General features: G+C 41.4%; 1 protein-coding gene across 1 annotated transcript; it reads left to right on the forward strand.

Moving 5' to 3' along the window:
* The first annotated feature begins 18,749 nt into the window (after window positions 1-18,749).
* On the forward strand, window positions 18,750-57,179 carry LOC110509813 (zinc finger protein 618). Its single transcript, XM_036967702.1, has 13 exons — window positions 18,750-19,114; window positions 27,629-27,887; window positions 32,065-32,142; window positions 32,633-32,677; window positions 44,679-44,768; window positions 45,115-45,198; window positions 46,122-46,211; window positions 46,370-46,465; window positions 47,332-47,409; window positions 48,114-48,158; window positions 48,911-48,988; window positions 50,246-50,416; window positions 51,381-57,179. Exons 2-13 carry the CDS (start codon window positions 27,662-27,664, stop codon window positions 52,982-52,984), a joined length of 2,685 nt encoding a protein of 894 aa, XP_036823597.1. The 5' UTR covers window positions 18,750-19,114; window positions 27,629-27,661; the 3' UTR covers window positions 52,985-57,179.
* The last annotated feature ends 14,910 nt before the right edge of the window (window positions 57,180-72,089 follow it).

The raw sequence follows: 72,089 nt of genomic DNA on the forward strand, positions 1-72,089 counted from the left end.
GGAGGAAAAAGGGGGAGGCTTGCAAGCCGAAGAACACCATCCCAACCGTGAAGCACGGGGGTGGCAGCATCATGTTGTGGGGGTGCTTTGCTGCAGGAGGGACTAGTGCACTTCACAAAATAGATGGCGTCATGAGGCAGGAAAATTATGTGGATATATTGAAGCAACATCTCAAGACATCAGTCAGGAAGTTAGCTTGGTCGCAAATGGAAATAACCCCAAGCATACTTCCAAAGTTGTGGCAAAATAGCTTAAGGACAACAAAGTCAAGGTATTGGAGTGGCCATCACAAAGCCCTGACCTCAATCCTATAGAAAATTTGTAGGCAGAACTGAAAAAGCATGTGCGAGCAAGGAGGCCTACAAACCTGACTCAGTTACACCAGCTCTGTCAGGAGGAATGGGCCAAAATTCACCCAACCTATTGTGGGAAGCTTGTGGAAGGCTACCCGAAACGTTTGACCCCAGTTAAACTGTTTAAAGGCAATGCTACAAAATACTAATTGAGTGTATGTAAACTTCTGACCCACTAGGAATGTGATGAAAGAAATAAAAGCTGAAATAAATAATTCTCTCTACTATTATTCTGACATGTCACATTCTTAAAATAAGGTGGTGATCCTAACTGACCTTCAACAGGGCAGTTTTTACTAGGATTAAATGTCAGGAATTGTGAAAAACTGAGTTTAATTATATTTGTCTAAGGTGTATGTAAACGTTCGACTTCAACTGCACATGTACAAACTACCTCAACTAACCCGTAACCCCGCAACATAGACTCGTTACTGTTTTTTACTGTTACTTTTTAGAATGTTTTACTTTTGTTTATTTGGTAAATATTTTACTATTTCTTGAACTGGTTGGTTGGTTAAGGGCTTGTAAGTAAGCATTTCACAGTAAGGCGCATGTGACAAAAAAAGTTTGATTTGATTTTGATTTGAAATAAATCACAGACAGTGTCAACAGCAAAGCAACCCACACCATCACACCTCCTTCTCCATGCTTCACGGTGGGAACCACACATGCGGATATCATCCGTTCACCTACTCTGTATCTCACAAAGACATGGCGGTTTGAACCAAAAATCTCACATTTGGACTCATCAGACCAAAGGACAGATTTCCAATGGTCTAATGTCCATTGCTCGTGTTTCTTGTCCCAAGAAAGTATCTTCTTGTTATTGGTGTCCTTTAGTAGTGGTTTCTTTTCAGCAATTCAACCATGAAGGCCTGATTCACGTAGTCTCATCTGAACAGTTGATGTTGAGATGTGTCTGTTACTTGAACTTTGTGAAGCATTTATTTGGGCAAAGGTTTTGGCTAAAATCAACATGGGTGTGACCATTTGAAATAGCAAAACTTATAAGGCACACCATACACGATCAACCTCTGGGCCACCATAATCACGCCGTTCTTCAACTGGTCATTCAGTACAGTACCGTTTCCGCTGAATTAAATGCTGAAAACCGCTCTGACGTACTGAATGCACCCCAGGCGTGTGTTCACTAAGAACCCCAAAAAACTAACGGAAGCCATCAAAACGAAACGGGGAGGGACCTACCTAAATTTGTCTGATAGAAACTTTATTGCAAAAAGTTATATTTTTGGATTAAACAGTGTTCGTTGCAAAACGTTTTGCAACTGTTTGCTAACGTCTTGGTCTGAATGAATACACCCCTGGCCTTGAGTAGGCTTACAACAACAGTGATTAGAGTATTTGTTCAAATCATTTAAATAGTTTTGACTATTTACTTATAGGCTAGAGGTGGTTTCCCAAACACAGATTAGTCCTGCACTAAAAAGCACTTTCAATTAAGCATGTATTTTGGCTAATATTTGTGCTAAAATCCTTGTGTCTGGAAAACTGTCCCATATTGTATTACGTAAAATAGTCTAAAGTTAATATTTGGTCCGTGTCTGATCTCCATGCCTTATTAATTCTAGAAAAGTAAGAAAGTATATGAGAGTTTGTGGTCGCACGGCGATTAATTGCTGGATGTTGCATATCGCATATGGCAATTCGTTTTCAGCAGTTTTTTCACCCCTGTTCTGATTGAATGAACACAATACGCAACATACGGGACTACGCTTAGCCCCTGTAACATGGTGGTCAAAAATGGTGTTTCATAAAGAAAGGATACATATTTTCCCCAGAGTCTGTGTCTGAGAAGACATTAGACATTTGGGGGAGGGGGGGGGGGGGGTTCTTTGTATGTTTTTCACTCTTCCCCCAATTTCCCTTTTGCTTTAAAATTCCAGTTTTCACCCCACCCAGCAGGTGGTGGTAGTGCACCATTAAAGGATGTAGTCTGCCGTAAAACCCCACCAACGAACAAGGTATTCAACTAACAGTGTTCCTAATCCCAGTAGGGCCGAAGCCAAGAAAGGTGAAATTGATCGATCCCCGTCAGGGGAGGTGCTGATTTGTTGTAGATGACAGTAAAACATTCATATGATGACTATAACAACGGTTGGCAACTTCAATTATTTCACATTTACTCATATAAAGTATATTTCAACACTGTCTGCTCAGGAAAATTTGCCCGAACTGCTAAACTTGGATCCAATCGCACTCCCGTACATACTGTACCCCTCGTGATGAAGGCAGGCAATGGCCTGCTTCTATCTATGATGTAAACACAGCGTCTTGTGAAAACGAGATCTGCTGTCTGATGAAGAGGAACAGATATAGCTACCTCCCAAAGACTAAAATAAAATACATATATGTTTTCTTAAAATATGCAGCATGCGATATGAATGGTCTTGATCGTATGAAGAGAACTAACTCCGTTGACCATTTAGACAATTAATTGAAAGCTAGCCTGGCCAGCAACTGTAAATATAAATTTGTGATTCATTAACAAGCTCTATGTCAGTGAATTACATTTTTTGAATCATGTTTTGGCATGATTATGTGTTATTTCTAGTAACTAGCTGCATGCTTAAAAATACATTCAATCATATACTTTGCATAGAAACCCAAATAAAAGCATGTAGATTGAAAGATTGTGTGTGTGTGATGTTTGCTAGAATGGAGGTTTAAAAACGACAGCTACATATGCATATTAGCCAATACATATGGCATAGCCTACACATATAGCATACCGTGCAATACAATCTTCTCTGAAAAAAAGATAACCAGAGTATGATGTGTTTTCATATAGCAGCTGCCCAATACTATGGTGGGCATGCATAATGTTGGATGCATTGGAATATAAAGTATGCAGAACAATAAAGAGCATGTAGATGAAAGAAAAAGCAGTTAATGTTTGAGTTGCAAATACTAAATGTTCAGTGAATGTGGGTATATTTAAGTGGTTTAAATGATTAACTTTCCTACTGACCGAAAAGTTTACTTTACCAAAATCGTGCCAATTCATTCATTATTCTACTAACTATGACTGAGTGTGAGACGTGTTTTCCATAATGTACGTTTCACGCATATACAGTGCCTTCGGAAAGTATTCAGACCCCTTGACTTTTTCTACATTTTGTTACGTCACAGCCTTAATCTAAAATGTATGAAATTGTTTTTTTCCCCTCATCAATCTACTCACAATACACAATAATGACAAAGCAAAAATTAAAAATAATACGTTTACTTAAGTATTCAGACCCTTTACTCAGTACTTTCTTGAAGCACCTTTGGCAGCGATTACAGCATTGTGTCTTCTTGGGTATGAAACTACAAGCTTGGCACACCTGTATTTGGGGAATTTCTCCCATTCTTCTCTGCAGATCCTCTCAAGTTCTGTCAGGTTGGATGGGGAGCGGTGCTGCACAGCCATTTTCAGGTCTCTCCTGAGATGTTCGATCATGTTCAAGTCCGGGCTCTGGCTGGGCCACTCATGAATGTGCAGAGACTTGTCCCAAATCCACTCCTGCATTGTCTTGGCAGTGTGCTTCGGGTCATTGTCCTTTGCTCTTGAGTAGCTCTTGAGTAGGTTTTCATCAAGCATCTTTCTGTAAGGTTTCAGAAATTAATACACCCCAGGGCTACTACAGTAGTTACCAGTGCTATTTTTTTTATAAGCAGGGCCTTATTTTTTATTACAGCATTTTGGATGACTCTCATTCATATTCCATTGACCCAGCTCAATGTAACATCCATAGATTTAGGCTACTACATGATACTCAAATTTTCCCTAAACCCATCATGAGGTTGCTACAACCTAGCCGACAAATGAAAGTTTATAATGTAGGTGTACAGGTCGAGAGACAATTTGAAGTAATCAAGGTGTCAGAAAGTGGTGCATTCAATACCACCTTGCACACTCTTGCCTACATATACAGTAGCTGATCTGGGGTGTAATCATTATTCCAAACAGTAACAAAAACAAGAATTTCTATTGGACAATTTTAGGTAGGTCCATCCCTGTTTTGTTTAAGAATTTAAGCACTTTCTTAGCAGCCGCATACAGTACAAACCTTCATACCATAACCGCTACACAGCCTACATCATTGTCACCATATAAGCTAACGTCATAGTCAACATAGCTACTTGAACTAATGTGTTGGTAAACCTACAATCCAATCCATGTGTTTAATCACGCAGTACAGTGTACAGCAAGCAGTTTAGCAGTTACACCGGCAGGCCCGGTGGCAATAAATTAATAAAATCAAATGCTTACCTTGAGTTGGAAGAGTTGCTGTGTTGGATAGTCTTAGCCAGCTAGCTAACATAAATAGCATTCCTCTTTGTTTGTGTCAGGTTGTTGAGTAGGCTAAATGAGCTGCATTATGTAGCTAAGTAAGTGGAAGGGAAACTAAGAAGGAGAAGAAAATCTAATGACATTTAGCTATCCCCTTCTCTCTGCTACTTCTACTTAATTTGTAAAGAAATACATGTTTTTGTCTTTCTCTATCTTCAGAGTCAACTACTCACCACACTTTATGCACTGCAGTCCTCGCAAGATGTAGCTCATGCTTTAGTACTAGATTAATTCTCTGATCATTTGATTGGCTGGACAACATGTTAGTTCATGCTGCAAGAGCTCTGATAGGTTGGAGGATGTCCTCTGGAAGTCATAATTACTGTGTAAGTCCATTGAAGGGGGTGAGAACCATGAGCCTCCTAGGGTTTTGTATTGAAGTCCATGTACCCCGAGGAGGACGGGAAATAGCTGTCCCCCGGCTACACCTGGTGCTACCCTAAAATCAAATAAAAATGTTATTTTTCACATGCTTCATAAACAATGGGTGTAGACTAACAGTGAAATGTTTACTTACGGGCCATTCCCAACGATGCAGAGTGGAAAAAAATTGAGAAATAATAGAAAAGTAATAACACACAATAATAAATACACAGTGAGTAACAATATCATGCTATGTACACAGGGTACCAGTACCGAGTCGATGTGCAAGGGTAAGAGGTAATTGAGGTAGATGTACATACAGTGCCGTTGGAAAGTATTCATACGCCTTGACTTTTTCCACCTTTTGTTAGGTTACAGCCTTATTCTAAAATTGAAGGTCCCCAAAAACACAGTGGCCTCCATCATTCTTAAATGGAAGAAGTTTGGAACCACCAATACTTTTCCTAGAGCTGGCCGCCTGGCCAAACTGAGAAATAGGGGGAGAAGGGCCTTGGTCAGTGAGGTAACCAAGAACCCGATGGTCACTCTGACAGAGTTCTAGCGTTCCTTAGTGAGATGGAAGAACCTTCCAGAAGGACATCCATCTCTGCAGCACTCCACCAATCAGGCCTTTATTGTAGAGTGGCCAGACAGAAAACACTACTAAGTAAAAGGCCCATGACAGCCAGCTTGGAGTTTGCCAAAAGGTACCTATAGACTTTCAGAACATGAGAAACAAGATTCTCTGTTCTAATGAAACCAAGATTGAACTCTTTGGCCTGCATGCCAAGCGTCATGTCTGGAGGAAACCTGGCACCATCAATACGGTGAAGCATGGTGGTGGCAGCATCATGTCGTGGGGATGTTTTTCAGAAGCAGGGACTGGGAGACTAGTCAGGATCGTGGCAAAGATGAATGGAGGAAAGTACAGAGATCATTGATGAAAACCTGCTCCAGAGCGCTTAGGACCACAGGTTGGGGCGAATCTTCACCTTCCAACAGGACATCGACCCTAAGCACACAGCCAAGCAAATGCAGGAGTGGCTTCGGGACAAGTTTCTGAAAATCCTGAGTGGTCCAGCCAGAGCCTGGACTTGAACCCGATCTCTGGAGAGACTCCCCAAATACAGGTGTGCCAAGTTTGCAGAGTCATACCCAAGAAGACTTGAGGCTGTAATCGCTGACAAAGGTGCTTCTGCAAAGTACTGAGTAAAGGGTCTGAGTACTTGTGTAAATGGGATATTTAATTATATATATTTTTAATACATTTACAATTTGTTTTCTAAAAACCTGATTTTCTTTGTCATTATTGGGTATTGTGTGTAGATTGATGATGGGGGGGAAACTATTTAATCAATTTTAGAATAAGGCTGTAACATAACAAAAAGTGGAAAAAGTCAAGGGGTCTGAATACTTTCCGGATGCACTGTATAACTAGGAATAAAGTGACTAGACAACAGGATAGATAATAATAGCAACAGTAGCAGCAGAATATGTGATGAGTCAAAGTTCGTGTTAAAATGGTCAATGCAGCTAGTCTGGGTTAACTATTTAACTAAATATTTAGAAGTCTTATGCCTTGGGGTTAGAAGGTGTTCAGGGTCCTGTTGGTTCCAAACTTGGTGCATCGGTACCACTTTCCGTACAGTAGCAGAGAGAACAAACAGTCTATGACTTGGGTGGCTGGATTCAAAACATGTGTAGGGCCTTCCTCTGACACCCCTGGTATATGACCCAAGATGACATAGCAGTCAGACGTCCTTTGTCCTCATCTTGTTGTGTATATATATTGTCCCGTGTATATATATATATATTTTGCATATTTTCTTTTTCTAAAAATCTCAACTTCAAAACAATCTCCTGCAACCCGCCTCACCAAAAAAAAAGTATTATTCACCTAAAATCTGAAATCCACAATAAAAGCTAGCCAGTTTACAGCCATCCTACAATCTAAGCTTGATGCCCTCAATCTCACACAAATTATCAATGAACCTACCAGGTACCACCCCAAAGCCGTAAACAGGGGCACCCTCATAGACATCATCCTAATCAACTTGCTCTCTGAATACACCTCTGCTGTTTTCAACCAAGATCTGAGCGATCACTGCCTCATTGCCTGCATCCGTAATGGGTCAGCGGTCAAGCGACCCCCACTCATCACCGTCAAACGCTCCCTGAAACACTTCAGCGAGCAGGCCTTTCTAATCGACCTGGCCCGGGTATCCTGGAAGGATATTGACCTCATCCCGTCAGTAGAGGATGCCTGTTTATTTTTAAAAAAGGCCTTATTCACCATCTCAAATAAGCATGCCCCATTCAAGAAATTTAGAACCAGGAACAGATATAGCTCTTGGATCTCTCCAGACCTGACTGCCCTTAACCAACACAAAAACTTCTTATGGCGTTCTGCATTAGCATCGAACAGCCCCCGTGATATGCAACTTTTCAGGGTAGTTAGAAACCAATATACACAGGCCAAGGCTATATACACAAAGCCAAGGCTAGCTTTTTCAAGCAGAAATTTGCTTCCTGCAACACAAACTCAAAAAAGTTCTGGGACACTGTAATGTCCATGGAGTAAAATAACACCTCCTACCAGCTGCCCACTGCACTGAGGATAGGAAACTCTGTCACCACCGATAAATCCACTATAATTGCGAATTTCAATAAGCATTTTTCTACGGCTGGCCATGCTTTCCACCTGTGGCTACCCCTACCCCGGTCAACTGCACTGTACCCCCCACAGCAACTCGCCCAAGCCTTCCCCATTTCTCCTTCTCCCAAATCCAGTCAGCTGATGTTCTGAAAGAGCTGCAAAAACTGGACTCCTACATATCAGCCGGGCTAGACAATCTGGACCCTTTCTTTCTAAAATTATCTGCCAAAATTGTTGCAACCCCTATTACTAGCCTGTTCAACCTCTCTTTCGTGTCGTCTGAGATTCCCAAAGATTGGAAAGCAGCTGCGGTCATCCCCCTCTTCAAAGGGGGGGACACTCTTGACCCAAACTGCTACAGACCTATATCTATCATACCCTGCCTTTCTATGGTCTTCGAAAGCCAAGTCAACAAACAGATTACCGACCATTTCGAATCCCACCGTACCTTCTCCTCTATGCAATCTGGTTTCAGATCTGGTCATGGGTGCACCTCAGCCACGCTCAAGGTCCTAAACGATATCTTAACCACCATTGATAAGAAACAATGCTGTGCAGCCGTATTCATTGACCTGACCAAGGCTTTTGACTCAATCACCACATCCTCATCGGCAGACTCGATAGCCTTGGTTTGTCAAATGATTGAGGGCCTGTTGTCCGGGCCTCTGGCAGTCTCTATGGGGGTGCCACAGGGTTCAATTCTTGGGCCGACTCTCTTCTCTGTATACATCAATGATGTCGCTCTTGCTGCTGGTGAGTCTCTGATCCACCTCTACGCAGATGACACCATTCTGTATACTTCTGGCCCTTCGTTGGACACTGTGTTAACAGCCATACAACTCTCCTTCTGTGGCCTCCAACCGCTCTTAAATACAAGTAAAACTAAATGCATGCTCTTCAACCGATCTCTGCCTGCACCTGCCCGCCCGACCAGCATCACTACTCTGGACGGCTCTGACTTAGAATATGTGGACAACTACTAATACCTAGGTGTCTGGTTAGATTGTAAACTCGCCTTCCAGACTCACATCAAACATCTCCAATCCAAAGTTAAATCTAGAATTGGCTTCCTATTTCGCAACAAAGTATCCTTCACTCATGCTGCCAAACATACCCTTGTAAAACTGACCGTCCTACCGATCCTCGACTTTGGCGATGTCATTTACAAAATAGCCTCCAATACCCTACTCAATAAATTGGATGCAGTCTATCATAGTGCCATCCGTTTTGTCACCAAAGCCCCATATACTGCCACTGCGACCTGTATGCTCTCGTTGGCTGGCCCTCGCTTCATACTTGTCGCCAAACCCACTGGCTCCAGGTCATCTACAAGACCCTGCTAGGTAAAGTCCCCCCTTATCTCAGCTCGCTGGTCACCATAGCAGCACCCACCTGTAGCACGCGCTCCAGCAAGTATATCTCGCTGGTCACCCCCAAAACCAATTATTCCTTTGGCCGCCTCTCCTTCCAGTTCTCTGCTGCCAATGAATGGAACGAACTACAAAAATCTCTGAAACTGGAAACACTTATCTCCCTCACCAGCTTTAAGCACCAGCTGTCAGAGCAGCTCATAGATTACTGCACCTGTACATAGCCCATCTATAATTTAGCCCAAACAACTACCTCTTCCCCTACTGTATTTATTTATTTTGCTCCTTTGCACCCCATTATTTTATTTCTACTTTGCACATTCTTCCACTGCAAATCTACCATTCCAGTGTTTTACTTGCTATATTGTATTTACTTCGCCACCATGGCCTTTTTTTTGCCGTTACCTCCCTTATCTCACCTCATTTGCTCACATCGTATATAGACTTATTTTTCTACTGTATTATTGACTGTATGGTTGTTTTTATTCCATGTGTAACTCTGTGTGGTTGTATGTGTCGAACTGCTTTGCTTTATCTTGGCCAGGTCACAATTGTAAATGAGAACTTGTTCTCAACTTGCCTACCTGGTTAAATAAAGGTGAAATAAAAATATAAGTTCTGGGTGGCAGGATGGTAAGTTGGTGGTTGAAGATATCCCTCTAGTGGTGTGGGGGCTGTGCTTTGGCGAAGTAGGTGGGGTTATATCCTGCCTGTTTCACTCTGTCTGGGGGTATCGTCGGACGGGGCCACAGTGTCTCCCGACCACTCCTGTCTCAGCCTCCAGTATTTATGCTGCAAAAGTTTGTGTCGAGGGGCTAGGGTCAGTCTGTTATACCTGGAGTACTTCCCCTGTCTTATCCGGTGTCCTGTGTGAATTTAAGTATGCTCTCTCTAATTCTCTCTCTTTTTCAATTCAATTTAAGGTGCTTTATTGACATGGGAAACATGTGTTAACATTGCCAAAGCAAGTGAGGTAGATAATATACAAAAGTGAAATAAACAATAAAAAATAAACATTACACATACAGAAGTTTCAAAACAATAAAGACATTACAAATGTCATATTATGTATATTTACAGTGTTGTAACAATGTACAAATGGTTAAAGTACACAAGGGAAAATAATTAAGCATAAATATGGGTTGTATTTACAATGTTCTTCACTGGTTGCCCTTTTCTTGTGGCAACAGGTCACAAATATTGCTGCTGTGATGGCACACTGTGGAATTTCATCAAAATTGGGTTTGTTTTCGAATTCTTTGGGGATCTGTGTAATCTCTCTCTTTCTTTCTCTTGGAGGATCTGAGCCCTAGGACCATGCCTCAGGACTACCTAGCCTGATGACTCCTTGCTGTCCCCAGTCCACCTGGTCGTGCTGCTGCTCCAGTTTCAACTGTTCTGCCTGCGGCTATGGAACTCTGAGCTGTTCACTGGACGTGCTACTTGTCCGAGACCTGCTGTTTTCAACTCTCTAGAGACTGCAGGAGCGGTAGAGATACTCTGAATGATCAGCTATGAAAAGCCAACTGACATTTACTCTTGAGGTGCTGACCTGTTGCACCCTCTACAACCACTGTGATATATTATTATTTGACCTTGCTGGTCATCTATGAACATTTGAACATCTTGGCCATGTTCTGTTATAATCTCCAGCCAGAAGAGGACTGGCCACCCCTCATAGCCTGGTTCCTCTCTAGGTTTATTCCTAGGCAGTTTTTCCGAGCCAACGTGCTTCTACACCTGCAGTGCTTGCTGCTTGGGGTTTTAGGCTGGGTTTCTGTACAGCACTTTGTGACATCCGCTGATGTAAGAAAGGCTTGAAAATACATTTGATTGATGGTGCATTTGTGTAACTCTTTATTTTAGGGCCCATGACAAATCTTTTCAGCCTCCTAAGGGGGAATTGTCGTGCCCTCTTCATGACTGTATGTGGACCATGATAGATCTTTAGTGATGTGGACTTTCGACCTGCTCCACTACAGCCCTGTCGATGTGAATGGGGGCATGCTTGACCCTCCATTTCCTGTAGTCCATAATCAGCTCTTTTGTCTTACTGACGTTGAGGGAGAGGTTGTTGTCCTGGCACCACACTGCCAGGTCTCTGACCTCCTCCCTATAGGCTGTCTCATCGTCGTCTGTGATCAGGACTACCACAGTCAGCAAACATAATGATGGTGTTGGAGTTGTGCGCGGCCACGCAGTCGTTGGTGAACTGGGAGTACAGGAGGGGCCTGATTACACACCTCTGATGGGCCAGTGTTGAGTGTGAGTGTGGTGGATGTATTGTTGCCTACCCTCAACACCTGGAGGCGACTCGTCAGGAAGTTCAGGATCCAGTTGCAGAGGGAGGTGCTTTGTCCAGGGGTCCTAAGCTTAGTGATGAGCTTGGAGGGCCATATGGTGTTGAACCCTGAGCTGTAGTCAGTGAAGAGTATTCTCACATACAGTGCCTTGCGAAGGTATTCACCCCTCTTGGCATTTTTCCTATTTTGTTTTCTTACAACCTGGAATTAAATTGTATTGTTGAGGGGTTTGTATCCTTTGATTTACACAACATGCCTACCACTTTGAAGATGCAAAATATTTTTTATTGTGAACAAACAAGAAAAAAAAACAGAACTAGAGTGTGCATAACTATTCACCCCCCAAAGTCAATACTTTGTAGAGCCACCTTTTGCAGCAATTACAGCTGCAAGTCTCTTGGAGTATGTCTCTATAAGCTTGGCACATCAAGCCACTGGAATTTTTGCCCATTCTTCAAGACAAAACTGCTCCAGTTCCTTCAAGTTGGATGGGTTTCGATGGTGTACAGCAATCTTTAAGTCATACCACAGATTCTCAATTGGATTGAGGTCTGGGCTTTGACTAGGCCATTCAAAGACATTTAATTGTTTTCCCTTCAACCACTCGAGTGTTGCTTTAGCAGTATGCTTAGGTTGTTATTTTCTTTAAGCAATGTCTTTTTTCTGACCACTCTTCTGTAAAGCCCAGCTCTGTGGAGTGTATGGCTTAAAGTGGTCCTATGGACAGATCCTCCAATCTCCACTGTGGAAGTTTGCAGCTACTTGAGGGTTATCTTTGGTCTCTTTGTTGCCTCTCTGATTAATGCCCTCCTTGCCTGTTCTATAAGTTTTGGTGGGCCGCCCTCTCTTAGCAGGTTTGTCGTGCTGCCATATTCTTTCCATTTTTTAATAATGGATTTAATGGTGCTCTGTGGGGTGTTCAAAGTTTCAGATATTTTTGAATAACCCAACCCTGATCTGTACTTCTCCACTACTTTGTCCCTGACCTGTTTGGAGAGTTCCTTGGTCTTCATTGTGCCTCTGGCTTGGTGGTGCCCCTTGCTTAGTGGTGTTTCAGAACAGGTGTATATATACAGATCATGTGACACTTATGTGGCACACAGGTGGATTTAATTGAACTAATTATGTGACTTCTGAAGGTAATTGGTTGCACCAGATTTAGGTGATTCAGAGCAAAGGGGGTGAATACATATGCAAGCACCACTTTTCCATTTCTTTGAATTTTTTGAAACAAGTCACATTTTTCATTTCACTCACAAATTTACAACTATTTTATGTATGTCCATTCGATGAAATCCAAATAAAAATCCACTTAAATTACAGGTTGTAACGCAACAAAAAAGAAAAAATGCCAAGGGGGATGAATCATTTTACAAGGCACTGTAAGGGTTCCTCTTGTCCAGATGGGGGAGTGCAGTGTATATCCGTTGAGGCAGTATGCGAATTGGAGTGAGTCCAGGGTGACCAGCCTTTTAAAGCATTTCCTGTCTACAGATGTGTGTGTACAGGACAACAGTCATTTAGAGAGGTTACCTTTGTGTTCTTGGGCACAGGGACTATGGTTGTCTTCTTGAAACATGTAGGTATTACAGACTGGGTCAGGGAGAGGTTGAAAATGCCAATGAAGACACTTGCCATCTGGTCAGCGCATGCTCTGAGTATGCATCCTGGTAATCTGTCTGGCCCTGCGGTCTTGTGAATGATTACCTGTTTAAAGGTCTTACTCACATCAGTTACGGAGTGCGTGATCACACAGTTGTCCGTAACAGCTGGTGCTCTCACGCATGGTTCAGTGTTGCTTGACTCGAAGTGAGCATAGAAGGCATTTAGCTTGTCTAAAGAGTGGTGTTGAGGCTACATACACCATTGCAAAAAAAGTGGGTTTTAATCAGTTATTTGGTGATGTGAATATATTTAGTATCGTTTCACGGTTTAAATTTTTCTGGAATTCACTGAGTAGGATGGTCCTCCCCTTCCTCTGAGGAGCCTCCACTGCTAGTTACACAGCTTGTGTCTGATAGGCAGAGGTTGATATGAAGAAAAAACTATCACAGAAACGTAATCATCTTTGGTCGCCGAATCAAATATTGAACAATGTTGTGGTTTAAAACATGTGTAATAATAACAGGACAATAAACAGCCAATAGCCTACTATTATTGTACACTTAGCCCAGGATTTAGTATGATAATTTGGACTGAAAATCAGCATACTGTTCTAATTTGAAATCTTCTAAAGTGTTGGCCACCCAAGAAGTCAGCAATTGTCATCCAGTTTCATAAGCCTACCACTTTTAGCTTTGATGAGTGGTCTTGGCCATTGTGGAGAGGTTGAAGTCTGTTTGATTGAGTGTGTGGACAGGTGTCTTTTATATAGGTATCGAGTTCAAACAGGTGCAGTTATTACAGGTAATGAGTGGAGAACAGGGGGGCTTCTTAAAGAAAATCTAACAGGTCTGTGAAAGCCGGAATTCTGGTTGGTAGGTGATCAAATACTTATGTCATGCAATAAAATGCAAATTAATTACTTAAAAATCATACAATGTGATTTTCTGGATTTTTGTTTTAGATTCCATCTCTCACAGTTGAAGTGTACCTATGATTAAAAAAAAATACAGACCTCTACATGCTTTGTAAGTAGGAAAACCTGCAAAATCAGCAGTGTATCAAATACTTGTTCTCCCCATTGTATATGAAACTACTTGATTAATCGATAGTTCCATTCTCCCCAAAATCTTCTTGTAAGATCCCCTCAAATGCCAGTTGGATTAGTTGAGCTTTCCTCAGGTGTACTGTAGCATGCTTCTTCTGTGCTGATTGAACACGTTTGTCAAAGTGTTAGTTAGTTCTCGCATGTAGCTGTGGATGCCCCACTCATGACCCCTATGATTTCATTCTGAATATCGTGTGTGGAATTGTGGGGTATGGTGCTAAACACATTAGCAAGTTCTTTGTCTTTTCGGAGAGTATATTTCATCATAGACAGAAAAAGTCCACTGACTCTATCGCGTCCAATGTCCCCCTCTGGTTGCTGATTTGAAACAAGGAACTCAATAATGTCCACAATGGCTGACACACCAATGTTCCCATAGCACTTTGAACTTTTTGAACTTTTTATTTCCACAGTGCAATACATTTCAAATGCTCTTTGCTTGATGCGTGCCTAGCGAATTGTTTGGTACTATCAATAGCATGTTTCCAGTTAGAATACCCATCTTGGGTGCAAGCCTTGTCTGCATTAGCATTGGACCTAACACAGAAATTTCGACATGAGAAATAAAATGCTGCTTCGGCAGTAACCGAGTGTTCGAGCCATTCTCTTCCTATGAACCAGCTGGGGTAGGATTCTAGGCTGACCTGGGCTGGCTCCTCTGTTCCAAGATCATCAAGAAAAGTTGGAGGTGGAGGGGGCTGTGGAGCCATTATCCTGTTGGCACTGGACTTGGTGGTGGCCTCAGCAGTGGTGTAAAGTACTCAAATAAAAATACTTTAAAGTACTACTTAAGTAGTTTTTGGGGTATCTGTACTTTACTTCACTATTTATATTTTTTACAACTTTTAATTTTACTCCAGGACATTCACAAAGAAAATAATTTCCCCTGACACCCAAAAGTACTTTTTACATTTTGATTGCTTAGCAGGACAGGAAAACGGTCTAATTCACACACTTAAAGAGTAAATCCCTGGTCATTCCTACTGCATCTGATCTGGCGGACTCAGTAAACACAAATGCTTTGTTTGTAAATTATGTCTGAGTATTGGAGTGTGCCCCTGACTATCCGCAAATGTAAAAACAAAAAAATTGTGCCATCTGATTGCTTAATATAAGGAATTTGAAATGATTTATACTTTTACTTTTAATACTTAAGTATATTTTAGAAATTACATTTACTTTTGATACTTACAGTTGAAGTCGGAAGTTTACATACACCTTAGCCAAAAACATTTAAACTCAGTTTTTCACAATTTCTGACATTTAACATTTAACTAAAAAGTCCATGTCTTAGATCAGTTAGGATCACCAATTTATTTTAAGAATGTGAAATGTCAGAATAATAGTAGAGAGAATGATTTATTTCAGCTTTTATTTATTTTATCACAGTGGGTCAGCAGTTTGCATACACAATGTGAAATGTCAGAATAATAGTAGTTAGAATGATTTATTTCAGCTTTTATTTCTTTCATCACAGTGGGTCAGCAGTTTGCATACACTCAATTAGTATTTGGTAGCATTGCCTTTAAATTGCTTAATTTGGATCAAACGTTTCAGGTAGCCTTCCACAAGCTTCCCACAAGTCTGGTTCATCATTGGGAGCAATTTCCAAACTCCTGAAGGTACCACGTTCATCTGTACAAAAGCAAGTATAAGTGTAAACACCATGGGACCACGCAGATGAACATACTTCGGTGTAAGAAGAGCAAATCCATCCCAGAACAACAGCAAAGGCCCTTGTGAAGATGCTGGAGAAAACAGGTACAAAAGTATCTATATCATAACCTGAACGGCCGCTCAGCAAGGAAGAAGCCACTGCTCCAAAACCGCCATAAAAAAGCCAGACTACGGTTTGCAACTGCACATGGGGACAAAGAACGTACTTTTTGGAGAAATGTCCTCTGGTCTGATGAAACAAATATAGAACTGTTTGGCCACAATGACCATCGTTATGTTTGGAGGAAAAAGGGGGAGGCTTGCAAGCTGATGAACACCATTCCAACCGTGAAGCACGGGGGTGGCAGCATCATGTTGTGGCGGTGCTTTGCTGCAGGAGGGACTGGTGCACTTCAAAAAATATATGTCATCATGAGGACGGAAAATTATGTGAATATATTGAAGCAACATCTCAAGACATTAGTCAGGAAGTTAAAGCTTGGTTACAAATGGGTCTTCCAAATGGACAATGACCCCAAGTATACTTCCAAAGATGTGGCAAAATGGCTTAAGGACAACAAAGTCAAGGTAATGGAGTGGCCACCACAAAGTCCTGACCTCAATCCTATAGAAGATTTGTGAGCAGAACTGAAAAAGTGTGTGTGAGCAAGGAGGCCTACAAACCTGACTTAGTTACACCAGTTCTGTCAGGAGGAATGGGACAAAATTCACCCAACTTATTGTGGGAAGCTTGTGGAAGGCTACCCAAAACATTTGACCCAAGTTAAACAATTTAAAGGCAATGCTACTGAATTCAAATTGAGTGTATGTAAACTTCTGACCCACTGGGAATGTGATGAAAGAAATAAAAGCTGAAATAAATAATTATCTCTAATATTATTCTGACATTTAAAATAAAGTGGTGTTCCCAAGATAGGATTTTTTTTTACTAGGATTAAATGTCAGGAATTATGAAAAACTGAGTAAAAATTTATTTGGCTTAGGTGTATGAAAACTTCTGAGACTTCAACTGTATATTTAAAAACATTTTTTTTAAACTTTTACTCAAGTAGGATTTTAATAGGTGACTTTCTCTTTTACTTGATTAATTTTCTATTAAAGTTATCTTTACTTTTACTCAAGTATGACAATTGGGTACCTTTTCCACAACTGGGCCCCCGGTGGTTTGATGCTGCTGCTGCTCATCACTCTCCTTATCCTTTGGCTTTATTTGGGTACTTTGGCAAAGCAAATGTATAATTTCCATTGTGGCAGATTAGCTGGTTTGAGCTAGCTAAATAGGCTAAGGCTAACAACATTAACACTTTTTACAGCTAGCTAAAAAGCTAACTAAACTCTGTAGTGGTGGGGCGTGAGGGGGATGAGTGAAGCAATGGTAAACTCAAAATCAAATTTCAAAGGTTGAGGTGTATCACATTATTTACTTAGCCTACCACAGATGAGAAACATTTTTGTACTGCTTTTTATGGAAACCCAAAGGAGTCATACCTAACCACCCCATTGGCTTTTCATAGCCTCCCTACACACACTGCGGTGCTCTCTGTCCATTGTGCTGACACAGTGAAGCGGAGATACAGATTTTGCGCCAACCTGTCACTCAATCATTCAAACAATCATATTTGTATAGGGACATAAATCTAAAACTGAAGGGGCTAGCTAAGCTGCCTTTTGCCCCCTCATGGAGCCGGGCCCAACACATATATGCATATTGGCCTATATACACTGAGTGTACAACACATTATGGACACCTGCCCTTTCCATGACATAGACTGACCAGGTGAATCCAGGTGAAATCTATGATCCCTTATTGGTGTCACTTGTTAAATCCACTTCAACCAGTGTAGATAAAGGGGAGGAGACAGGTTAAAGAATGATTTTTAAGCCTTGAGACAATTTAGACATGGATTGTGTATGTGTGCCATTTAGAATGTTATTGGACAAGACAAAATATTTAAGTGCCTTTGAACGGGGTATGGTAGTAGGTGCCAGGCGGACCGGTTTGTGTCAAGAACTGCAACACTGCTGGGTTTTTCACCCTTAATGGTTTCCTTTGTGTATCAAGAATGGTCCACCACCCAAAGGACATTCAGCCAACTTGATACAACTGTGGGAAGCATTGGAGTCGACATGGATTAGCATCCCTGTGGAACGCCTTCGACACCTTGTAGAGTCCATGCCCTAACGAATTGAGGCTGTTCTTAATGTTTTGTACACTCAGTGTATCTGAGCAAAAACATTTATTGAAATAAAATATATTACACTGAACAAAAATCTAAATTCAACATGTAAAGTGTTGGTCCCATTTTTTATGAGCTGAAATAATATATTTTCCATATGCACAAAACACTTATTCCGCTCAAATTTTGTGCACAAATTTGTTTACATCCCTGCTAGTTAATATTTCTGTCTGTAATAAAGCCCTTTTATGGGGAAAAACTCATTCAGATTGTCTGAGCCTGGCTCCACAGTGGTTGGACCTGGCTCACAAGTGGCTGGGCCTGTGTCTTCCCAGGCTCACCCATGGTTGCACCCCTGCCTAGTCATAAGAAATCCATAGATTAGGGCCTAATTCATTTATTTCAATTGACTGATTTCCTTCTATGAACTGTAACTCAGTAAAATCTTTGAAACTGTTGCATTTATATTTTTGTTCATTATACAATATATGTATACATTTGTGAGTGGGGAAAAATATACAACATATCATCGGTGTTGTTGGATTGATGTACATATTATTTGGAAATACATGGATAAAGGTTACAAATTACATAACGTTTATACTGCTTAACATAATTTCTAATAATGTGTGTCATCATGAAGTTGTTACTTTGTTTCAACTACTATACAACTTCCATATTATTATATCCGGGAATTTTATTCTGGATGATTTATAGTTTCTTTATTTTCCTGCGCAATTTAACTGTCGTTCGACCTTTTTTTTCACTCTGCCCAGAATAATTTTGATATAACTAGCAGGCGTTGCAATTTCGGAATCTGTCCTTGTATGATGGCGGACGAAAATTTCCACTGGAGAAACCGCAACGCATAGCCTACCCTGAATACGGAAAAAAAATGAAAAAATAAAACTAATAAACCGAGCCCGGACGGACTGTAGCCTACACCTTCGTCAAAACAATCGGGCTCATTCCGGAAGATGTCAAGGTTGCAAGCTCGGAAATAAAGCTGTTTTAATTTTGATCATTTGAGAATGAATACCGGTAACTCATTTTATTTCAAAGCGTTATTTGTACAGTCACCTCTTGTGGATGAGGAGGATTTTGGAGCTCGAGCAAGCCTACTCGCATGAGCTGCATCATTTTGGGAGGTAGTCAAACCATTCTTTTTCGTTTTTTCTGATTTAGAAATCCTGAATTAAAAAAATGTGTACAGGCCGCAGTTGCTGATAGTTCACTCGACTCGCTCTTCATAATGAGTGAGGGTGTCTGTTTTCAAGCTAATGCATGTTTGGTGAGCATTATCAAAAGCAATGGTGTGCTGGCTTTAGTTTCAGTCACAAATTATCTGTTGATTTTAGACAGCGATTTCGAATAAAGTTTTCGAGTAAAACTCAGCTGTCTGCAGTGGCTAATTAACCCAGTGGTCGATTGTAACTGATGAATTGTAGCTTTGGAAGCGTGTTGGAAGTTAAAGCAGTGAAGGACGAGGAGGAACAGTCTGAAAACAACCTTGCAGCCAGCCATGTTTTGTGAAATTTGCTTAAATTTTCTCTCACATTCCATAATCACATCAATTGAGTCGTGACAGTGTTTGTTGTGATAAAGCGTAGGCTATTTGGTTCAATCGGTCGACATGAAGACAATGTTTCCAATTTCGAATATAATTTCTACTTCTGTTTTCGAAAACGGGGTAGGATTTTAATTCATTTCATTCTGAAATTGGCGACACCTGTCGGTAGTTATTTTGTGAAATTAAGAAATTCCTATTAATTTGTCGTTTTAAACATTTTATTGTAACCTTCGTTTTTAAAAACATTTTGTGACATTCATTTTCGTTAATTTCGAAGCAATTTTTTAAAAGTAAGCTGCATTGGTAGCCTATGATTACGACCTTTGACCATATGAACGTTTGCAGTATGAACGATCTTCCTTCTTTTTTTATTGTAGAGGATAATTGGTAGATTGCACGAGCTGCTGTTTGAGTGCATGTAAAAATATAAACTGTTTGATACATTGCATATGGCCTCAGTCTTGAACCAGATTCGTTCTATCATTATGCGCTCTTTGATGTTGAATATGAGAAACTAGGAGTAGCCTAGGCCACAGTTTGAATCAGGGTGTGTCAACTCCCATGACGTTTAAACAAAAAGTTTGAACTACTATATAGTTTTTGTAAATTTCAATAGTGACTATGTCCTTAATTTAAATAGCTTACCAATTCGCATCATCATACTTAAAATAAGACAATATAACTGCCTTAATTTACAGTGTAACTGTCTTACTCCATCAACCCAAGCTCTTGACTGTATTAATCCATTGTTGATGTAGGCTATAGCCTACAAACAATGTAGGCTGTAGCTTCACAATCTGTTTAGAACTAATGTCAATCTAAAAGTAGACTGTTAATCTTTGTTTCCACAGTTTAGATGCATTTGAGTGTTCATATTTACCCAGCCCTATCAAGCTTTAACAAAGTGGCAGGCAGGGTCTGGCTTTTGAAAGGGTAGATTGTGGCCTTGATACTACTAACATCGTCTCTGATGTTGATGGTAATTGTGAGAAAGTGTTTTTAGTAGGCTACCGATATAGTAACAATCAGCCTAATCTTTAGGCTGGGTGTGCCTTTCCATAGTATTAAAGAAATAATGACATATCTAAGCTCCTAGATGTAGATTGGAAGAGAGGGTAAAGAAATGTGGCAACAACACTGTCATGTAAGAAATTCTGGATGTCACCCATGCTGACATTCTTATATAAGAATTCCCTTTGCAATATACAATAGAATTGTGCTGTTTGAAAGGTCAAGGTTGCCCATCTTGAATTTGTTTTATGTGTTTTGAGAAAGTATATAAAGCAAATTCATGTCATAGTCTGCTCGAATGATGAAATATGGTAAACAAGGAATACACCGGACTTGTGTCTAAACTTTGGAAATAAAACAAACACTGCCCAAATCAAAGGGAGCAGTATAGAAAGGAGGACCAATGCAGAGGACGACAGTCGGCACATTTTAGGAACAGGAAATACAATCACAACCAATTTCTCTGATGTTTACATTAATCTTGTGGACACTAAACAATTTCCCGTATAGGATGGTTTGTCTATGTAAGTAGATCTGAGGGAGCCATTTTAGTTTGGTCATTTTGGCACTGACCTTCAGAACTGGACTGTGAATTTGAAGTGTTGGTGGAAATGTTGTGCTTTGCATGCTGAACCTGAACCCTGACCTTTTCCCTCCACATTCAATCTAATAAAAAATGCTGGCTATGAATTACATCAGGAAATTCCAGGTTTTTAATTGAAGAGAATGAATGTATGAATGACAGGAATATTATTATTAAACTTCAGAGCAGCCAGGTAATGAAAATCATTTAGGATTTGTTTTGGTGTGAGGTTGCATTAAAGTGAAAGGCACCTTTTTATAGACCAACAACATGCAACTTGAATTGTACATTTTGATGGTGTTCTGTGCTTCATATATAGTATATGTTAATACATTAGTTTGTGGAACGTATTCTCAAATGTTTTAACTAATAGACCTAAACTATTTACCCACCCAGGTGACAGACACTGTGGCTTGTGGGACCTTGGTAGAAGGGAGACACAGGACTGTGCAAGACAGCTGTTTGCACCTTTGTAGGCACCAAGAGGTACTGTAGGGTGTAATGGTCTGCTTGTGAACCCCAAAATATCTGCTTCCCCAATTTAAACAAAACAACTCAATAGGTCTGTAGAGAGATGGAGAGCGAGAGAGAGAGAACCCTGTTGTCAGTTCATAACATTTAATGAAGGCTTGACCATCTTTCACTAGCTAGAACTTAGTGTCATTTACTTTTGTCTAGAGTGCAGTCCAAACTTTATGTAGGCATAGCTTTGTTTTTAGGAGGCCTTGTTGCAATGTAGGTAGGTGTAATCCTTCCTTCTGAGCATTTGGATGTTCTTGCTGAGAGCTACGACAGCTTAGCAATTACAGTTGCTAGTAACTTTTTTCTTTTTTCTTCTTCGTTGTTGGCCAGGTAAACGTTGGCATCTGTCCAAATCTGCCAAACGCATCAGCAGTTACCTACCTTTTATGAGCATAGTTGTCCTGATAAGTCTCTGAAAATGACATCACTCGAGTTAGGGCCAGCAGGATAGAATTTCAGGTTTGGACGGCTACATGAAAGAGCTTTTGGCATTTTGGGAGTTTGTGTATTCTGTGCATATTTCCCCCTCTACTTAAAATGAACCTTATTGGTCTCATGAATAATTCATAAGGACACTCAATTGCTGCAGCAAAGATGAATTAAGGCCAGTCTGTACAGTGGTTTTATGCACATAGGAAGTGTGTGCTTTTTGTGTCAGGTTTCTAACGGTTTCAGGGCTCAGGTTGCCTTTCTAAAAATACTATTTTATAAAGATAATTTAATTTCTGTGGAACAGCGGGAAAGTCTCCTCTTGCTCTAATGAATCTATAAATCACAATGGAGCAGGTTTACCAGACCTGCCTCAGCCTGCACTGCAATTTAGATTTTCATAAAAAATGTAATCTGCCAGCGTACAAGGGCTTAGCGGCAGACCGGATGCCGCCCTGAATTTCTCATTTTAGGGCTGCTCTTTCAGGATTTATTTTTGTATAATTCAAGTCCGCTTTTCAAAATCTCTAGTTATTAAATTTTAATTCACAGCATTAACATATAAATTGAAAAGTTTTTATGGGGGTTTGGAGCGCATGTGGATGGAATTTTATGAGTTGACGCAGTTCTGTTTCCAGACCATTCCGGCTAATAGAAGGAAATGTTGGAGGGGAAAAAAACGATTTTCCCATTTCTCTGCATTATTGCTTTTTTTTATTTTTTTTATCGTTGGTTGGAAGCCATCTTGAGAGAAATTTATTACACCGAGGGGGCTAGGAAAATGTGCTTTTGATTAAGGAGCGAGGGAAAGCATTCAGACTGAAATAGGTTTTGGTCATCCCTGTGGCTGACAACATTCTACTCACCACTGATACTCCTCTCTGCATAGCAGGAATATAGGGAACCAATGTATTGATTTCAATCACAGGAGGTTGGTGGCACCTTAATTGGGGAGGACGGGCTTGTGGTAATGGCTGGAGCGGAATGAATGTATTTGTATTTATTATGGATCCCCGTTAGTTCCTGCCAAGGCAGCAGCTACTCTTCCTGGGGTTTATTATGGATCCCCGTTAGTTCCTGCCAAGGCAGCAGCTACTCTTCCTGGGGTCCATGGTTTCTGTGTTTCATGCTATTCCATTCTCTCCATTCCAGACATTATTATGAGCTGTCCTCCCCTCAGCAGCCTCCACTGATTTTAAATGTTTTTTTATTCATATATATTCAACCAATTTCTATACTCTTGTTTTTCTTATTTTGTATCAGAATTGGTTTAGTAGTGCATCCTTTGTTCTGTTATTAGCCCATCATGCCTGTCCACATTTAGCCTTCTATTTCAAGTATCTTGACCCAACTTGATGCAATGTTTCATTTATTTTTCCTCCAATGTTGACCTTTCCGACATCATTAGCAATGAGACTGATTAGCTTAGTAATGTAGTCTAGCACAAATATTATGTTTAATATCCATGCAATGACATTTAACAGCTGCCCTCAATCTTGAGGAAAGCAGGCATCTATTTAAATGGGGAAATTTCATGCTAAACCAGTGTCATAACATGCAGTCTCGCATACACACACTGCCTATTGCCTAAAAAAAAGCCCTCATATTGAGTTGATGCTGCTTTGATCCGATTTGATCCGACACGTTTTCAGAAGGATCTGGTGGAGTATTTTCCTATTTCATGGTTGATATGACAAACGGATCTGGTTTAGTATATTCGACCAGATCCTTTGGAAAATGTGTCATGTCAGCCATGAAATCGGAACATTTTAACCATGAAACAGGCATTTGAATAATTTATGAAATAGGAAAATCATCGTCTGTTTTCCTTTGTTGGTTGAACCAGTTGTGTGAAACAAGGTTAAAAAAAACATTGATGGGGAAAAATGTTTTAGTTGTCGTGCTTCAATTACCCGAAGTTGCAAGAGGTAAAGCTTCTGGGATCAATAAAAATGACAGATGGCAAGTTTCACATTTTCAATTTGATAGAAAGAATACAGCAAGCCATTTTGTTTGCAGGGAAATATAGGTTAGGCTACACAAAATGGAAGTGTAATATGGGTGCCAAAACGATTCGAGACTCTGAAAGAAAACAGCCTATTCAGAAGCATTAAGCATTTGTTCAAGAATTTAAATAGGTAAATTCTTCAGACTTATATTTGGTCGCTTCCCCTTTTCTCTTCTAATGTTGAATTTACCTTTTGTCTACATTTTAGTAAAACCCGTTGTAATGGGCTGCATTAATGTCTGAGAAATGTGCTCAATATACAACCATTTGCTCATTGATTTGATTTTCATCCATTTAAACCATAAGAGGGGAGTGGAGATCAATGATGCCTTCCCAGAATTCAGTTGTTCTTTAGTCAATGTCCATACATGCTATTTCCAGGCTGTTTTTGAAGTGTTGTGACACTGTGTTTTTGACATCTTGGAAGTAGGCCCATTTCAGATTCAGAGCATTGGATTATTTGGACACGTTCTGTGTTTTTCTTCCTGATCTCGATTGACTCTGAGAATGGTCAAATTCCATAATGTGAATAGCAGGATGTTTAAATCCTAAAAAAAAAAAAAGTCAGATGTTTGGACTGTCATGTGATGTAATTATTTAAACAGTGAGGGAATGGAAAAACTAAATTAGCCCCTACACGAGGCCTACAACTTTTTTTTATTTATTTAACCCTTATTTTAACTAGGAAAGTCAGATAAGAACAAATTCTTATTTACAATGATGGCCTACCAAAAGGCTTCCTGAGGGAATAAAAATATAGGACAAAACATGCATCACGACATAAAAGAGAGACCTAAGATGACAACACTGCATGGTAGCAACATGACATGGTAGCAGCACAAAACATGGTACAAACATTATTGGGCACAGACAACAGCACAAAGGGCAAGAAGGTAGAGACAACAATACAGGTGAAAATATATGTATCAGTAGCTAGGTTTCCATCCAATAGGTGACAGATTTTCATGCGAATCTTCTAAAATCAGCTTGAAGAAAAATCAGTATGTAACGCTTTACTGCACACAATCTACTTTTTTGCCTGAATGAAAATCTTAAAGTTCAATGTGTTTTACATCGCATTCTCAACTTTACTGATAGTTTTGCTATTTAACGCAATAGTTTTTGTGACAAATGGGCCTACTCTGGTTTTGGCACTTGTGCTTTAGTCAGCAGCTCGCACATACAGTGCAGGTAGGCTAGTATACATGATGAGATTATTATGGATAAGAGTGAGACTATTTTAATTTGTCAAATGGTGGTCAAGCATCGATCATCATGTCACCAGAATAAGGCCCTCAATTTTTATTGGAAAGGAGCATTAAGCTCATCACTGTGCACTTTCACCACCCTGTGAAGTTCATCATAACTTATTTCATCGGCAGCCTTAGTGGGAGGACCACACACCATATAATCGTGTGACTTCAAGTTTACTTCAATATGATGGTCATTATATCAATATTTGTGCATAAAGGTGTTTCCTCTGCCATTTGTTGCATAATTAATTTAACAATCCAAAAAGATCCCACCATATCGAACTATCGGCATTTATAAAAATGTCCAGAAACCTGTTTCCGTCACAGCTGTCGTTGTGATACTGTATGACTTTACTCATTTAAAAACGTGGCTGTGTGACCTTATGAGAGAAAGTCCATGAAATGGCATATTTTTTTATAATGTAGCTTGTTCCTCAGAGGCTGCAAGATATATCTTCAGTTGATCCTATTTCATCCATGGTTGTTTTTTTTTTTCACCTTGAGTTTTCACAAATTTGACCAGATTAATTGCATGATGATGATTCCAGCGCAGACGCAAACTAGTCTCAACTAGCCCAGTCTATTTATCAATAACTAATTCACAATTGCATCGCTGCCGACCAAGCAGCACAGATTTAATGCCTACGTGTTCTAATTTTGTGAAAAAATGTATCACATTCTGCCATTTATGGTATGAAATCCAATCATGTCCAGCTCTGAGAGAGATTTCACATTTTGTATTTTTCTTCTCGGCTGATATTCCCCTCCATGTAGCTTCCTGCTTCCACTTGTTCCAGATAGGACTGTGTTTTTGTTTGAAATAAAGCTCTCGTCATAATTTCCAACACAACATGGCGCACAGCCGTGACACGGCTGCTGCTGAAATGAACACTCAGCCGTTCCCTTCCCAAATTAGCTTTTACGGCCTCCAATCTGCCCAGGCGTGTTGAATTGAATTGGCCTCTTTTGAGGGAGATTAGAATTTCCAATGTTTCCATTGTCGGCTAGCTACTTTTCTTTGCAGGCATCATTTTATTGGGTAGGCTAGATGTCAGGAGCGGTTAGTCATTTTACATTTATTCTAATGCTGTATGAGATTAGTATAGCCTCAGCCCATTAAACTGTTGAACCCATGCAGATATGAAAAACATGGAGGTTGTCCCACTGTCCATTTCTCTACCAGATCAGGAGCACCATGACCAAGCAATGTAGACTAGATTTCAAAATTAGGGAAGTGCGGCATGAAACACATTTCAATTAGGCTTAATATTTGTTTAACAAAGTTTTTTTTAATGACATTGTTGTGTTGAACCAATGCCCTTTTCAATATGGCCAGTTCTGTTTTGAAGGAGCACTTGAGTAACCTATTGCCATCCAGCAATACTCCCTCCACAGCTTGGTCATCTGAATAGAAAGTTCTGCACAATTATTCATATTTAGGGTGACAAACTGCAGCTGCACATGTAACTATGATCTGTTTTAATAATTAGCGCCAATGTCGGTCAGTTATCGCTTCCAAGAAAAGGTGTGTTAAATATTATTAGTGAAATTCTCATCTTTCCACAAAAAAAAATCTGTCCTCCCGGTTATAACTCTGTTTTGTTTGGTTGCATTTAATGCGTCCCCTCTTGACTGGAGTCCCCTCATAGTACTATGGTACTTACAGTAGAAGGCTGGGTCATTTGGATGTTTCTGAAATTAGAGCACCTGGGCACTATGGATGTATTGTCATCATAGGTCACCCATACACAATGAAGCACTGTGCTGTAGGGCTAATTATACATAATGATCATACATATCTCTCCCATCTATTCCCCTGCTATTTTTGGCAAACTACATTGTCACGAGTCACCTTTTTAAAAAAATGTTTTACTTTATTTTATTTTATAGATACCAGATTTGGTATCCCTCTTGGTTAGAATAGACCTTTTCATCTCAATAACAATAATGTCCATATGGAGACAATTTTGAGAACCATAAAATGTCCCTTTCTGTTATTGGTACACCAGACTACAGCTCTCTCTCAGAAGTACATTGGTCAGGCATATGGCAATCCCAGTTCGTGGGTGTTACTGAGTGTCAAGTGCCTTGCCTTAGAGCTGTCTAAAAATAGGGTTTTCAGTGCTCGGTTGCCTTGATGTTGTCCCTTGATGTTGTATTTGAACTGCACCTGTTTCAAAGAAAAGCAGCTGTTTTTGGCGAGGTCTATTTAGTAAATCTGTATTGTTTGTTTCTCCTCTCTCCTGGCTGTCTGTTTCTCTCTCACACACACACACACACACACAGCCCTAGGAACGCTGGCCCTGAGTAGTAGGAGTCATGAGTGCTCAGGAGGTGCCTACCAATCCTGCGCAGGAGCAGGTTGACACGGGGGATGGAGTCCCAGATGGCCCCACCGCTACCCCGACGACCGCCACCCTCGCTGTCCCGGTCACAATAAAGAAGGAGCCTGGCACGCAGGGGGCCAGTAATGGGAAAGATGTGCCTGCCGAGATCTGCGTGGTCCTCGGTGGAGGAGGAAAGTCTCGCAATGACCAGACCCAGGGTATGACACCTTAACACATCACCTTCCACTCCACACACAATGTGCAGGATCATTTTGCATCACCCTCTGTGATGCAAAATGAGTTTTCACATTTTAAACCATGACGTAAAAGGGCTGACCCAAAACGAACAAACCCAGACTGTAGGAAAGAGGACCGCCTTTCAACACATGTTCCTGTCATTTTACCTTCTCCCTCTACATCTGCACTCTTCTACATGAACTATCTCAGATGGAATGTACAGTGTCCGAGTATTCCATACCCTTTGACTTATTCCACATTTTGTTGTTACAGCCTGAATTCAAAATGGATACTTAAAAAAAAAAATGTTTTACATCTTCACACAATACTCCATAATGACAGCGAAAACATGTTTAAAGTGTCTGTTTTTTGCAAATGTATTGAAAAAGGTCATTTCTGTATTTCAAAGTATTCACACCCCTGAGTCAATACTTTGTAGAAGCACCTTTGGTGACGATTACAGCTTTGCACATCTGGATTTGGGGATTATTCTCCCATTCTTCCTCGCAGATTTTCTCAAGCTCTTAAATTAGATGGAGAATGGCGGTGAACAGCAATCTTCAAGTCTTTCCACGGAATTAAAGTCTGGTCTTTGTCTGGGCCACTCGATGACTTCCACATTCTTGTTCTGAAGCCATTCCAGTGTTGCTTTGGCTGTATGCTTGTTGGAACGTAAATCTTTGCCCCATTCTAAGGGTGTTTGCACTCTGAAGCAGGTTCTCAAAGGTTTTGTCTGTATTTGGCTCAATACATTGTTCCCTGTATCCTTACCAGTCTCCCAGTCCCTGCCACTGAAAAGCATCCACATAGCATGATGATGCCACCACCAGTGGTGTAAAATATTTTAGCAAAATTACTTTAAAGTCCTCTTAAGTAGGTTTTTGGGTATCTGTACTTTACTAATTTTGACATTTACTTTACTACATTCCTAAAGAAAATAATGTACTTTTTACTCCTTACATTACTCCTGACAGCCAAACACTTTGTTACATGAAAATGGTTCAATTCACACACTTATCAAGAGAACATCCCTGGTCATCTCTACTGCCTGTGATCTGGCTGACTCACTAAACACACATGCTTTGTTTGTAAATTATGTCTGAGTGTGTCCCTGGCTATCCGTAAATAAAACACATTGTGCTGTCTTGTTTGCTTAATATAAGAAATTTGAACTTTATTTATACATTTTAATACTTAAGTATACAGTACCAGTCAAACGTTTGGACACCTACTCATTCAAGGTTTTTTTTAATTTAATTTTTTACTATTTTCTACATTGTAGAATAATAGTGAAGACATCAAAACTATGAAATAACACATGGAATCAATTAGTAACCAAAAAAGTGTTAAACAAATCAAAATATATTTTAGATTCTTCAAAGTAGCCACCCTTTGCCTTGATGACAGCTTTGCACACTCTTGGCATTCAGCTTCATGAGGAATGCTTTTCCAACAGTCATGAAGGAGTTCCCACATATGCTCAGCACTTGTTGGCTGCTTTTCCTTCACTCTGTGGTCCAACTCATCCCAAACCATCTCAATTGGGTAGAGGTCGGGTGATTGTGGAGGCCAGGTCATCTGATGCAGCATTCCATCACTCTCCTTCTTGGTCAAATAGCTCTTAAACAGCCTGGAGTTGTGTTTTGGTTCATTGTCTGGTTAAAAAACAAATGATAGCCCCACTAAGCTCAAACCAGATGGAATGGTGTATCGCTGCAGAATCCTGTGGTAGCCATGCTGGTTAAGTGTGCCTTGAATTCTAAATAAATCACTGACAATGTTGCCAGCTAAGCACGATCACACCACCACCTCCATGCTTAATGGTGGGAACCACACATGCAGATATCATCCGTTCACCTACTCCACTTTTCACAAAGACAGGGCGGTTGAAACCAAATTTGGACTCGTCAGAGCAAAGGACAGATTTCCACTGGTCTAATGTTCATGTTTCTTGGCCCAAGCAAGTCTCTTCTTCTTATTGGTATCCTTTAGTAGTGGTTTCTTTGCAGCAATTAGACCATGAATAACTGATTCATGCAGTCTCCTCTGAACACTTGATGTTGAGATGTCTGTTACATGAACTCTGTGATGCATTTTTTTGGGCTGCAATCTGAGATGCAGTTAACTCTAACTTATCCTCTGCAGAAGGGTCTTCCTTTCCTGTGGCGGTCTTTATGAGAGTCAGTTTCATTATAGCGCTTGATTGTTTATCGACTGCACTTCAAGAAACTTTCAAAGGTCTTGACATTTTCTGTATTGACTGACCTTCATGTCTTAAAGTATTGATTACTGTAATTTCTTTACTTATTTGAGCTGTTTTTGCCATAATATGGACTTGGTCTTTTTACCAACTAGGGCTGTATTCTGTATACCACCCCTACCTTGTCACAACACAACTGATTGGCTCAAACGCATTAAGAAGAAAATAAATTCCACACATTAACATTTAATAAGGCACACCTGTTAATTGAAATGCATTCCAGGTGACTACCTCATGAAGCTGGTTGAGAGAATGCCAAGAGTGTGCAGAGCTGTCATCAATGCAAAGGGTGGCTACTTTGAAGAATGTCAAATAAATCAAAATATATTTTATAACTTTTTTTGGTTACTACATGATTCCATATGTGTTGATGTCTTCACTATTATTCTACAATGTAGAAAATAGTAAAAAAAAACTTGAATGAGTACAGTAGGTGTGTCCAATCTTTTGACTGATACTGTATTTGAGCAATTACATGTATTTTTGATACTTAGGTATAGTAGACTTTTACTCTAGTATTTTACTTGGTAACTTTGACTTTTACTTGAGTAATTGTCTTAAGGTATCTTTACCTTTACTTGAGTATGACAATTGGGTACTTTTTCCACCACTGCTGTTAAATGGGGGATGGGCTGTGCCTGGTTTCTCCAAACATAGTGTTTTGCATTCAGGCCAAATGGTTATATTTTTGTCTCATCAGACCACAGAATCTTTTGCCTTATGCGCTGTCTTTCTCGTGCCTTTTTGCAAACTCCATGAGTGCCGTCATGTGCCTTTTTCTCTGGAGTGGCCACTCTCCCATAAAGCCCAGATTGGTGAAGTGCTGTAGAGACTTGTCCTTCTGGCAGGGTTCTCCCATCTCAGCCAAGGAACTCTGTATTTCTGACAGAGTGATCATTGGGTTCTTGGTCACCTCCCTGACCAAGGACCTTCTTATCCGGTTGCTCGGTTTGGTTGGACGGCCAGCTCTAGGCTGGGTAGTTCAATATTTTTTTCCCAATGATGGAGACCTCTGTGCTCTTGAACTTTCAACACTCTAGAAATGGTTTTAGACCCTTCCCCAGATACATACCTCATCACAATTCTTTCTTGGAGCTCTACGGACAGTTCCTTGAAATTCATGGTATAGTTTCTGCTCTGACATGCACTGTCAACTGTGGGACCTTATATAGACACACAAATGTCTAAACATTTCAATTTGTCATTATGGGGTATTGTGTGTAGATGGGTGAGGAGAAAAACATATATTTAAGCAATTTTGAATTCGGGCTGTAAAGTCGAGGGGTATGAATACTTTCTGAAGGCACCATCTATTTACTGAGAAATTAATTATTTCTGTGCCTATTTTAGAAGAAAATGTGGTTTGTCAATTCTCATCTAATATCTGTTTTTAACAGATAATTTATTGTATGTGAAACAAGATGGGAAATGTATTTCAGTCTCAACTAAGTAAAATATTTACTTAGGTCCCCGAGGGGAGGTTTCCCGGACACAAATTAAGTCTAGTCCTGGACTAAAAAGGAAACTCAATGGCGAATCTCCATTGAAAATAATTTTAAGTCTAGGACTAGGCTTAATCTGCGTCTGGAAAATCACCCAAAGTGTTTAGGTACGATGTTGTTACACACCGAGATCTACCTTTATTAGGTACAGAAATCTAGTACTGGGCTGGACCCCCCCCCCCCCCCCCTTTGCCTCCAGAACAGCTTGTATTCTTCGGGGCATTGATATGCTGCTCAATTGGTTTCAATAGACCTAATGTGTGTCAGGAAAATATTCTCCACACCATTACACCACCAGCCTGTATCCTGGCTCTGCCATCAGACCAATGGTATCAATGCACTCAACTATTGTAGCATTTTCAGCCATCTCTGTATTGCTTTTCCTCTGTCACACAGGCTCCTATGTTTGTGGGATATGTGGGAAGAAATATAAGTACTACAACTGCTTTCAGACGCACGTCCGTGCCCACAGAGGTAAGGAAGGCCTGCCCTGAAACAATAAGGCTTCTTTGTGTGATGACTTGGAAATGTTTGATAAGATTAAAATAATCAACTCAAGTCACTACAGACATGATTTAATAGCACCTAATTTTTGATAACCCCCCCCTGCTAAATATATATATATATATATATATGGCATGATAATGCAAGCCCTGATCCGAAAGTCACATGAATCCAATTTTGGGGACCTAAAATTGGATTTGTGGCGTAATGTTATGTTTGGGGCTCATTTCTTATCATTAACTTGTCAGCTGCATTCATCCGCTAATACTTTAGAAGTACTCCCCCCCCCCCCCCCCCCCCCCCCCCCCCCCCCCCCCCCTCCTTCCTGACATCCGTAATTTTAATGTGAGCGATGCCAAGTGTTGTCTGAGATCCGAGTGAGTCAAGCTGTTGTTATAAGCGTAGGCGCCACGCCAACAGCAGATCTCTTATGAATGTGTCTCTGTCTTTCCCCCCGCAGAGTCCGACAGCATGCCAGGGGAGGGTGCACCACCAGCTCCCAACAGTGAGTAAACGGATGTGTATGCACACGCATTCACATGCACAAACAAGCACGCGCTCACGCATGAGCATACACACCGACTCACCGGTGTACACAGGCGCACATCTACAGTGCCTTCAGAAAGTGTTCACACCCGTTGAATTTTTCCACATTTTGTTGTTACAAAGTGGGATTAAAATGGATTTAACGCCCTAGAGGCGATTGACGACACTGTGTGTGTAAGAACAATACAAAAATCCACGTAAAAATCTGTCATTTTAAACTAGAGATATGTTGTTTTGCATTGGAAAGACATCCAGAAAATCGGTCTTCTCACGAAAACGTCTGTAGGTTCTGAACAGTTTGACTGACATATGAGACTTTCACGAACACTGTGGTGGTCTCTGTTTTGCTCTACAACCCCCACAAGTGTCAGGGGACTCGTCTGAAGTCAACAGTTGATTTGCCAACTTCTGTTTGTAGCGTCCGAACCGCTTGGGCTACAAACTAATGTGATCACACGGTGGAAAGGGGACATTTTCATGATTCTTTTGCTTTTTTGCTTCTTTTTGTCTACCAAAAGTGTCACGGGACTCATCTGAATGTAACCGCTACCGATTTAAAAATGTTTTATGGAAGTGTGAAGGTAGTGTTTGTTTCTTTGGGCTATAGTAGTAAAGGCCAAATTTTAATATTTTAATAAAAAAAAAAAAAAAAAAATATATATATATATGTATGTATGTTTCATGCCTAAAGGGGTTCTAAAATTCATAATCAAATAGCTAAATAATTCATAGTTTGAACATCTTAAAACAATACCATATGTCAGTTTTGACCCCCCCCTTGAATATTTTTTTGTTGATCTACACAAACTTGGAAGCAAAATGTGAACAAACAAACACTAATACAGTGCATTCAGAAAGTATTCAGATCCCTTGACTGTTTCCACATTTTGTTATGTTACAGCCTTATTCTAAAATGGTTAAAATGTGTGTGTATATGTATGTGTGTATATATATATATATATATATATATATATATATATATATATATATATATATATATATATATATATATATATATATATACACCTACACATACAGTGGGGCAAAAATGTATTTAGTCAGCCACCAATTGTGCAAGTTCTCCCACTTAAAAATATGAGAGGCCTGATGAAATTACAGGCCTCATCGTTTTAAGTGGGAGAACTTGCACAATTGGTGGCTGACTAAATACTTTTTTGCCCCACTGTATACACAGTGAGGGGAAAAAAAACATTTGACCCCCTCTCAATCAGAAAGATTTCTGGCTCCCAGGTGTCTTTTTATACAGGTAACGAGCTGAGATTAGGAGCACATTCTTAAAGGGAGTGCTCCTAATCTCAGTTTGTTACCTGTATAAAAGACACCTGTCCACAGAAGCAATCAATCAATCAGATTCCAAACTCTCCACCATGGCCAAGACCAAAGAGCTCTCCAAGGATGTCAGGGACAAGATTGTAGACCTACAACTGGGTGAAAGTGTTGTGGTCAGATGAGACCAAAATGGAGCTCTTTGGCATCAACTCACCGTGTTTGGAGGAGGAATGCTGTCTATGACCCCAAGAACACCATCCCCCACCGTCAAACGTAGAAGTGGAAACATTATGCTTTGGGGGTGTTTTTCTGCTAAGGGGATAGGACAACTTCACCGCATCAAAGGGACGATGGACAGGGCCATGTACCGTCAAATCTTGGGTGAGAACCTCCTTACCTCAGCCAGGGCATTGAAAATGGGTCGTAAATGGGTATTCCAGCATGACAATGACCCAAAACACACGGCCAAGGCAACAAATGAGCAGCTCAAGAAGAACCACATTAAGGTCCTGGAGTGGCCTAGCCAGTCTCCAGACCTTAATCCCATAGAAAATCTGTGGAGGCAGCTGAAGGTTCGAATGACCAAACGTCAGCCTCAAAACCCTATGACTTGGAGAAGATCTGCAAAGAGGCTGAGCAGTGGTAGGCAGAAGCAGGCGTGTAAACATTAATTCAAACAGCACTTTCGTGCATTTTGCCAGCAGCTCTTTGTTGTGCGTCAAACATTGCACTGTTTATGACTTCAAGCCTATCAACTCCCGAGATGAGGCTGGTGTAACCGAAGTGAAATGGCTAGCTAGTTAGCGCATGCTAATAGCGTTTCAAACGTCACTCGCTCTGAGCCTTCTAGTAGTTCCCATTGCTCTGCATGGGTAACGCTGCTTCGATGGTGGCTGTTGTGTTGCTGGTTCGAGCCCAGGGAGGAGCAAGGAGAGGGACGGAAGCTATACTGTTACACTGGCAATACTAAAGTGCCTATAAGGAACATCCAATAGTCAAAGGTTAATTAAATACAAATAGTATAGAGGGAAATAGTCCTATAATTCCTATAATAACTACAACCTAAAACTTCTTACCTGGGAATATTGAAGACTCATGTTTAAAGGAACCACCAGCTTTCATATGTTCTCATGTTCTGAGCAAGGAACTGAAACGTTAGCTTTCTTACATGGCACATATTGCACTTGTACTTTCTTCTCCAACACTTTGTTTTTGCATTTTTTAAACCAAATTCAACATGTTTCATTATTTACTTGAGGCTAAATTGATTTTATTGATGTACCATATTAGGTTAAAATAAGTGTTCATTCAGTATTGTTGTAATTGTCATTATTACAAATAAATAAATAAAAATCGCTTTAATTGGTATCGGCGTTAAAAAATCATAATCGGTCGACCTCTACTAAAGAGGCCTTTCTACTGACTCTGAAAAACACCCAGGGTCCCTGCTCATCTGCGTGAACGTGCCTTAGGCATGCTGCAAGGAGGCATGTGGACTGCAGATGTGGCCAGGGCAATTAATTGCAATATCCTTACTGTGAGACACCTAAGACAGCGCTACAGGGAGACGGGATGGACAGCTGATCGTCTGCGCAGTGGCAGACCACGTGTAACAACACCTGCACAAGATCGGTACATCCGAACATCACACCTGCTGGACAGGTACAGGATGGCAACAACTGCCCGAGTTACACCAGGAACGCACAATCCCTCCATCAGTGCTCAGACTGTCCGCAATGGGCTGAGAGAGGCTGGACTGGACTGAGGGCTTGTAGGCCTGTTGTCTGGTGAGGACCTGCCTTACATCAGCGGCAACATCGTCTATGGGCACAAACCCACCGTCGCTGGACTAGACAGGACTGGCAGAAAGTGCTCTTCACTGATGAGTCGTGGTTTTGTCTCACCAGGGGTGATGTTCGGATTTGCGTTTATCGTCGAAGGAATGAGCGTTACACCGAGGCCTGTACTCTGGAGCGAGATCAATTTGGAGGTGGAGGGTCCGTCATGGTCTGGCGCGGTGTGTCACAGCATCATCGGACTGAGCTTGTTGTCATTGCAGGCAATCTCAACGCTGTGCGTTACAGGGAAGACATCCTCCTCCCTCATGTGGTACCCTTCCTGCAGGCTCATTCTGACATGACTCTCCAGTGTGACAATGCTGGATCGGAGGGTGAGGGCTAGGGCCATTCCCCTCAAATGTCGGGGAACTTCCAGGTGCCTTGGTGGAAGAGTGGGGTAACATCATCTCACAGCAAGAACTGGCAAATCTGGTGCAGTCCACGAGGAGGAGATGCACTGCCTTCCCTAATGCAGCTGGTGGCCACACTAGATGCTGACTGTTACTTTTGATTTTGACCCCCCTCCTCCCCCTTTATTCAGGGACACATTATTCCATTTCTGTTAGTCACATGGTTGTGGAACTTGTTCAGTTTATGTCTGTTGTTGAATCTTGTGTAAATATTTGTATGATCATAACATGTTAAGTTTGCTGAACTTAACATGCAGTCAAAAATATATATTATGGCACGAGACGCCAGTCTGATTCACGCCTGTCTCTCAGTGGACTAATCCACCGTGGGGATGGCTCACCAGTAGTACATTTACTGTTCATTCCTGTTTCTAGTCTACAGTGTTTGTTTGGTTATGGTAATTTCTGTTAATAATGTTAAACTTATGTCTGTTTTTACATCTTTCCCTCTATCCTGACTAGTTCCTCAACGTAGCCTATTTGAACATTTTTTCCAGCTATAACCACTCTGTGAAAGGGGGACAAAATGTCATGCTCTGATCCGGTGGAAACGTCATAAAATAGGCCTACCTGATTACTACTTATCCCTTGCGCAAATAGCGTACAGCTACAGTACAGTGCCTTGCGAAAGTATTCGGCCCCCTTAAACTTTGCGACCTTTTGCCACATTTCAGGCTTCAAACATAAAGATATAAAACTGTATTTTTTTGTGAAGAATCAACAACAAGTGGGACACTTGTGGAACGGAACGACATTTATTGGATATTTCAAACTTTTTTAACAAATCAAAAACTGAAAAATTGGGCGTGCAAAATTATTCAGCCCCCTTAAGTTAATACTTTGTAGCGCCACCTTTTGCTGCGATTACAGCTGTAAGTCGCTTGGGGTATGTCTCTATCAGTTTTGCACATCGAGAGACTGAATTTTTTTCCCATTCCTCCTTGCAAAACAGCTCGAGCTCAGTGAGGTTGGATGGAGAGCATTTGTGAACAGCAGTTTTCAGTTCTTTCCACAGATTCTCGATTGGATTCAGGTCTGGACTTTGACTTGGCCATTCTAACTCCTGGATATGTTTCTTTTTGAACCATTCCATTGTAGATTTTGCTTTATGTTTTGGATCATTGTCTTGTTGGAAGACAAATCTCCGTCCCAGTCTCAGGTCTTTTGCAGACTCCATCAGGTTTTCTTCCAGAATGGTCCTGTATTTGGCTCCATCCATCTTCCCATCAATTTTAACCATCTTCCCTGTCCCTGCTGAAGAAAAGCAGGCCCAAACCATGATGCTGCCACCACCATGTTTGACAGTGGGGATGGTGTGTTCAGCTGTGTTGCTTTTACGCCAAACATAACGTTTTGCATTGTTGCCAAAAAGTTCAATTTTGGTTTCATCTGACCAGAGCACCTTCTTCCACATGTTTGGTGTGTCTCCCAGGTGGCTTGTGGCAAACTTTAAACTACACTTTTTATGGATATCTTTAAGAAATGGCTTTCTTCTTGCCACTCTTCCATAAAGGCCAGATTTGTGCAATATACAACTGATTGTTGTCCTATGGACAGAGTCTCCCACCTCAGCTGTAGATCTCTGCAATTCATCCAGAGTGATCATGGGCCTCTTGGCTGCATCTCTGATCAGTCTTCTCCTTGTATGAGCTGAAAGTTTAGAGGGACGGCCAGGTCTTGGTAGATTTGCAGTGGTCTGATACTCCTTCCATTTCAATATTATCGCTTGCACAGTGCTCCTTGGGATGTTTAAAGCTTGGGAAATCTTTTTGTATCCAAATCCGGCTTTAAACTTCTTCACAACAGTATCTCGGACCTGCCTGGTGTGTTCCTTGTTCTTCATGATGCTCTCTGCGCTTTTGACGGACCTCTGAGACTATCACAGTGCAGGTGCATTTATACGGAGACTTGATTACACACAGGTGGATTGTATTTATCATCATTAGTCATTTAGGTCAACATTGGATCATTCAGAGATCCTCACTGAACTTCTGGAGAGAGTTTGCTGCACTGAAAGTAAAGGGGCTGAATAATTTTGCACGCCCAATTTTTCAGTTTTTGATTTGTTAAAAAAGTTTGAAATATCCAATAAATGTCATTCCACTTCATGATTGTGTCCCACTTGTTGTTGATTCTTCACAAAAAAATACAGTTTTATATCTTTATGTTTGAAGCCTGAAATGTGGCAAAAGGTCGCAAAGTTCAAGGGGGCCGAATACTTTCGCAAGGCACTGTATGTCTGTCCGGGACACTTATTTTATACAATGTTGCAAGTTTGCTAGCTCAAGCTTCAGTTGATACAATGTTTCAAGTTCCTTGCAGACAGACCATTCATAGCCAATGTGATTTATGGTATATTTATTTTTAACAGGATATTTTCTACCTGCAGGCTGAAATGTTTATTTGTTGGCTTTGTGGGCTATTTCTACATAGTTGGCAATGGCAATAAAAGTTACTTTTAGATTTGTTTTACAAGCACATGATAATGATTTTGAGATACAAAGACTTTATTATAAATTAAACTGTTCCACGAAAATGTGAGTATAAAAATCATAACTGGCACACAGATTTTTAGAAATGGTAAGATAAATTGGGACTCCAAATGGAAAATGTTGCAGAGGGCCAGAGAGACGAGTCTAGGAGGAGTCGGAAATGGTGGTGAGTAGTGCTGACAAAATTGAGAAAAAGATGGTGAAGCAACAGCTGTGCTGGAATGCGAACAATTTGGGTGTCAGTTCTGAAGGTATGAAGCGGAATGATGAGGGTCAAGGACATAAGAAGAAGAGATCATAATACAGAAAGCAGTGGACCATCTAATAACGAAAGCATAAAGAGGGCCAAGGTAGGAAGCAAGAGTAATAATGTGTTGGAATGGAAAGTGGTGATAGTGTTTGATGAGACCACAGGGCCTCACACCCTATCCAACTAACTAATGCTGTAGGTGAAGTGAAATTAGTTAATTGGAAATGGTAGATTTTGTTAATATTTTGTGGTAGCCAGGCTCGGCAAGAGAAAATTCAATCAATAGAAAAGCTTAATGGGAAGAAGATGAAAAGTCATGTCCCTGGTGGTTATGCTAGATTGAGAGGAGTCATCACCGGGGTCCCAATATCTATGTCCATAGACGATATTAAAGGAAATGTAAAGGGAGGAAGAGTGATTGAGGCCAAAAGGTTGATCAGTAGGACAGAAGGCTTTCACTTTGACCTATCAGTGCTGCTGAGGTTTGAGAAGGTTATGCCTGGGAAAGTACAGATAGGATTCCTTAGTTTCAATGTCAGAGATTTTGCCACATCCCCATTGAGGTGTTTTTAAATTCCAAAGAATGGGACATGTAGCTGCTCAATGTAAAGGAAAAAAAGGGTGTGGAGGGGAGCAATGTTAAGGTTGTGTTGTAAATGTGGGGGAAGGGGGCATAGTGCAGCATTTGGTGGGTGCCAGGTGAAGAGAGAGGCTCAGCGAAACAGTGCATTAGGAAAGTATTCAGATCCCTTCATTTTTTTTTCTCACATTTTGTTATGTCTTATTCTAAAATGTATTAAAAACAAACATGTTTTTAGAAATGTTTACAAATGTATATAACATTTTTTTTTAAATGATAGCACATTTGCATAAGTATTCAGACCCTTCTCCCCCGATTGCTCAGTTTGACCGGGCCGCCAGCTCTACGATGAGTCTTGGTGGTTCCAAACTTCTTCCGTTTTTAAGAATTATGGAGGTCACTGTGTTCTTGGACCTTCAATGCTGCAGAAAGGTTTTGATACCCTTCCACGGGTCTGTGCCTCGACACAATGCTGTTTCGGAGCTCTACAAACAATTCCTTCGAACTCATTGCTTGGTTTTTGCTCTGATATGCACTGTTAACTGTGGGACCATATTTGCTCCAGAGTGGCGCAGTGGTTTAAGGCACTGCATCTCAGTGCTTGAGGCGTCACTACAGACACCCTGTTTCAAATCCAAGCTGTATCACAACCTGCCGTTGTGGCCCAGCGTCGTCCGGGTTTGGCCGGTGTAGGTCTTCATTGTAAATAAGAATTATTCTTAACTGACTTGCCTCGTTAAAAAAAAATAGTTCTAAAGTTTGGAGTCACTTAGAAATGTTGTTTTTGAAAGAATCTCATTTTTTTGTCATTTTTGTATTTAAAAAAAAACAACAAAAAAGCATAATTGATCCGAAATACAGTGTAGACATTGTTAATGTTGTTGTAAATGACTATTGTAGCTGGAAACTGCTAAATGGAATATCTACATGGGCATACAGAGGCCCATTATCAGCAACCATCACTCCTGAGATCCAATGGCACGTTGTGTTAGCTAATCCAAATTTATAATTTTAAAAGGCTAATTGATCATTAGAAAACATTTTTTGCAATTATGTTAGCACAGCTGGAAACTGTTGTTCTGATTTAAAGAAGCAATGAAACTGGCCTTCTTTAGACTAGTTGAGTATCTGGAGCATCAGCATTTGTGGGTTTGATTACAGGCTCAAAATGGCCAGAAACAAAGACTTTCTTCTGAAACTCGTCAGTCTATTCTTGTTCTGACAAATGAAGGCTATTCCATGCGAGAAATTGCCAACAAACTGAAGATCTCACAACGCTGTGTACTACTCCCTTCACAGAACAGCGCAAACTGGCTCTAACCAGAATAGAAAGAGTGGGAGGCAAGGGGACAAGTACATTAGTGTCTAGTTTGAGAAACCAACGCCTCACAAGTCCTCAACTGGCAGCTACAGTAAATAGTACACTCCAAACACCAGTCTCAACGTCAACAGTATACGGCCATAAGCGACTCCGGGATGCTGGCCTTCTAGGCAGAGTTCCTTTGTCCAGTGTCTGTGTTCTTTTGTCTATCTTAATCGTTTATTTTTATTGGCCAGTCTGAGATTTTTCTTTTTCTTTGCAACTCTGCCTAGAAGGCCAGCATCCTGGAGTTGGGTCTTCACTGTTGATCAAGTTGATGATATTTTAACGAACAACAAAATGCTTTTCGTTTAGAAACAAGGACATTTCTTAGTGACCCCAAACTTTTGTGTGTGTGTGTGTGTGTGTGTGTTACCAAATCAGGTGAAATCAATTGAGTTTACCACAGGTGGTCTCCAATCAAGTTGGTGAATCATCTCAAGATGGAAACAGGATGCGCCCGAGCTCAATTACGAGTCTCATAGCAAAGGGTCTGAATGCTTAGGTAAATAAGGTATTTCAGTTTTTTATTTGTATACACTTGCAAAGATATCTTAACCTGTTTTTGCTTTGCTACTATGTGTAGATTGAGAATTTTTTAAAGGCTGTAATGTAACAAAATGTGGAAAAAGGGAAAGGGACTGAATACTTTCTGAATGCACTGTATAGAAGTAGTCATGATGTTTTGTATGCAGAGGCTGTAAAACCGATTGGGGGAACTACAGTGTGGAATAATGGAGCTTCCATGGCTGCTCATGTAGTAAGTGGACCTAAGGTCGGGGCTTGTGTTTCTGCTGGTCCTGGCTTGGTTTGAAGGCCTGCTCAGAAATCTTGCGCTCATGAATGTGCAGTGTCAAAGGACACTTTGAAAATGAATAAAGTAGACTTCAAAACTTTTAGTTGGTAATGTTGTCAGTATGACTTTAATCCAGACAGGGCCCTCATCCCCGTCATTCATAGGAGGAAAAGACAGAGGTATCGTGGACAAAGTTCCGGGTGCCTTATAAGGATCCGTTGCCGAGAGGGTAATCTACCTTTACCATCGGTCCTATTAGCCAACGTACAATCAATCAATAATAAAATGGACAAACTACGAGCATGTATATCCTACAAACGGGATATTAAAAACTGTAATCTCTTATGTTTCACAGAGTCGTGGCTGAACGGCAACATACAGCTGGTGGGTTTTAATCTTTTTCGGCAGGATAGAACAGCAGCCTCTGGTAAGACAAGGGGCGGCGGCCTATACATATTTGTAAACAACAGCTGGGGCATGAAATCTAAGGAAGTCTCAAGGTTTTGAGGTAGAGTATCTCATGATAAGCTGTAGAACACACCATTTACCCAAGAGCGTTTAAATCTATATTTTTCGTAGCTGTCTATATACCACCGCTGGCACTAAGACCACACTCAATGAGCTGTATACGGCCAAACATGAAAACGCTCATCCAGAGGTGGCGCTGCTAGTGGCCGGGGTCTTTAATGCAGGGAAACTCAAATCAGTAGTACCTAATTTCTATCAGTATGTTAAATGTGCAACCAGAGGGAAAATAACTCTGGACCACCTTTACTCCACACCCAGAGATGCATACAAAGCTCTCCCTCGCCCTCCATTTGGCAAATCTGACCATAATTGTATCCTCCTGATTTTGTGCTTACAAGCAAAAACTACAGCAGAAAGCCCCAGTGACTCAGTCAATAAGAATGTGGTCAGATGAAGCAGATGCTAAGCTACAGGACTGTTTTGCAGAGGCGCCGGAGCAGAAGGCAGACATTATATGTGCCCGCAACGATTATTTTTTTGTTTTATCGTACATACCCCAACCAGAAACCATGGATTACAGGCAGCATCCGCACTGAGCTAAAAGCTAGAGCTGCCACTTTCAAGGAGCGGGAATCTAACCCGGAAGATTATAAGAAATCTCCCTAAGACCTCCGACAAACCATCAAACAGGCAAAGCGTCAATACAGGACTAAGATTGAGTCTTACTATACTGGCTCTGACGCTCGTCGGATGTGGCAGGGCCTGAAAACCATTACAGACTACAAAGGGAAGCACAGCCGAGAGCTGTCCAGTGACACGAGCCTACCGGACAAGCTAAACTACTTCTATGCTCGCTTCGAGGCAAATAACACTGAAACATGCATGAAAGCACCAGCTGTACCGGAGGACTGATTTCCTTATGAACTGTAACCGAGTAAAAATCTTTGAAATTGTTGCATTTAATATTTTTGTTCAGTGTCAATCATTCTCTCTAACCCATATTTAAAACAAATAATTTAACCTTTTAACCACACAAGTCAGTTAAGAACAAATTCTTATTTACAATGACGGCCTACCGGGTTAACTGCCTTGTTCAGGGGCAGAACAACAGATTTTTACCTTGTCAGCTCGGGATTCGATCCAGCAACCTTTCAGTTACTGGCCCAATGCTCTAACCACTACGCTACCTGCCGCCCCATAACACTGTAATCACTACTTCTAGGCCACTTATATCATTTTAAACATAGTAAAACGTGCTCAAATCAATTAGTTTCCAACAATATGGAGAGTTGTCCTCTGTGATATTTTTGTGGCAAACACAACGCTTTGTATTCGGGACATAAAGTTAATTTCTTTGACACATTGTTGGTAGTTTTACTTTAGTGCCTTAATGCAAACCGGATGCATGTTTAGAAATATTTGTATTCTTTACAGGCTTCCTTCACTGTGTCCGTTAGTTAGGTTAGTATTGTGGAGTAACTACAATGCTGTTGATCCATCCTAGTTTTTTTTTCCAATCACAGCCATTACTCTATAACTGTTTGTCACCATTGGCCTCATGGTTAAATTCCTGAGTGGTTTTCTTCCTCTCCGACAACTGAGTTAGGAAGGACTCCTGTATCTTTTCTAGATCTGGGTGTATTGATATACCATCCAAAGTGAACTAAATAACTTCAAGTTAAAAGGAATATTCAATGTCTGCTTTTTTTTTTTTACCCATCTACCAATAGGTGCACTTCTTTGGCATTGGAAAAGCTCCCTGGTCTTTGCGGTTGAATCTGTGTTTGAAATTCACTACTCGACTGAGGGACCTTACAATTATCTGTATGTGTGGAGTACAGAGATGAGGTAGTCATTCAGATATCATGTTAAACACTTATTGCACACACAGTGAGTCCATGCAACTTATTATGTGAATTGTTAAGCACATTAATACTCATTTAGGCTAGCCATAACAAAGTAGTGTAATACTTATTGACTCAAGACATTTCAGCTTTAAAATGTTTTATTAATTTGTAAAAATGTCTTAAACACTATTCCACTTTGACATTATGGAGTATTGTGTGTAGGCCAGTGATGACAAAATCACATTTTAATCTATTTTAAAGTCAGGCTGTAAGACAACAAAATGTGGAAAAAGTCAAGGGTGTGAATACTTTCTGAAGGCTCTGTAGCTACAAACCATATGTTTTCGACCTGCACCATTCTCTTCACAACACCACCTTGATAATTCTCCCAGTAAGAGAATAGGTCACATCTCTCCCAGTAAGAGAATAGGTCACATCTAAAAAAAACAAACAATCTTCTTCCTGTACGACATGGAATATTCCACACTGCACAAAAGCAAAGTTGACGGACCAACAACACGAAAAAAAAAAACATTTACTGTTTTTATACCTTATTGAGAACTGAAAGAAATGACTGCTGTGAGCTAGGCAGTGACTAGTGGGTTGTGACATCGTTGTGTGTGCCGCAGATAGCTTCCGCTACTCCTGTGACATCTGCGGGAAGAAATACAAGTACTACAGCTGCTTCCAGGAGCATCGTGACCTGCATGCTGTTGACGGTAATGGACTTACCTACCTACTCTCTCTTCTCTTCCTTCCTTTCAAATGGGAACTTGTTCTGTCTCCGTGGCGATGTTGACTTGACATGCAGTTCCATAAATGTTTGTTTGGTTTTGTTAATGAATTCCTTGGAAGTTGAGCATGTAAAGTCCCTAGTAAAAGGGAGATCTCAAATGCTTAAAACAGGAAACTAGCCAGTCACAGGGCTGATATTTGTAATAATAATGTAATTGTAGCTCTTAAGCAATTTGATTGAACCTTCACTTCCACGGCTACTGCTGCTCTAAAGAAAGTACCCTTGACCCCTTCCTCCATATCGCTCTCGGTCTCCACCTCTACCCCCAGACCCATATGAGCAGGTGGTTCTAGGACCTGTGGAAGACCTCAAGGAGGAGCCGCAAGTGGAACCATTCCAGAAAATGGGACCAAGTAAGGCTGCACTGCATGCTGGTCTGCTGTTGCTTGGCAGATTTGGGTTTTGCTATTGGGCACACCATACTGTGCGAGATATACACTGAGTGTACAAAACATTAGGAACACCATCCTAATATTGAGTTGCACCCTCAGAACAGCCTCAATTAGTCGGGGGCATGGACTACAAGGTGTCGAAAGTGTTCCACAGGGATGCTGGTCCATGTTGACTCTAATGCTTCCCACAGTTGTGTCAAGTTGGCTGGATGTCCTTTGGGTGGTGGACCATTCTTGATACACATGGAAAACTGTTGCGTGAGAAAAACTGGCACATACTACCATACCCCGTTTAAAGGCACTTAAATATTTTGTCTTGCCCATTCACCCTCTGAATGGCACACATACACCTTCCGTGTCTCAATTGTCTCGAGGCCTACAAATTCTTCTTTAACCTGTCACCTCCCCTTCGTCTACACTGATTTTGAAGTGGATTTAACAGGTGACGTCAATAAGAGATCATAGCTTTCACCTAGTCAGTCTATCATCTGTGTTTTGTACAGTCAGTGTATACTGCAAAGTGGTTGATTAAGTATCTGAAATCCATCCTTTTGCAGTGTGTTAAGGCAATGTTATTAGTTTTAGCATTTAGCGCTTTACCTCATGGATGCAATGTATTTGGCTCTGAGGATAGATATTAGTAGATTTATATCCCATTATGAGCATAATACAATATGATTAGATTTGGGGAATAATTCAGGCTCAATTTCCCCAGTACTGAAAATGAAGGAAACCATTTCAGGGAACCACCAAAGATGCTACACATGTTTCAGGGAACCACCAAAGATGCTACACATGTTGTTCTTCTATCATTACAGGAAGTTATTTTTATTGAATGCAAGTAATGTGACATTTTGAGTAACTTTTGTCAATTTCTCCCACAGAAACTGGGAGCTACGTGTGTGAGTTCTGTGGGAAGCAGTACAAGTACTTCAACCCATACCAGGAACATGTGGCACTTCACCAACCAACGAGTAAGTCATCTCACAGGTCTACGGAAGGGACTAGTCATCTGTTGTAGTCTAACCTCCCAAACTCTCGTCACCTGTGTTAGGTCATCAGTTCAGTTAATGTAGGTAGATAAGTTGGCACTTATTTATTTGGTGGTACTGACACAACTCTCTACCCACAGATTGGTCCTTCGATAATATGAAGTCGCCTCGGTCACGTGGAAGTGTGGGTGGAAACATGGATGTCAGCAAGTACAGTGCCACTAAACTAGAAACCGGTATGGACAACTGAGCTAGGATGTGAATGTATATAGAGTGACAACCAAACCACTTAAATATGTAAACTTTTAGACCTTAAAATGGACCGGAGAGTTTATAATGAAGTGGGCAGGTTCAAACCCTAACTGTCATTATGTAACATTTTGATATCACTGTAAAGCAAGGCTACAACCTCCTACCGCAGATCGTTTTGTCTCAACTTTCTCTGCTGTGATCCGAAGCACTCCCTCGCTCGTCTTGTCTGTCATATCTCTCACCCGATCAGTTCCTCTGTCTCTACTGACTAGTCTGTATGCAGAGCTATTTAAAGCTTGACACACTCCTCTAGCACAGAATAATGGGTCAAAGGAGATGGTGGACAGGAGTAGTAGGACTCTTATTCAAATGCTATGGGTGAATATTCCCTTTTTTATTGAATCCGGTGACGAAAAAGCAATGAATCATCCCAAGGTGACACTCGATATGCAGTACCCATGATGGTCATTTCACTGGATCAGAATGGTATGGACTTCAGAAAGCAGATATTGCATCATTATCCACCATTATTGTATGATACGTTATGCAGCCAGGTCTACACTCAAAAATAAAGTTTTTTTTTTTTGTGTGTGTGTGTATCTGGACTGTTTTTACTCACCAAGTTTTTACTCACCAAGTAAGAAACCTGGGTTTTCTTTGGGTGTTGTCAGTTAAAACATTGTATTTATTCATACTTTTTTTTTATTTAGTGTGTTACTTTTCTATTATTTCTCTTTATTTTCTTTCTCTCTGCATTGTTGGGAAGGGCCCGTAAGCATTGCACTGTTAGTCTACACCAGTTGTTTACCAAGCATGTGACTAATACAATTTGATTTGATATATTCCACAGACAGTCCCTTCAGTCGGAAAATAGAGAGCAAAACCCAGTCCAGCTTGGTGGACACCAACAGTTCCCAGAACTCAAGCGGTGAGCACTCAGGCGCTTCTCATTAGCAGTATACTTGTGCATTTTATGAACGTCTCTGCACAGTGCAGTATATTTTCAGTTGGGCAACTCTCCTAATCATTAGCTGTGAATGTCAATACATAGGGAGACGATGTGTTCTTACTGAGACTTGGGTAGAACATGGAGGTAGATGGAGAGTGAATCAGGCAGAAATGTGAGTGTTGGTGGCTTAGTGCAGTGTTTCCCAACCCATGTCCTCGAGTTCCCCCAACAGTACACCGTTTTATTAGAACTCTAGACATGCACACCTGATTCAACTTGTCAACTAATCATCAAACTCTCAATGAGTTGAATGAGTTTGTGTTGAGAGTGTTTGTCAAGGGCTACAACGAAACAGTGTACTGTTGGGGGTACTTGAGGACCAGGGTTGGGAAACATTGGCTTAGAGTCCAAGCATATAACCACATTCAAATCATGGCTGTAGTCTGGTTCTCTACCCTGCTTCCTGAAGTATACACTCGTTTGCTCCCCCTTGTGGATTCAAAAATAATGGATTGGTCTATGAAATGTAGTAGAAACATCCTCAGTCTAGCCAATGCCTACATCAATCGAATGCTTTTAAATCCACAAGGGGAGGAGAGAAAGTGCACACTCTGAAAGGGTAGGGAATTTTATCTGAAAACCAATGTAGTGTGTCTGAGTCTCACTCACTTCCTCTCACTCAGGTACTCCAAGCCCCCTGGTGACCGGTTCGTTCCCTGCGTCACAGAGTGAGTCCACTCCTCTCTCTACCTGCCTGCCTGCCTGCCTCAAACACAAACAAATTTCACCCCCTCCATTTAGTTTATTTTGACCATAATGAGAAACAGCTGCTGCCAGTGATATTTTCCTACTTGTCATTTTACCTTGTTCATTTGGGCTTGTCACTCTTGCACCTCCATTTAGGCAGTGTTTGTGACCCTGTAGTACTTGATGTGAAGGGTTTAATTTAGGCAGGTTAATCCATGGCGAATGGAAGAGACTAGGTGTTGTATGACTGTTTTTAAGTGGTGTCATGACATGAAATGAGGGACTTTTTGCTGACCCATACTTTACCCCAGCTGGGCATAATGATTCTGTGCCCTTCAACAATAACCTGTTACAGTTGACAAGCCAGGTGGGAAAATGTCATGAAAAACCTATGCAATCAAATGAAGTTCTATCTACATCTTTTACCAAATAAATTAGCCACAAAGTGCCTCACAACAATCAGGACCTAATGCTGCTAGAACCCCAAAGACAAAGCGACAGAGACAATGTCACTAGGTAGGAAGACTCAATCACCCTTAAATGGCATACATAGATAATAAAATATTAAATGAAGTAGGTTGAACATGTCCCTGTATTTTTATATGCGGTAAAATTAAACTTGCCGGCAGTGACCTAGATCTAGCGACGCACCGGGAATAGACTGGACAGGTCTACAGTGGATGTGCTCTTTCTTATGCTACGGGAAGCCTTATTCTGGGCCTTGTGTTTCTAGAACCCTACACATGTGGCGCCTGTGGCATCCCGTTCCAGTTCTACAACAACCTGCTGGAGCACATGCAGTCCCACGCTGGTGAGTTACCTGCACCTAGAGGGAGATATACCTGACTGGCTCTACTCATGGAGTGTAGTCGTCAAATGGCTGGGAGGCAAGCTTTCAGCTTGATCAAGTTGGTCTCAGTCCAAGTTGAAGTTGAATTCTACGCTTGTTAATGGCTTGATACTTTGGATTCTTAAAGTACTTTGATATTCTTTCAAACTACACCTTCATTTTGGAATAGTTTGACACAAACAGCTGCTGTATATCACACATCAAATGTTTTACATATTACATTTATTATGCACTTTATTTGTGTAATGACCATTGTCACCCCTGTAGTTTTATGTGTACCTACTCTTTTGGTTAATTATTGGTTGTTTACTAACCCCATCTAACTGTTAGCCACTAGCTAACCCTCAGCTTTTAGCTAACCCTCTGGAAGTATACGCTGCAGTTCATTAAAGGTCATCAGTCAACTGAAATACATTCATTAGGCCTTAATCCATGGGTTGGACTTGGACGGCACAGGCCCACCCACTTGGCAGCCAGGCCCACCCACTGGGAAGGCAGGCCCAGCCAATCCGAAAGGGTTTTTACCATAAAAAGGGCTTTATTACAGACAGAAATACTCCTCAGCACCCCCTCAGACAATCCCGCAGTTGAAGAAGCCGGATGTGGAGGTCCTGGGCTGGCTTGGTTACACGTGGTCTGCGGTTGTGAGGCCAGTTGGACTTACTGCCAAATTCTCTAAAACGACATTGGAGGCAGCTTATGGTAGAAAAAGTAACATTCACTTTTCTGTCAACAGCTCTGTTTGACATTCCTGCAGTCAGCATGCCAATTGCCCACTCCCTCAAAATTTGAGATATTTGTGGCATTGTGTTGTGGCAAAACTTCTCATTTTAAAGTGGCCAATATTGTCCTCAGCACAAGGTGCACCTGTGTAATGATCATGCTGTTTAATCAGCTTCTTGATTTGCCACACCTGTCATGTGGATAAATTATCTTGGCAAAGGAGAAATGCTCACTAACAGGGATGTAAACAAATTTGTGCACAAGCTTTTTGTGCATATGAAACATTTCTGGGATTTTTTTATTTCAGCTCCTGAATGGGACCAACACTTTACATGTTGCGTTTATATTTTGGTTCAGTGTATATGGCCCTATAACAATTAACCAATTACTAACACTTTAGCTATTAGCCTTTAGCTATCCCTCTGTAGCTTGTAGCGGTTAGATACTGTAACCCTAGCTTAACAGTTAACCGACCTTCTGTCTGTTTCCCCTCAGCGGATAATGAAAAGCATATCAAAGGGGAGTCTCCAAAGACATCACCGGGCCCAGCCTCACAGGACCAGTTATGGAGGTCCCCCCAGCCCCAGCATCAGGCCCAAGCTCAAATAGTTCAAGTCCAGATACAGGCTCAATCCCAGGCTGCACAGAGAAAACACTCCATCAACCGTGAGTAGGCTACGAATCATTCAATATCGCTGTTATAGTCAATGCTGCCTATGAATAAACAGGGTTTCCACCCACTCTTGAAAATGTGATATGGTGATGAAATGTCACTTGGGTTATAAAATACATTTTACCAGAACATGATTCGTATTTCGTAACCTAATAAATCCGATGATAAGCACCAAGCTCTGTTGACAGAGCGGTGCCATTTCTTTTGCAGAAACTTTTGAGGATTTTATAAGTTGTGGTTGTAGTCTGCAAAGTTGTTTCTGCAGGTCGCAAAAATCAAAATTAGCATGGCACAATGTAAATGAAATGTAAAAGGCTTTGCAAGTAAAAAGCTTGCAGTATGCTCAGTGCTCCGTTGACATGTCAGAGAGAGGCTTGTTTTTGTAAGAAATCTTCTGAACAGAACAGGAATTTAATATGAAAAGCATATACTAAAATATAAAAATGCATGACGTCTCAAAATCAATATCCATCTTACCTCTATATTGTTTTATGTCCTCCGGATTCCAGAAGAAAGATGATGTGTTCTATGGTAAGCCTGTCAGTTAGCCTGTCAGTTAGCCTGTCAGTTAGCCTGTCAGTTAGCATTCTCGCACAGCATCCAGCCTAGCTGACGCAATGCCATAATCCTGATTAATGACCACTTTTTTTTCTCTGGTCTCCATTGATTTAGTCACCTTCATTTTGGCCAAATCTCCAATAACCTTTGAATGGATTATGATAGAGACGTGATTATTTTACCCCCTTGTCAAAATATGCGTGTTTGATTGGACACCCTAATAAACACACTTTGGCCACACTACCTATGAATACATACTTTATCTCTCTTGCTTCAACTCTTTCTCCTATCTCTACCTCCCTTTCCCATGGTTTTCCTCTATTTTTCTCTTTATCCCATCTCCTCTCCCTCTCTCCTCCTCACTCTCACTGTATCTCTCCCATTCCTCTCTCTCCACAGAGAACAGTGGTGGGTTACCGGAGAAGGAAAGGCAACAGGTAGCCGAGCGTCTCCTGAGGGTGATGTGTACAGACCTGGGCATGCTCAACATGCTCAACAGCAAGGACTTCCTGAAGCTAGCCCAGACCCTGGTGGACACGGGTGCCCGCCACGGTGCCTACTCCACCCGTGACGCCCTGGGCAACATGAGCTCTCTGGCCCTACGCCAGCTTCCCCGCATGTACAACCAGGTCAAGGTGAAGGTGACTTGCGCCCTAGGCTCCAACTCCTACCTGGGCATTGCTGTCACCTGCCACTCCCAGACAGTGGGACCTGATGCCTGCCTAGTGCTGACAGCCTACCAGGTGGAGGGGTCCAGGCTCAAGCGCTATGTTTTAGGCGTCAAGGAGGCAGACCTGAGGGAGGCACCAGAGCAGGTGCACCAGTGGACACAGAACGTGCTGTCGGAGTTCGTCATGTCAGACATCCGCACGGTGTACGTGACTGAGCCGCGGGTGGGGGTGGGGGGCTTGCCGCTGGGTGGAGGCGGGCGGAGAAAGGTGTGCCTGCGGTGTGCCGGGTGCTCGTTGAGTGCTGTGGTTCAAGCGGTGCTGGGGAAGCACAGCTTGCAGGCAAGGGGGCTCCACGAGCTGGCTGAGCTGTTGGCTGCCTGCCATGACATCGCCGCCTCCACCAGCCTCTTGTCCACCAGCGCCGCCACGGATGAGGGCATGTCTAACCCCTCCACTCCCCCTGGGCTCAGCCCCACTCCTCCCTGCTGGGACCGCATGGCTGAGGCCCTCCTTCAGGTGCACTCCCACTTTGAGCAGATCTTCGAGGCGTATGGGAGGAGCAAGGCCACGGCTTCCACACTGCAGGGCCTCAACAAGCACCTTCTAGGGACACTGACCTGCCTGTTGGCCCCTCTACGCCTGGCTGCCCTGGAACTCAGTAGCCAGAGGAGGCCAACCCTGCAACAGGTGCTACCTGTCTACCTGCGCTTGGAGAAACTGTTCACCTCCAAGGCTGGGGAAGTGGGGACCTCCAGCAAGCTCTGCCATTACTTTCTGGAAGCTCTTAAGGAGAACTTCAAGGTGGAGAAAGCCCACCAGGTAGCCATGGTGCTGGACCCCCAGCTGAAGCTGCGTCCTGTCCCAGCCTACCAGCAAGAGGAGATCATCGCCCACGCCTGCGAGATGGCCACAGACGGCCGCGACGGTGGGGGATCCGGAGGTGAGGATGTGGATGGACCCTCAACACTCAAACGGCTCCGCGTGGACGTCCCCAGGGGTGGGGTGAATGCCAGAGGGGTAGTAGCCGTGTCATCGTGTGAGGCGGCGTCAGATGAATGCCAGACCCAGGTGAGACAGGAGGTGTTCCAGTATCTGGCTGAACCGCTCCTCCAGGGTACCAACCCAGACCTCTTCCACTACTGGAGCACCACTGTGGGTGACCGCTACCCCAGACTGGCACGCCTGGCACTGTGGCTGCTGGCTGTGCCCGCGGTGGGTGTCCGCAGCGAGTGTGTGAGCGTCTGTGAACAGAGCTTGGCCATGAAGAGGAGGCAGCAGGTCACCGCCGAGGAGATGAACAAACTCATCTTCCTGCGCTCCAACATGGCCTGAATGTTACGGTCCGACCAATAAGGCTGACCGAACCACGACCATAGCTCGACTGTCCTAGACCGACCCACCAATGACTACACAGACTTTCTACAGCGGGATAGCGGAACCCATAGTGCGATCTTCTCAAGATGCTGATCAAACTGTGGTTAGTGCCAAATGCAACAAAGAAAAAATGTATTATCAGGGGTTGAATTGCTTTTAAAATTGATAGGATAAATGACAAGGATAGTAAGTAAGGGGTGTTGCGTCTGGTGCTAGCTAGTAACCGCTGTTATTAGTAACCGCTGTTATTCTTTGGCCCTTAAAGATCTCGCTTTCACTGAATCACTTCTGACCCTTATGTGTCAAAGTCAATTTCATGCCTTTACTATGTTATCAAACTGCCGTCTTTTTACAATTTCTTCAATGGCTTGTAGTTGTCTGGCTTTAGTAGCCCTTTGAAGGACTAAAGGAGGAAGATTGGCCTTCGGTGGTTGTGTATGGCCTGGCATCAGATCCGTTCTGGACAATGGTGCCATTGGTGTGCACTTTGTTACTGAGTGACTATACTGAATGACTTGATGGTTGGGGTGGGTGTGATTAGGAACTCGTCGGCCTGATTGCTATATATATTTTAGTAATAATAAATTCAATATAAAGAGTAAAAGAGAACTTAAATGTAGTGGGCCTCCAACCCCACCCAGACAACATATCCATCCAACTCCCCACACCTGGAAACCATGTTTCCCTCCAACTCCCCACACCATGAAACCATGTTTCCATCCAACTCCCCACACCTGGAAACCATGTTTCCATCCAACTCCCCACACCTGGAAACCATGTTTCCATCCAACTCCCCACACCTGGAAACCATGTTTCCCCACCCCCCTAGAAACTAGGTTTGCTCGTCAGTCAGCATTCCCCCTCCAGGTGACCAGAGGTGTCGAAAGCATTCCACAGGGATGCTGGCCCATGTTGACTCTAATGCTTTCCACAGTTGTGAAGTTGGCTGGATGTCCTCTGGATGGTGGACCATTCTTGAGACACACACAGGAAAATGTTGAGCGTGAATACAACAGCGTTGCAGTTCTAGACACACTCAAACCGGTTTGCCTGGCACCTACTACCATACCCCGTTCAAAGGCACTTCAAAATGTTGTCTTGCCCATTCACCCTCTGAATGGCACACATAGACAATCTATCCAATTTATTATAATTTATTATTTTGTATGTGTTGGGCTTTATACATTTTATTTGTATGTATTAGGCTTTAGCTAAGATTATTCTTTAGAGTCAAGTATATTTGTCCAGGCCTCAATTGTTTCTTGATTAGCACCATTCATTCTCGCTGTGGATAATTCTGATGTTAGAGCTTCTAACAGTAACTGTATCCACTGGAGAATTGGGAGAGAGTGAGGTGATTGCCATCTAAGACACAACAGCTTTTTTTTGCGGCAATGCTGCCTGCCAGCAGTTAATCATCTCTTATTGAGAGGTTCAAGGAGCTATCGTTGTTAAGTAACATAATAGATGCAAAGCATTGAATATTTACATTGACGCACATTAACTGCAGGGCACTCCCACATAATTTGAAAAATGTGCCTACCTGATTTAGGGGACACAGTGAACAGTTGGGAGTTGGGGCCAATGTCATCATAAAACGCATCCTTGGTGATAAATACAGTCTGTGAACAAACTTAAAATGTATAAATGAATGGTTTGTGTAGGTCATATTTTTCCATGTTCTGTTCGTTAGTCAGATTCAATTAGATCTGTCGAACAATACTTTTTTTTAATGGCTAGCTCAGAATGAGCTTTCCAAGTTGTTTATATATTATAGAGATCGGTCCTTTCCAGAGCCCAGATAATGTATTTATTAGTCCCATCATTGGATGGTTCGGTAGATGGGTTTCCCAAGGGACTTCTTACGCCAGCATAGCTGACCTAAGTTGGGGGAAAAAAAGAAAGAAAAAATGTACAAAAGAAAAAAGAGTTGCCTGGTAATGTGTATATCTCAAATCTTGGAATATTCTCAAACCATTTCTGTCCATGATATCGGTAAAGGTACGGACTCCAAATTTGGACCATTGGGGAGGATGCAAAAGGCTGCCCTACAGATCGCAAGGCACTCTTGTGATATATTGGAGCATGCCATTTTGATTCCTAGTTGCGTTGTTTAACAACTGGCGCAAAATATAAATTGTGTGAGCTATAATGGGACCAAAGCATACTTGACATTGTTTAAGGGGTATATCTGTGAAGACCACCTCTTCCATGGCAATAGGAGACAATGTTTCTCTCTCTATTCAGCCAAGGGGAAAAAGAATCATGTCTAAAACAATTTAGCATGGGTTGAAATGCTGGTGCCTGGAAATACTATTTAAAGTTTGGTAGAGATAGTCCTACGTCTTTCCCTCGTTGTGATTTTGTTCAGTTTAGAGAGATGTCTGGCCTATCAAAAGCTTTTCCTGCATGGAGAGAGAATAAATAAATAATAATAATAAGGAGCATCTAAGATATGTAATAGTCGAGGGAGGTTATCCAAGGATAAATGTTTTTAAACAAACCCATGTGGGCCAATTTGGGTAAGTCTCGAGATGGGACGACAGCATCTTGGAAAAAACGTTTAATATTTGTGTTTATCAAAGATAGGAAGAACACTGGCAGGCATCCTTACCTTTTTTTTTTTTTTAATTAAAGTGAAATTAGTGCTGTATTCACATCTCTCCCAAAAATGAACCTTTGTGAACAGCTGTGTTAATCATTTTGAGCAATAGTGGACCTAATTGATTCCCAAAATTGTACTAGACCTCAGGAGGAATACCCTCCCATCCAGGTGATCATGCTAGCCCCCATGTCCTTTTGAGTTTACTGAAAGACATTTGGGCTCCCAGTGAGGTGGCTTCCTCTGATAGATCAGGTGTTCTTAATTATTTTAGAAAGGACTTAGTCTGGGTTGGTGTGGATTTATAATCCGAGGTATACAGTTCTTTATAGAAGTGGGAAAATATTTGATTCATTTGGGTTCTGATGGTAATTCCCGTGTTTCAGATTCAATAGTCGCTATGTCAGCTAATTGATCATTAGTCCATAGCTTGTTGGCCAGTAAACGACTGAGACGAATACCATGAAAGTAATGGTTGAGTCTAACTCAATGGATGGCAAATTCTGCTCTCTGTTTTATCAGTAAATGAAGTTATGTCTTGACATTGGAAAGTGTAATAGCTACCTGGTCTGAAAATAGTGTTTGTTGAGAACTCACTAACGCAGTTAACGTTTCCAATTTTGATATCTTATTTAATTATAGACATGCGAGACAAGTACAATGAGACCAAGTCTCTCCAGCATATACTCTCTGACTACAACCTCATTGATGCCTGGCGAGCAAATAATCCTAAAGCAGAGGAGTACACTTTCCACTCAAACAGGCATAATACCTTCTTCTGTCCCGATAACAACATGGAAATCAGTTCATTCTAACAATATGTTCAGAGAATCAAAAAACCTAGGATCATATGAATTTGGAGGATACACATTAAGGCATTTTTCTTTCCATTATGGATACATTTAAGGAAAGTGATTCTGCCTTCTTGGTCTTCCTTCGCCTTTACCCAATATTATAATTACACCTTTTAGTTTTGTTTGGGGCTGATGAAAAAGCAGTCATTTTTTACAAATTCTCTTTTCTCTGTGTGTCCTTTTTGAGCAGCTGTGTTTCTTGGAACTTTGCTATATTAATATGGTTTCTTGCTAGGATATCAAGACAGCAGGAACATTTAATAGAAGTATTAAGGCCCCTTCAAATTCCAAGTGAGAACAGCTAGTGTGGACATTGAAGAAGAAAAAAAAAGACATCATACTGTATTATTAATGGATGTAATTTGTTGAAATTATTATTTAATTTTTTCCTTTCTTTCCTTGTCTTTTATTTGATTTGTTCAATCGTGGGCATGTAATACGACAGCCGTTACAAATAGCCATCCCACATTAGGGAAGTGGGAGCTAAAGATTCATGGTCCCCCAGACTAACCGCCACACCTCCCCAGAACACCCCGCTACCTCGGTGTGGTGGACACATTGTCATATAACTGGCTATCAGGAGCACATTTCATTTGTCTATGAAATCAGGCCCATCCCTCTTGATGTGTTATTTGGTCCAACTTCTCAGTAAAATCTTGACCACCCACTTTCTTTTGCAATAAATCCTCCCAGTGTATAATATTGTTTGACAGTTATTTTGAAAGAATCTAATACTAACATATCGGTTTTGAGTTTAAAAAATGAAAACCTTCCCCAGCAGAATCAAGAGATTCTTTATCGTGTTGCATCTCTCCCTTAAGTCACAATTTAACTATATGTGGAGATATAACACAATAGTATAAAACAAGGAGTAAACACTTGTACTTTTGCCCAAAAGTTGGAAACTATGGCCCAATGCCAGAAAATATGTAACAAATCCTCCACTTCCACACCAAAAAAATTGCACAAATGGGATTGTTCAATGCCCCATATTTGAAACATCTTGTTAGTAGCCAGAAATGTGTACAAGATCTTCAACTGAAACATTTGGATTGTGAAGATTGTTTTATACTGAACAAAAATATTAACGCAACATGTAACAATAATAAAGTTAGTTATAGTTCATATAAGGAAATCAGTCAATTGAAATAAATTCATTAGGCCCTAATCTATCATGACTGGGAATACAGATATACATCTGATACCTTAAAAAAAAAGTAGGGGCATGGATCAGAAAACCAGTCTATCTGGTGTGACCAGAGCGTGACACATCTCCTTCGCATAGAGTTGATCAGGCTGTTGATTGTGGCCTGTGGAATGTTGTCCCACTCCTCTTCAATGGCTGTGTGAAGTTGCTGGATATTGGTGGGAACTGAAACACACTGTACTCAGTGGGTGACATGTATGGTGAGTATGCAGGCCAGGGAAGAACTGGGAAATTTTCAGTGTCCAGGAATTGTGTACAGATCCTTGCGACATGGGGCTGTGCATTACCATGCTGAAACATGATGTGATGGAGGTTCATGAATGGCATGAAAATGGGCCTCAGGATCTCATCACGTTATTTCTGTGCATTCAAATAGCTTTCGATAAAATACCGTTTGTCTGTAGCTTATGCCTGCCCATACATAACCCCACCGCAAACATGGGGCACTCTGTTCATAATGTTGACATCAGCAAATTGCTTGCCCACACAACGCTATACACGTGGTTTGCGGTTGTGAGGCCAGTTGGACGCACTGACAAATTCTCTAAAATGACGTAGGTGGCTTATGATAGAGAAATTAACATTACATTTTCTTTGCAACAGCTCTGGTGGGACATTCTGCAGTCAGCCAATTGCATGCTCCCTCAACTTGAGACATCTGTGGCATTGTGTTTGACCAAACTGCACGTTTTAGTCGCCTTTTATTGTCCCCAGCTCAATGTGTACCTGTGTAATCATCATGCTGCTTAATCAACTTCTTGATATGCCACACCTGTCAGGTGGATAGATTATCTTGGCAAAGGAGAAATGCTCACTAAAAGGGATGTAACACATTTGTGCACAACATTTGCAAGAAATACGCTTTTGGTGCTTATGGAACATTTTCTGTGATCTTTTATTTCAGCTCATGAAACATGGGACCAACACTTTACATCTTGTGTGTAATTTTGTTCAGTGAATGGGAGTATCAAACTGCTCCTCCCAGAAAGTGGAATGGGATGGCAACCAATTTGCTGTTTTCCAAATGAAAATTATACGTCTTTATAGATTTTAACTTTACTTAACCGTCAGTAGCTGTGTTTTCATCCAATTGGTGACAGATTTTCATGCAATTATTCAAAAATATGCATTAAAAGAATATGAGCATTTTCCCACAAGTGGTGTCTCCACAAAACAGATTTGTTACAGATGTGTGATGTCTTATGCACAGAAAATAGACTTTTTCACATAAGTTTTTATGTACAGAATAAAACTTCAGTATCAGTGCGTGGGTAAAATCACTGGGGAAGCCAGACCCGCCAAACCGTGCTTCTTAACACCCACCCGCTTAACCCGGAAGCCAGCTGCACCAATGTGTAGGAGAAAACACCGTTCAACTGATGACCGAAGTCAACCTGTAGGTGCCCTGCCCACCATAAGGAGTCGCTAGAACACGATGAGCAAAGTAAAGCTCTCACCGCCTAACCCGGATGACGCTGGGCCAATTATGCACCGCCCTATGGGACACCCGGTCACGGCCGGTTGTGACACAGGCTGGGATCGAACCCGGGTCTGTAGGGATGCAGGTCCTTAGACTGCTGCGCCACTCGGGAGGCCCAATCACTCACAATTTAGTCCAATCACTGTAAGCTAAATATAATTTGGCTGTCCATGCTTCTGATTTATGTGTGTGTGTATGCATATTCATACAAGTAGAAAAATATGTTGACTCTCCCTATTTGTTGAGAAACACCAATGCCATCCTCTCGTTATTGTTGACGAAACGGTCTATCACTCTGTCATACAGTACACACTACTTTTTTGTTGTCCTAGGCTACCTGGCTAAAATGCTTGCTCGCTAGCCTAACTTCCATTCATGGGCAACGTTAGCTAGTTAACATTAGCCTTCTACATCAAGCTACATATTGAACTTCCATCCTCTCGGTCCAAGGGCACAACAATGATTGAATTAATGGTTGGATCAGAATCGCCATTATAATCATTGGCCATTACCGAGAATTAAATCCACAAGTCCAAATCTCGATGTCCATCATGGCTAATGTAGGAAAGGGCCAACTTTAGCTACAGTGCCTTGCGAAAGTATTCGGCCCCCTTGAACTTTGCGACCTTTTGCCACATTTCAGGCTTCAAACATAAAGATATAAAACTGTATTTTTTGTTGTTGTGAAGAATCAACAACAAGTGGGACACAATCATGAAGTGGAACGACATTTATTGGATATTTCAAACTTTTTTTAACAAATCAAAAACTGAAAAATTGGGCATGCAAAATTATTCAGCCCCTTTACTTTCAGTGCAGCAAACTCTCTCCAGAAGTTCAGTGAGGATCTCTGAATGATCCAATGTTGACCTAAATTACTAATGATGATAAATACAATCCACCTGTGTGTAATCAAGTCTCCGTATAAATGCACCTGCACTGTGATAGTCTCAGAGGTCCGTTAAAAGCGCAGAGAGCATCATGAAGAACAAGGAACACACCAGGCAGGTCCGAAATACTGTTGTGAAGAAGTTTAAAGCCGGATTTGGATACAAAAAGATTTCCCAAGCTTTAAACATCCCAAGGAGCACTGTGCAAGCGATAATATTGAAATGGAAGGAGTATCAGACCACTGCTAATCTACCAAGACCTGGCCGTCCCTCTAAACTTTCAGCTCATACAAGGAGAAGACTGATCAGAGATGCAGCCAAGAGGCCCATGATCACTCTGGATGAACTGCAGAGATCTACAGCTGAGGTGGGAGACTCTGTCCATAGGACAACAATCAGTCTTATATTGCACAAATCTGGCCTTTATGGAGAGTGGCAAGAAGAAAGCCATTTCTTAAAGATATCCATAAAAAGTGTTGTTTAAAGTTTGCCACAAGCCACCTGGGAGACACACCAAACATGTGGAAGAAGGTGCTCTGGTCAGATGAAACCAAAATTGAACTTTTTGGCAACAATGCAACACGTTATGTTTGGCGTAAAATCAACACAGCTCATCACCCTGAACACACCATCCCCACTGTCAAACATGGTGGTGGCAGCATCATGGTTTGGGCCTGCTTTTCTTCAGCAGGGACAGGGAAGATGGTTAAAATTGATGGGAAGATGGATGGAGCCAAATACAGGACCATTCTGGAAGAAAACCTGATGGAGTCTGCAAAAGACCTGAGACTGGGACGGAGATTTGTCTTCCAACAAGACAATGATCCAAAACATAAAGCAAAATCTACAATGGAATGGTTCAAAAATAAACATATCCAGGTGTTAGAATGGCCAAGTCAAAGTCCAGACCTGAATCCAATCGAGAATCTGTGGAAAGAACTGAAAACTGCTGTTCACAAATGCTCTCCATCCAACCTCACTGAGCTCGAGCTGTTTTGCAAGGAGGAATGGGAAAAAATTTCAGTCTCTCGATGTGCAAAACTGATAGAGACATACCCCAAGCGACTTACAGCTGAAATCGCAGCAAAAGGTGGCGCTACAAAGTATTAACTTAAGGGGGCTGAATAATTTTGCACGCCCAATTTTTCAGTTTTTGATTTGTTAAAAGTTTGAAATATCCAATAAATGTCGTTCCACTTCATGATTATGTCCCACTTGTTGTTGATTCTTCACAAAAAAATACAGTTTTATATCTTTATGTTTGAAGCCCGAAATGTGGCAAAAGGTCGCAAAGTTCAAGGGGGCCGAATACTTTCGCAAGGCACTGTAGCTACTCTACAGTTTTGTCACACAAACTGTTGTATTAAATAGCAAATGTGCCTACTCTGGTCTTGGCACGTGCGATCTAGCCAACAACTATCAAATACCGTGTGGGTAGGCTAGTCTACATGATGAGATTATTATGGATTAGAATGTTTGTCAAACGGCAGTCAAGCATCGATCATCATGTTACCACCCTGTGAAGTTCATCATAAATAATTTATTCTGTAGTTTAATAAACTGTGGTTTCCCGAGTCATAGTGGGAGGACCACACACCATATCATCATGTGACTCCAAATGTACTTCGATATGATGGTTGTTCTAAAAATATTTGCGCATAAGGGCATTTCCACTGCCAGTTCTCGCATAGTACATTTTACAGACACAGAAAGATCCCACCATGTCAAACAAACAAATGATCTGTCAGCATTTATAAAATGGTACTGAAATTTCCTTTTTCCATCACAGTTGATTTATACGCTATGACTTTACTCGCATAAAAACTGGATGGAAACATGGTTTGTGAGATTTAATGAGGTCTACAAACAGGTTCTCTTCTCTTTATCCCTTGTTGCTTTTAAAGACAGTCTCACTATACCAAACTCCATGTCTTTATGTATAATATGTCAGTTTCTGATATATTAGTCTTTCTTAGTCTTCATTTTGTCGTTTGTACGTTTTACATCGAATATAGACCCATGTATTCATTTATCCAAAAGCAAATAGTCCAAAGAAACTTACTGGTGTGGCAATTATGGTTTCATGCTTTTAATTCATGCACTGATTTTTCTTGTAGGGTTAAATTTTTTGGCATGGTTGATCCATCCCCGCACTTGAGTTTTGTCTGTCATCCATTCAGTGACACACTCCACTTTCTCATTTAGGAGTTGTTTGTGAAATCTATTGTTGCCTTTGTGAAGACTTGCACAAATAAGTTGGAATCCAACTGGCTAGCTAGACCAGTACTATATTGGAACTCAAGGACATACAGTTAAGGCTATGATTTGTCCGACATGATGAATATAATGAAATTGTAAGTGTAGGTTCTAGATAATGCCACTGAAATTGATTTCATTTTTAAGTGGTATTTTTTTTAGACAACCATAGTCGAGGGATTTAATCTGTAGATCTTACATAAGAATTTCCAACAGTAAATTATCCTGGAAATGCAGTCGTTGATTTGGTGATCTCCAATACTATACACTTGCCTCGTACACTTTGTTGGTAGGATGAGAATTTATAACAAAGATATGCATGCAATCAATATGAGAGGACTGATCTATTCTATTGTGTAAGCCAGAGTGTTATTCTAAAACGGAACAGTTTCAGGGGGTCAGAAGTTGCTCGTAGGCAGTTGACCTCAGATCAGTGTCTAGGGGCAACTTCAGCCTCCTTTCAAGGGGTGGCAGCATGCGAATACAATAACTGTTTTACGTCAGTAGAGGGAGCAAGTGTTGCAGAAACGAGGCGTACAGTTTGATAACGCCATACCTCTTTTTATAAACTAGCATTTCAAGGGTTTTGATACACACAACTCAAATACTGTTTGTTATAAAGAACTGAATTCAGATGACAAAAAAATATATATTTTGCCGCTAACTAATGGCTTCGCAGAAACGCAGGTCTTGATTTTATCCGGTGGGTATAACAAGATGCTAATGTTCACTGTAAGTACAAGATGGCTAACAAATACTCTTTCCTTCTCCTTCAGAAATGTAGACTATTCTCAATTCTAATTGAGCATCAATGTTGTTTGTCTTATTTTATGGAAACATGTCATATTGTTTGTACTTTTTATACTCTGCCTGGCTACAATTTTTTTTTATTTTAACTTATTTTAATTCCACCATATTTGTCTTATCGGTAGGCCTAATTTATACTTTTGTAGTGACTATTTTGATATACTGCTGATGATAGGATACAAAGTGTTTTGTTTCAGAATGTCAGAAGTGACTGCACTGTAGAATGTTCTGAAATACATTACCCACTGTAGTATGTGCTGTGTGAATAAACTGGCTGAAATGAGCATTATCCTCTGACCACGTTCTAATGTGCAGTGTGGATGCATTGAGAGGAGTGTGTTTGTGAGACAGAAAGGACTCTTAACATGTAGACCAAGTTAGAGAGAGAGACCCTCAAATATGAACATACTGAGACAGGTGGCTGCTTTTTTCAGTGGCATACAGAGGACTTCCACATGGAGAGAAAGAAAGCTGCTGAGGGAAAAACTGAGGGTTCATGGAAAGGGGTGAGAGGCCTTACATAAAGGCAGAGTGAGAGAGAAGACTCACATGGAAGGATGGAGAGAAGCCATACAGAGGGTGGTTGGTTGGAGGTGCGTGTGAGGGTTCCCTGGGGGCCACTGGTGTGGTGAGAGAGCGAGGGGGAGCGTGGGTTTCGGCCTGCTGTCTTTCTTCCTCCACTCGTACCCGGGTCACTGAGCCCCCGAGGCACTGCAGACTGCAGCCATGCAGAAACACCCTTGATGGTTTCTACGGTTACTCCTACAACTAGCCTGCCCGCGAAAGCTAATTCACAGCACATGTGCCCATCTGGGCCTCCATTTCCCCGCCCCCCTGCTGAAGGTGAGTTTTTCCATACCATTTAACCACAGAGTTGGATGCCAAGTTTGTTATTGCTTACATCACAAGTGTTAGGGCAGCTCAAATGTTTGGTCATTGAGAAAGCAGAGGGGAGAGAGGAAAAAACACCACCCTTAGATAATTACTTCCGTTATGCACTAGTAAGAGAAGTTGTTGCATCTCAGCTCTTTCTAAGGGTAGCATAGAAATGTTGTGCATACATGTTTTCACATTCACTTTAGCACCTCTATATAAACTGTAGCTTTATAACGCCTTTAACCAGACTAGTGCTTAATTTCATTGGCAGACAAGTTAATTTGAGGACTCTGGGATTGTGAGGGGTTCCCCTGTTTACACTCTGGGCCAGCAGGTGGCAGTACAGCCTTTAGCTCAATGTAGCTGGAGACATTCTTCAGGGGGTGAACTGGGAAAACATTGATATCCCAACTCCAAGTAACCTCTGGCTTTGCTATGTCGTGCTGTGCTTTAGGGGCTGATGTACTTCAGGGCTGGAAGCGGGAGGCAAATTTATTTAACAGGCAAGTGCTGCCAAGACCAGGGGGCCATCCAATCACAATTATTTTGGATTTGTTTTCTGGCACACGTGCAGCGGTTAGCGTGTTGCCCTTAAGGTAAATGTGAGAATAGTTTTTTCGTCCAGGTGCAGCAAGTAGTGAATTCCCAGAGAGCACACCTCACCACAAAGTGAAAACCCATGAGTTTTGATCAATGAGATGAGACTGATTATTGCAAGGTACCATCACTGGCATAACGCAGTTTCTCTCGACCACTTGCAAGGGAATTTGGGCCCTAATTCTATTTTTTAAATATAACTGTCCTGTATAAGCATTTTGCTACATCCACAATGCCATCTGCTAAATATGTGTATGCGACCAATGAAATGTGGTTTTAGCCTGCCTGAACCTGCATGACTTGAGCCGTCCTTGCTCTCTCTCCCAGTTTGGACAGAAAGTTGTGCGTAAAACCAGTCTTAATGCCAAATAAGTCAGTTCACCCTCTAAACACCACCTTACTAGGGATTGTTTCATTATGCAGTGAAGTGGCCAACCCGCGGGGGGACTTGCCTGTTTTGCATGTTATTTAGGCATTAATACGTGTCCATATCAGTTTGCAAACAATGGAAAAAATATATATATAATTGAGTTAATAAAGCCGCATACAAACATGGTCTCTTTTTTTTTGTTGAGTAACGTATCTCCAAAATGCAGGTGTTTCAGCCTAGCTCAGTGTTTTCTGTGGTGGGGCAAGCCAGCAGAAAATACGGAGCATTGCGCCGTGATTGGCTCAGTGTCTGTCATTAATGGGGATACTATGTCACCACCAAGTCTAAGGGGAGTCAAGTCATTCTTGCCCCTTCGGTGCCGCCATAGAGTTGCATTAAAAGTGCCCATCCAAGAAGGATCAAGGTCATTGGCCACAGATAAAATTACATCAAATCACGTTATATGTACAGTAGCTTTGATTGGACTAATCATGTCAACATATTTTTCAATCTTAGCATCGTTATAAATCAAGTTGACAATCTACTGGCAATTCCTTGTCATATGAAGAGAAATTATAAAACGTATCGGTGCACATCGGCCATTGGACTTAAATATTACACAAGTTGGAAATTCAACAATGAGTGGTTTGGAAGGAATCAGTGGCTTTGTGGTCTGGGATTAAGGGGCTCTTTTCCAAGTATTTTTGCCCACAAAGGACCGCCACACTACCTTCCGGTTGAAGTGAGCACAGCACAACAAGGTGAGTCCAAAAATGTATTTTATGCTGCTACATAAATTATATAATATACCAGGGAGATATGTATACTGTAGCTAAGAAAGTAACACTAAATACAGTGCCTTGCGAAAGTATTCGGCCCCCTTGAACTTTGCAACCTTTTGCCACATTTCAGGCTTCAAACATAAAGATATAAAACTGTATTTTTTTGTGAAGAATCAACAACAAGTGGGACACAATCATGAAGTGGAATGACATTTATTGGATATTTCAAACTTTTTTAACAAATCAAAAACTGAAAAATTGGGTGTGCAAAATTATTCAGCCCCCTTAAGTTAATACTTTGTAGCGCCACCTTTTGCTGCGATTACAGCTGTAAGTCGCTTGGGGTATGTCTCTATCAGTTTTGGACATCGAGAGACTGACATTTTTTCCCATTCCTCCTTGCAAAACAGCTCGAGCTCAGTGAGGTTGGATGGAGAGCATTTGTGAACAGCAGTTTTCAGTTCTTTCCACAGATTCTCGATTGGATTCAGGTCTGGACTTTGACTTGGCCATTCTAACACCTGGATATGTTTATTTTTGAACCATTCCATTGTAGATTTTGCTTTATGTTTTGGATCATTGTCTTGTTGGAAGACAAATCTCCGTCCCAGTCTCAGGTCTTTTGCAGACTCCATCAGGTTTTCTTCCAGAATGGTCCTGTATTTGGCTCCATCCATCTTCCCATCAATTTTAACCATCTTCCCTGTCCCTGCTGAAGAAAAGCAGGCCCAAACCATGATGCTGCCACCACCATGATTGACAGTGGGGATGGTGTGTTCAGGGTGATGAGCTGTGTTGCTTTTACGCCAAACATAACGTTTTGCATTGTTGCCAAAAAGTTCAATTTTGGTTACATCTGACCAGAGCACCTTCTTCCACATGTTTGGTGTGTCTCCCAGGTGGCTTGTGGCAAACTTTAAACAACACTTTTTATGGATATCTTTAAGAAATGGCTTTCTTCTTGCCACTCTTCCATAAAGGCCAGATTTGTGCAATAAAAAACTGATTGTTGTCCTATGGACAGAGTCTCCCACCTCAACTGTAGATCTCTGCAGTTCATCCAGAGTGATCATGGGCCTCTTGGCTGCATCTCTGATCAGTCTTCTCCTTGTATGAGCTGAAAGTTTAGAGGGACGGCCAGGTCTTGGTAGATTTGCAGTGGTCTGATACTCCTTCCATTTCAATATTATCGCTTGCACAGTGCTCCTTGGGATGTTTAAAGCTTGGGAAATCTTTTTGTATCCAAATCCGGCTTTAAACTTCTTCACAACAGTATCTCGGACCTGCCTGGTGTGTTCCTTGTTCTTCATGATGCTCTCTGCGCTTTTAACGGACCTCTGAGACTATCACAGCGCAGGTGCATTTATACGGAGACTTGATTACACACAGGTGGATTGTATTTATCATCATTAGTCATTTTAGGTCAACATTGGATCATTCAGAGATCCTCACTGAACTTCTGGAGAGAGTTTGCTGCACTGAAAGTAAAGGGGCTGAATAATTTTGCACGCCCAATTTTTCAGTTTTTGATTTGTTAAAAAAGTTTGAAATATCCAATAAATGTCGTTCCACTTCATGATTGTGTCCCACTTGTTGTTGATTCTTCACAACAAAAAAATACAGTTTTATATCTTTATGTTTGAAGCCTGAAATGTGGCAAAAGGTCGCAAAGTTCAAGGGGGCCGAATACTTTCGCAAGGCACTGTATATGTTGTGTAGTAAGATGTTAGTAGCCCATGTGCCTCACCATACTCTTTTGAACACCTGAGTAAACTCCACGCATTGCGCTGGCGCCGTCCAAGCCTTGACCACGGCATTTGTTCACCGATATCCCCTTTTCTTTCAATCAGTAAAAAATATATCAATAATTCATGGCCTGAAGCACTTTTTCAGTCACATTCCTGAAGCCCAAGAAAAAAACATTTAATAAGCACTTAGCTTCCTACATATGGAAATTCAAAAAGTTTATGAATGACTTTATGGAGGGTAACTGTCGAAATTATGTATTAAATAAAAACATTTAAAGCAATGTTGGACTGACCAATGTAGATATTTTCAAATACATGCAACTTAAAAGTTCCTTATCAGGATATTTTGATTTGAAATCAGAGCAGTCTTTGGGGAATCCTATTTGATTCCGAAAAGGATATTTATAAGATGGGTACGATATAGAAAACCTTGCAGAAAGCCTATCCAACTGACTATCTCTTCCGGGGGGGGGGGGGGGGGGGGGGGGGAAATAAACTATTGGAACCAAGACTTAGAAATAACTGATATTGGCAGAAGATGGAGGGAATGTTGGAACATGACTAATGAAATTACAGTTTACGAAAATGTACACTTAATCCAGTATAAACTAATGTATAGGTTTAATTATAAAGAAAAATGCACAATCGACTGCACAATGTCAGAGTCATGTCTTAAATGTAAAGCTGACAATGACTCAATAATTCAGGCCTTCTGGGAACGCTAGAAAGTCAAAGTTATGGGCAGAGTTAGAAGGTTGCCTGTCAGAACTATTACAATATAAATGTATTTTTACTCCGTCTGTCTGTATATTTTAAGACATGGCATATGAGGGTGCAGTGAGATACCAGATAGGTTGGACAACACTTTTCTTGTCAATCATCTTGAAAAAACGTATATTTAACTGGAAATCAACCAATCCTCCATCGTTAACACAATGGAAAGGTCAAAAGCTTTTATTATCTAAATGTTGAAGGTGTGTGGGCGATGGAGAGAAACAAAATGGTGCAGTTTGAGGCCATGTGGTGGAGAGTGAGGCGGGCGCTGGAGATGGGGTTGTGAGCAGGTGTGTCTGGGAAGGTGTGATGGTATGGTTTTAAAATACAAATAAATTGTACCAAAAAAAAGACATTGATGACCGGTGTATGGGCCTGTGTGCCCCCCACCCTGCGTGGGTGTCCGGTATGACTGTGGGTAACATGCAAAATGTAATGAAGTAAGCAGCCTACACACAGGTCTGATCTGATGACTCTCACTGGGCATTGTCATGCTTCTAATACAATACAAGCCACTACTAGCCCTTCACACTGTCTCCACCTTGGCAGTCTCATGTTCTCTCATTCCCAACGCTAACAGGTGTCCAATTGACAGTTTATAACAGAGTTTGCCAGATCCTGCGTCTCCAGTCGATGAAAATGAGAGGAGAGCCACTTTCGACTCAATTCAGGCCACGCCCCAAGTCCCAATTGGACTTCTTGATTGTTACCCAAGCAGAGAGAGAACCACAGCTTCATCTTGCTTTCTGGACATGCATCTCATACCATGCGCCTGACAACGACAAGGGTGCTGGCACCTCCACCTCAGACAACCGGTGGGCATCCCACCTGTCTCCAGCTGTCTGTTCAGTGAGCGCAGGGAGACAGAGGAGGACACAAGAATAGAAGTATAGAGAACTCCTGTCCCTGACAGTGGCAGCAGTGCTGTAGTTCTTCATCACAGGCGGTGACTTTATCCGTAGTGACATGGATGTACAGAAGTGCCAGGGCGCATCCACCCCACCGCTGTCAGGTGTCACCCCCAGGAAACATTCCACCTAGCCCCCCCTGACTTCACAGGCACCCAGTGTGCCTGCCTAACTGCATCTCCCTCCCTGCACACCTACACACATAGAGAAACACACACTTTGGACTGGATTCAACATCCAGCCACATCGGTGGGGCTTTTCCCAATGATACAGTATGGCATAAAGATTGTGAGCGTGTTGAATACATTCAGTTGGACATCTGGCTAGGTATCCCCCTTTCCCTCTCCCTTTAATGTTATTTTTAAAGACACATACAGGCTTTATACTTCTGGGCTACACACAATACTTATAGAACATTGTACAGAAGAGATGGCGTGTTAGGCAGTCTTTATCCTATAATGACACAGAATTTAAGTATCACCGTCATGTTTGCAGTTGTGTTAGTAATATATACAGTGCTTCTAAGAGACACAGTATACAGGTGTAACTACTAATAGTGTACTGTATATTTCAGAGGAAAAGCACACGGATGTATTGCTGTCCACTGGTGAAATACACAGGTGATACTTTCCCCATCATCCACAACCTCCAAACATACAGTATACCAGTGTTAATACTTCATAGTAATGTGGTGTAGAGGAAGGTGTGAAAGGATGACGTAGTGGTCTTGGCTTGAGGAGGACGACCGTGGTCAGTGTGTGAAGTGAGGTGAAGGTTGAACTGCCTGTCTATAAATAGAGCTGTGATCTCTCCATTATTATTTATTAATCATAGTCATGATCTGGGGACTTGGGCCAGCTCCCTGCATGATGTCTGACAACCAATGAGAATGTCAAGATGGAGATGACAAGGAAGGGCAGCGAGTGAGCGCAGTCTGCGGTGTTCTCTCTGTGGCCAAATCTGCAATGATCATATCCCTAATCTTCATCATTTAATTTGAAAGTTAGCTAATTTTCTTCCCTTCCCATGTCACTGGAGGGGATGCCAGATACAAAATTGTCATTTTTTTCAGGTAATCGTAGCAAATGTATTAATTAATTCAGTCCCTTGGCTTGTGGCGTCAGTCTTTCTATGTAGAACAGTCAACGGAAATGTTGAGAGTTGCTATCAATGAGTCAGTCAAGTTTATGACACACAACAATGAAAATGGACAACAAAAGTATTTTTTTCCTTTTCTTTAGAAGTGTAGACATCCACTGACAAGTTCCTGTGGCATAACACGTCTACTGTCAGAGAATTCAAAACATGACAATTATAGGACAACAAAACTCTCAGGCACTCACTCAGAGCGAGTTGTCTGCTTCCGTGGTAGCGTAGTGTCCGTGTCGTGAGAAGAGTGAAGGTGATTAACCCTCTGGAGTCTAAACCCTGTCTAAGCCAGGGGAGGGGACATATGGAATCATTTAGCTATTTGACTTTGAATTTTAAGACTTAAGGTATCAAAAATACATATTATAACATTATTTAATGAAACATTAAATTTGGCATTACTGCTGTTAGCCCATTGAATAACAGATTATTATTTAAATAATTTTTTTAGGGTGTAGATCAGCTTTAATTGTGTAGATTGTAGAGTCCAATGTAATTGTCTGCATCATTTCCAATCCCCCATATATTTTTGGGAATATACAGTGCATTCGGAAAGTATTCAGACCCCTTGACGTTTTCTGCATTTTGTTACGTTACAGCCTCTATTCTCAAATTGATTATTTTGTAGAAATGTTTGCAAATTTATAAACAATTTTAAACAGATATACCTTATTTACATAAATAACCCTTTGCTATGAGACTCAAAATTGAGCTCAGATGCATCCTTTCCCTTGATCATCTTGATGTTTCTATAATTTGATTGGAGTCCACCTGTGGTAAATTCAATGTATTAATTGTACATGATTTGGAAAGACACACACCTATCTACCGTGCATTCGGAAAGTACAGTGGGGCAAAAAAGTATTAAGTCAGCCACCAATTGTGCAAGTTCTCCCACGTAAAAAGATGAGAGAGGCCCGTAATTTTCATCATAGGTACACTTCAACTATGACAGACAAAATTAGAAAAAAAATCCAGAAAATCACATTAGGATTTTTTTATGAATTTATTTGCAAATTATGGTGGAAAATAAGTATTTGGTCACCTACAAACAAGCAAGATTTCTGGCTCTCACAGACCTGTAACTTCTTCTTTAAGAGTCTCCTCTGTCCTCCATTTATTACCTGTATTAATGGCACCTGTTTGAACTTGTTATCAGTATAAAAGACACCTGTCCACAACCTCAAACAGTCACACTCCAAACTCCACTATGGCCAAGACCAAAGAGCTGTCAGAGGACACCAGAAACAAAATTGTAGACCTGCACCAGGCTGGGAAGACTGAATCTGCAATAGGTAAGCAGCTTGGTTTGAAGAAATCAACTGTGGGAGCAATTATTAGGAAATGGAAGACATCCAAGACCATTGATAATCTCCCTCGAACTGGGGCTCCACGCAAGATCTCACCCCGTGGGGTCAAAATGATCACAAGAACGGTGAGCAAAAATCCCAGAACCACACAGGGGGACCTAGTGAATGACCTGCAGAGAGCTGGGACCAAAGTAACAAAGCCTACCATCAGTAACACACTACGCCGCCAGGAACTCAAATCCTGCAGTTCCAGACGTGTCCCCCTTGCTTAAGCCAGTACATGTCCAGGCCCGTCTGAAGTTTGCTAGAGAGCATTTGGATGATCCAGAAGAAGATTGGGAGAATGTCATATGGTCAGATGAAACCAAAATATAACTTTTTGGTAAAACTCAACTCGTCGTGTTTGTAGGACAAAGAATGCTGAGTTTTATCCAAAGAACACCATACCTACTG

This window comes from Oncorhynchus mykiss, chromosome Y (genome assembly GCF_013265735.2).
Source record: "Oncorhynchus mykiss isolate Arlee chromosome Y, USDA_OmykA_1.1, whole genome shotgun sequence".
NCBI classification, from domain to species: Eukaryota; Metazoa; Chordata; class Actinopteri; order Salmoniformes; family Salmonidae; genus Oncorhynchus; species Oncorhynchus mykiss.

What these genes read in the sequence shown, in the direction of transcription:
- LOC110509813 (XM_036967702.1), top strand. Translation starts at nt 27,662, where the DNA reads ATGAGTGCTCAGGAGGTGCCTACCAATCCTGCGCAGGAGCAGGTTGAC. An exon ending in TCGCAATGACCAGACCCAGG is followed by an intron (nt 27,888 to 32,064) that starts GTATGACACCTT and finishes TCTGTCACACAG; the next exon opens with GCTCCTATGTTTGTGGGATA. An exon ending in TGCCACTAAACTAGAAACCG is followed by an intron (nt 46,466 to 47,331) that starts GTATGGACAACT and finishes TATATTCCACAG; the next exon opens with ACAGTCCCTTCAGTCGGAAA.